Source organism: Drosophila willistoni, unplaced genomic scaffold (assembly GCF_018902025.1).
Source record: "Drosophila willistoni isolate 14030-0811.24 unplaced genomic scaffold, UCI_dwil_1.1 Seg531, whole genome shotgun sequence".
Lineage (NCBI taxonomy): Eukaryota > Metazoa > Arthropoda > Insecta > Diptera > Drosophilidae > Drosophila > Drosophila willistoni.
Genome location: NW_025814459.1, coordinates 4,201,171 through 4,273,259, shown reverse-complemented (window position 1 = coordinate 4,273,259; position 72,089 = coordinate 4,201,171).

Below are 72,089 nucleotides of genomic sequence, written 5' to 3'. Positions count from 1 at the left end.
GGTGACTGCCCTGTGGGACTGCCGATTCAACACAAATGATCTTAGAAAGAGAGGACCTAAAAAGAACCCTCTGCCTCCTATTGCTTAGATATTGTGAAGTCCAAGCAAGCAGAGCATCCGGAAAGCCAACTAAATTCAGCTTATGTAATAGTAAGGCCGAATCGGAAGCGTTACTGAAATCCGTATATATAACATCAGTTTGCTTTTGTTTCTTAAAACCTTGGATTACAAAAGATGTAAACTGTAAAAGGTTAGTTGTGGTAGACCTATTCTTTACGAACCCATGCTGGTATGGAAAAAAAAACTTTCACTCGTTGCAGAGGACGGACGTGTTTTTTTTGCGCTTATCAACTTTTATTTTTTCTCGCGATTAAATACTTTTACATAACTCTTAAATTATCGGTTTAATTAATAATAATTACAACATCCGAATTTTATTTTCATTTCGCGAATTCTTCTCTGTCGTTTTTGTTTAAATTTAAATAAAATCAAAACTTACAACAATACTTGCATTAGCGGTGCTGTTGTTTTGTTTATCTCTTTTGCTTTTGTGTCTTTACCGTTTTAACTAACTCTCGAGCTCTTGCGTACAAATTGTTGTTGCATGTGTTCAATTTGACGCGCTCTCCCGCTCTTTCCTATTCTTGATTGATTTGCGCTCTCGTCTTTTGCCTACCCGCGACTCTGTGATACGTGTTTTTGTTTTTGTGTTTTCATTTCTTTTTATTCTTTAGTTGTGAAGGCCTACTCTGCACATTAACCCTTGTGTCAGAACTGGTCAGTATATTCTTATACACAGATTTTTTACCTTTAGAATTTTTATTTTTTATTTTTTTGTATTTCCTTTTGTAATTAAATTAAACTTTTGATAAAATGGTTGTCTGCTCAAAAATAATTGCATAGTTGCCACTAATGCGGTTGACTCCCATGATTATATTCTTTGTTGGTTGTGTGACAATGCGGTTCACGTTAAGTGTGCAGGTTACACAGGCAGAATCAAGGAGTCTATTGCTAAAGGTGGTGGCTTAAAATATGGATGTGATGCTTGCCGGGAGGTCGAGAATGAGATGCGCTCTTTCATGAGGCGGACTAGAGATAGTTTTGACACTTTAAGGGCAGGTTTTAATAAACTCCAAGCGGAATTTACTGCGGTGGAGACTCAGTTCAGAAGTTTATCGCTTATGAATGAGTCTCCGAAACGTAAAAGGACCAGTCCTTGGGGTGTTTCTGTATCTGTAGATCCGCCAGCGTCTCTTATCGTCCCCGACCGGTCCCATGCACCGTCCACTCCTAATGTACAGCAATTGATATCGTTTAAAAGCCCGGTTGTGAATGCTATTAGTAATAAATTACCGGTATCACCTGGGAATGATCTCTTAAAAACGATTCCTATTGTAGTGTCCGATGTGTCTGGGCAATTACCCATTCCAATGGAAATTGCCGATAGTTCTAAAAGTATCAAGGGCCCCGTAAACAAGTTGACTGCTGCAGTGGGTGACTTGTCCAACGTTACTGCTGCGGCTGACGCTTCGGGACCGCGGCTTCTCGTTGGCATACCACCAAAGAAACATATATTTGTTTCTAGGCTAGACCCTGTTGTCACATCTGATGATGTAATAGCCTATATTCGGAAGAAAGTTAACGTCTCGAATATTGCGGTGGAGAAGTTTAAATTTTCTTATTCTCGGGACATTTCGTCCTTTAAAATTAGTGTTTCTGCCAATATCTTCGACACTATATGTCATATAAACTATAAACATATAATAGTTAAGGAATATACTGTAAAAGAGAAAAATCGGCAACCGATTCGCTTGCCTACAACAACAACTAATACTATTCCTGCCACATCAGCATCTGCTGGTGTGTCAAAAAACTAGCTTCGTCCCTTAACCTGGGTTACCAGAACGTTAGAGGACTGAAATCTAAACTTCCTAATCTCTATGTAGATAGTCTTTCTTTTGAGCATAACATTCTAGCTTTCACAGAGACGTGGCTAAAACCTGATATTGCTGATGCATCGGTTTTTTCCACAAACTTTTCTATTTTCAGACGTGACCGGATTTCTCGCATAGGTGGTGGCTTTCTGATAGCTGTTGATGCTGCTTTATCATCTGAAACGATTCAATTTTCTAGTGCCCAGGAGATTGAGTTTGTCGGTGTTAAAGTAAATTTTAAATCTTTTAATGCTTTCATTACTTGTTCCTATATTCCACCATTGTCAGACATGGTGGTATATTTAAATCATTTAGAGGCAATTCAGTTTGTCTCCTCTTTAGTTTCGAGTCAAGACATGCTCATAGTTGTAGGTGATTTTAATTTACCCGCTTTAGCATGGTCACTAACAGATGAATCTACCACGTTGTTGCCCTCTTTGTCACATGACTTTATTGATGGGCTTCTAGGCGTATCTTTATCCCAAGTCAATCCTGTCTTAAATTCTAATGGAAAATCGTTAGATCTTATTTTTGTATTGGATTCTTCTTATTGTGAGGTTTCTAGGATCGAACCATTTGTTATTCCAGAAGACAAATTTCATACTACATTAAATTTAAAAATTGATTTGCCCTTGCTTTCACCATTACTTGGTTCAAATGAGTTACCACTAACTAGGTGCTTTCGTAAGACTGACTTTGCCAGCCTTAATGAAAACATTGCTACTACCGATTGGTCTTATCTGTACAATTGTAGTGATATGAACTCGGCTGTTCGTTTTTTCTATGATACTCTGAATTCACTCTTTGACATTTGTGTGCCTCTTGGTAGGCTGGAGCGGCTTAACAAACCTCCCTGGTTCTCTCGCGAGCTATCCAATTTGAAAAATGTGAAGACACGATATTATAAGAAGTTTCAAAAAACACGTCTTTCATCAGATTATGCTCTGTATACAGTCGCTCGTTCAAAATTCATGATGCTTAATACACAATGCTATAAGAATTATCTTCAGCGGTGTAAGCTTCAGTTTTCTTCTGACCCTAAACAATTTTATAATTTTGTTAATTCTAAACGTAAGACCTCTGTGCACCCATCTTTTTTGTCTTTTCAAAATAAAAAAGCGAGCACTGATCAGGCAATTGCCGATATGTTTGCGAGTTTTTTCAAAACAACTTATTCCTCAACGGAATATCGAGCAAGTCCGTATCCTTATCATTTAAAAAAGGCTAATTGCATTTTCAATCCAGTGATTGATGAAAGTTCTATTCTTAGCGAACTTAAATTAATTAAACCTGTTTATTCTCCGGGGCCAGACGGTATTCCTGGATGTGTACTCAGGTTCTGTGCAAACGCATTATGTAAACCCATTTTAAAATTGTTTCTATTGTCTGTAGAATCTTCCTCTTTTCCATCTATTTGGAAGGAGTCGTATATTATTCCTCTGCATAAAAATGGCAAAAAGTCGGAAGCCTCTAACTATAGGGGTATCTCAAAATTGTCCGCTATTCCGAAAGCTTTTGAGAAAATTATAACTTCTCAATTGCAACATTTTTGCAGCTCTATTATTTCGCCATCCCAACATGGGTTTGTGAAACGTAGATCTACAACCACTAACCTTTTAGAATTTACATCAATAATTATCAAGGGGTTCAAAAATGGTAAACAAACTGATGTCATATACACTGACTTCAGCAAAGCCTTTGATTCCGTTAATCATATCCTATTACTTTCTAAGCTAAGCGACATTGGGTTTCCACCCCTTTTCCTTTCTTGGGTTCGAGAATATTTAACAAATAGAAAACAGAAGGTACTTTTTAAGTCTTCTTTTTCCATTTCCATTTCTGTGACTTCTGGTGTACCTCAAGGTAGTCATCTTGGCCCTCTGCTCTTCACACTATTTATTAACGATCTTCCATCAGTCATTGTTCATTCGCGTGTGCTTATGTATGCTGACGATGTCAAGCTTTGTCTTACTTATAAAGATACAGATTCATTTAGTCGGCTACAAGCTGATCTTAAAAACTTTCAATCCTGGTGCCAGTTTAATCTACTAAATCTTAACACTACCAAATGTAAGGTAATGACTTTTTTTCGTAACTCTCCTCAACTGGTCACTTATTTTCTAAACAACAGCCCTTTAGAACGTCTAAATAATATGAATGATTTGGGCGTACTTATGGACCATAAGTTAAATTTTAACACCCATATTTACACCACGGTCGCAAAGGCCATGAGTGTCCTGGGTTTCATTAAAAGATGGTCAAAAGAATTTGATGACCCCTATACAACTAAAGTTCTTTTTACTTCGCTTGTCCGTCCTATTTTAGAGTATGGATCTTGCATTTGGTCACCTCAATATGAGTCACACCAGATTAGACTAGAATCCGTTCAAAAGCAGTTCTTGCTATTTGCTCTTCGTGGCTTAAGCTGGGATCGCAATGTCAATTTGCCTTCGTATTCTAGTAGACTTCTCTTGATTAACCTTCCGTCCCTAACTAACCTTAGAATTAGGCTTGGTGTCATTTTTATGCACAAGCTCCTAATTGGTGATATCGACTCGCCTGAGTTATTAGCTCAGGTGAATCTGTCGGTACCATGTAGACGGAGTAGACATCCTTTGATACCTTTATCCCTTAGTCGTTGTTCTTCTAACTATGCCATGCATGAACCTTTTAGGGTCCTCTGCTCTGATTACAATCTTCTATCCCCTGTAATCGGCTCAGAGTTTTCTATTAATATGCTTAAAACATCTATCCTATCCCATTTAGTTAATAGATAGCTATAGTATTATGTGTTTGTCTGTCTTTTCTATTGTGTATTTTGTCCACGCGATTCGTGCCGTGCGTTATACGGCTGCACCCCTCGGTCAGTTATCTGCTTGGGCTCGCGCGTAACAGGCTTTGTCCTGGTGTCGTAGGGGCCACTTGAACGTACTGCGCATAGTATCGTCAACGTCCGCTATATGGCGAAAAAATAGATTTACATAAATGCTGTATTTGAGACGTCATAATTTTCTCAAACAGTTTAGGTATCGCTGACAATTTAGAAATTCCTCTGTAATTAGTGACGTTGGATTTATTGCCACATAAATATATTCACATAAATACACAACTAAGTATGTTCATATATATATGCACATATGTACATATATTCACATAAGTAACAATGCACAGGCGTACCATGAGCTGAGCCAGGCCAGCGCGTGAAGGCTGACCAAGCACTTTGATGCATGAGCTCCAAAAAATATGTATGTATGTACTGACACTCTACCTCCCTTTTGTAGCTGTCGCACTAAGTCGCAGCATAAGAATATACAAGGTGGCGCAAAAGAAGTCATCCGGGCCAAAAGAAGGCATTCGGTCATCGGCTCTCATTTTTTTCTAACTAAAAAAAACTTATGTTTAGTTGGCCAATAAATTTCTCAATGTTTAAATAAACACATTTTAAAAATAGAATCAAAGTTTTTTTAAAAAAAAAAATTAGAGCCAAACAACATCAGGTGTTTTCTTTTGGCCCGGATGACATCTTTTGCGCCACCTTGTATATGTCAACATAGGTTAAGCCAAAAAATATTTTTGAATAAAAATCAATTGAAATCATACCACAGAACAATACATACCGGGGCTTATGCTCCGCTCTTAGTTAAGTTAGTTTTTAGTGCAATTAGTAACTTTACTAGTAACTTTAGAACTAAGAGCGGAGCATAAGCCCCTCTTGGAGAGAAATGTGGGGAGTTCTTTGGTAGGGAGAGCGGTGTGCATGTTCGGGAGAGCGGTGCGAGGTTAAAACTCGCATCCCTCACCCTTAATACTTCACTTAAATAAAACAAAAAGTGAAACAGCGATTTTTGTGTGCCTACATTTTTGTGAGGAAAATACCAAAGGATAAAATTCATTTTCTCCAAAGAAAAGAAATATGCTTTACCTTTTGAACCGAAACGGGATTGGAGCGGAATCTCTTATGATCGGATATGGAATAAAAAGATATGGAACACAAATTTTCAATAATTAAATATTTTCCGACCTTTCCCTCAACGTGACTAACGTGACAACGTGACGTCAAACACGCATACGATAAAAAAGCATGCACGGTGTCGCAGAAAATATCATTTTATTTGTATATAAGCTAGTTACCGAAAAATACCATTTCTGTTCTTGAATCTAGTATGTAAGTCAATTTATCTTTTTGGTCAAAGAAAGAGATTGTCACACTCTTAATAAAAACATTGAAGAAAAACGTGCCTAAAATAATAAAGCTCTCTAAAACTAAAAATTAATTATAAAACCACGGCCAATTCCACAACATAAAGTTGGTCCCTCGAGCCGGATCATTAACGTACATACAGTCCATAATAGTTAACAAAAATGTAGAGTTGGCCAAAAGTGGTAGAAAAGAAATTGGAGAAATTTGTTAGAGAATTTGTTCGCGTGAAGCACTACGAAAATTCAAGGGTTTACCTTACGACTCCAAAAAAAAGCTGGACGGTTCCTCTCATTTGGCTTCGCGACGACACAGTTCATAAAATCAGAAAGCGAGTGTCAGTTTTCTGGAGAAGAGGATGTATATCGTCTGGACAAGTCACTGAAAGGGGCAGCGCGAAAGACGGTTGACATTTTGTTGATGTCGGCCTAGGAGCATTGAAAATTCTAGCCATTTTTGACAAATGAGCGACTAGATAAAAGTTTTCTCCGAGAATGGGGATCATATTAAACCGCTCGAAAATTAAAAGCTGCAGAATATAATTTTGAAATATTTCTTAAATGGACGCAGGAGCAGTCGAGATTGTATCATGATATATGTTTCTACAAGAAGATGATTACAATTAATAACGTAGATAATGAAGCACAAAAGAAATTAGGATTACAAATTCAATCACAAAAGGTGACACAAACTCGCTCAACCACTAAGTGTTTTATTTGTGATGAAGACAAGAATTCCCTAGATTAATGTAGTAAATTCAGAAAAGCAGAAGTGAATAAACGATGGGATTACACAAGCACAAGTAACGCCTGCTTCACATGTCTAAAATTTCATAAGGGACAATGCAATAATCGTGAGCAATGCAAGATCGACAACTGTGAACGAAATCATCATCGCTTATTACATAAGGCAAGGATATCGATTATGGCCTTCTATTGGTCATCTTGTGCTTGGACATTTTTAATTTACTGTGTATGTAATCTTCTGATATAATCATAACGTTGTGACGACTAAGCGCGTCTGCATGACGTATACGATTTCTTCAACATCAAAATCAAATTCTTGGATCTCAAGAATCCATCGTGCGACTCTAGTGCGCACATTTTTTATTCATTGTCTTCGCAAACGCATTACAATCGCTTATGACTTTAAAATGCATATCTAGAATGTAAACTCGGAACTTACGAAGTGCTTCAACTACCGCCAAAATCTCTAATTCGTAGCTAGTGAATTTTCTTTCCGCTTCAGTCGTCTTTTTGCTCGTGTAGCTTTTGTAATAATATTGCTCCGAAGCCATCAATCGATGCGTCTGTATGTAATTCTGTTTCAAACTTGGGGTTAAATATTTGCAAAATGGGTTTCTGCGTTATTAATTCTTTTAGCAAATTAAAAGATTTTATCTGACTCTCGTTGAATATATCCGTCTATCGCGGATGAATATCGAAACTAGAGTCTCAATTCGACTACTAACAACCTTAATTTGCTCTAAGTTGGTAAAAATGTTCTATCGCGAAGTGGATAGCAAAACAAAAAGACTAGTAACAAACAGTACTTTCGTGATAAAATTCGGTTCTTGCTTTGCAAGCCCCGTTAGTGTGCTGTGATTGGCCAGCCAATCCAAGAATCTGCAAAAATCTTTGCATACTTTTAGGCATCGATTAAAAACTTTCCGTTGAGCCCACTGGAATTTCTCGTGTACCTTCAGGCGGAAGCAACTTATTTATTGTACTCCTCCGGGAGTTAAAAAGTAATTTCAGCGTGTCTGACCTAGTGAAGTAGGCGAAGGCAAGGTTTGACTTGAAGTGATTTATTGGGGCCGCAAGCCCGGTATTTATAGGGGAACATTTACATTGGTCTTATGGCTAGTGTCCTTAACGGTACTTAAAGCTAGACATTATGCTTAAGTTCTAATTACTTATAATCTATCCCTAAAAGTATGTGGCCTAATGCTATCCCTAAAAGTATACTACACCTCCTTTTTTTCAAAAAGAAAAATTTATATTTTTCTCATATCCTTTTTATATTATTTTTATTCTATCTAAATGTACTGTTTATAATTTATGTCCGGTATCATTTTTTAAAAGTATTTCTTGTCCTTCAGTTAGCGATACTTTTTTTGTGTTCTTATCATATTGTAACGTGTTTTGCCTTTGTGTAACAAAATAACGCCACCCGTGGCCGAGCGGTTGGTTTACGGTTGGGCGTTCGATCTTCAGGCCTAAGATAATTCGGCAGAATCGCAAAGGAAACAGAGAGGATTAGTTTCTTTCGTTTATTCAATCTCTTTATTATTCTTGTCTTGGTGGCAGCGAAAACTTTCCAAGCCCTTCCTTTTTTTCTCTCTATCTTCTTCTCGTTAAGTTGGCCGCGCTAGCTCAAAAAAAAAACTAGCCCTCCCTGTGGCGCCGTTATTAGTGTGCCCAGCCGTAGAAAATGGGACCGCTTCTTAAGGGGGACAGTTTGCGTTTTCCTACTACCCGAGTTGCCACCCAGGCCGTCTACGTTACAATATGTTTCTTTTTGTAATGCTTTAAATTTTTCGATAACCAGTTTCGCTCTATTTTGTGTTATTTGTAGTTTAAATTTTATTTCTTTATTGAAGTCATCAATGTTGTAAATGGGTTCTACAGTTTCAGATGAGAATGGGACAGTTTTAAGATGTTTTGCAAAGACTAGTTCAAAAGGTGCATAACCAAGTACGGTGGATGGAGTGGTGTTAAAGCAATATGTGAAGTATGCTAGATATTCATCCCAATCGTCTTTTTTAATGGATATATATGACCTGATGTACTCATTGAGAGTTCTATGGCTTCTTTCTACTGTTCCAAGAGTTTGATGATGGTGCGCCGTGGAGGTTATTTGAGTTATGTTAAAATTTTTGCAAAGTTCTATTAGTATTGAATTCATATATTCTGTTCCCAAGTCTGTTAGAATTGTTTTCACTGAGCCGTAAATTAAAATGAATTTTTCAAATATTGCCTTTGCAACTGCCTTTGCACTTTTGTTTGGTATTGGTATTGATATGAGATATTTGGACAGATCGCAGATAATAGTATCTGCGTATTCATTACCATTCATTGTTTTTGGTAATGGTCCAATTGTATCTATTATTATTGTGTCAAAAGTGGTTGCAGGGGTTGGTGTTATGATCAATGGGGAGTGGTTGTGTCTGGTTACTTTGTCTAGTTTGCACTTTTCGCAATTTTTTATGTATGTTGCAACATTCTGAGACATATTTTTCCAAAAGAAATCTCTTTTTATTTTTCCTAGTGTTCTGTTTACCCCGCAGTGACCTCCCTCTATTGGGTCATTATGATATATATGTAATGTATTTCTTATTTCTTCTTTATTTGTTATTACTTTTGCTTGAGGTAGAACTGCTATTTCTAAATGTTTTAATGTGTCTTTTCCTTTTTAATTTAGTTCATTAAGTGTAAGTTTTTTTTTTTTTAACGTTTAATGTATATTTGTTGAATCTACTCTTAAATTAGAGCCTAACAACAAGTTTGATTTCCACGGCTTTTGCAACTGGTACGTTGTTTAGCATTAGAACTGGACAGTTTCTTATGTTAAGCGTAATGTAACATGTTTGCATTTCTGCTCGTTGATCCGGATACGCCAGGTTGCTAGCCATTCCTCTACCACCTTGAGGTGTTCCTCTAATTTTGCAGAGGCTTGTATTGGGCATTTGGATCTGCTGAGGATTGCCGTGTCATCGGCAAAAGTGGCCGTTGTAAGTCCTAAACTCGTTGGTAAGTCTGCAGTGTATAGCAGGTAGAGCAATGGGCCGAGTACACTGCCTTGCGGTACACCAGCTTTGATTTCAAAATCAGCGGAGACGGAGCCATTACATCTTACAACGAATTTCCTATTGTAAAGATTTTATGAGTTTGTGGGTGTACTGTGGCAGTTTTTGCCGGATTTTGAACATCAGACGCTCCAGCCAAACTCTATCGAAAGCCTAGGCAACGTCGAGAAAGACAGCCGCATAGTATTCTTTTAGTTCGAATGCTGTTCGTATTTCGGATGTTATGCGATTGACTTGTTCAATTGTACCATATTTTCACGGAAGCCGAACTGGTGTGAAGGGATTGTGTTCTCCGATGCCAGAAATGAGTTTAGGCGGATCTGCAGGACCGTTTCAAAAAGCTTCGAAAGACATGGCAGCAAACTAATTGGCCTATAGGATGATGGCTGGGTTTTGTCCTTTCCCACTTTAGGAATCATGATGATAGTGGACTTTTTCCATGTTCTTGGGAAGTAGCCAATTTTTATTATAGCGTTGAACAGTTTGCAGATATATAGTATTACAAAGATAGGGAGTTCTAGGATCATTTTCGGTGTGATTAGGTCATGGCCAGGGGCTTTTTTCGGCTTTATGTGGTTTTTAATAACTGCAGTGATCGCGTCCGATTGGAGTTCCGAGTACTCACTATCCGTTAATGTGCTCGAAGGGGGAAGTACGGATAGGATACCTGATTAGGATACCTGTCCCAAATACCTTTGGAGCCTAAAGAAAAAAGACGCTCGTCTGCTGCTGGTCCAGCACCTTCCACCACTGCCAATAGCAGCAGATTTGCCCTGCTTGCTTCAAACGACAACCCAGTAAGTGACCTGAGTTCCGATGGTCTGACGAGATCAACAATGCCTTGCGGGAGAAAAGACGTTTGGGACGTGTGTGGAAAATAAGCCGTAAGCCTCTAGACAAAAGGGCCCTCAACCGTGCCATAAAACGCTTTGTTTTCAAGTCCTCAATGAAGCCACTGCCGCATACCTCCCAACCATCAGCCCAACCAACCTGACCACAATCTTTGGAAAGCCATAAAAATATCTAAAAAGGCCCACCGTCAGGAAAGTCCCCATCCGAGGACCAAATGGTCTATGGTGCAGATCTAGTGAGGAGAAAGCTGAGGAGTTTGCGACCCATTTGGCCAACTCGTTCAAACCCCTCAGCTCCTGCAGCGCAGAAGATGCCAATGCTACTCTGTCCTTCTTGAGGCCCCTCTTCAGATGGCTCTTCCCATCAATCGAGTCACTCCTGAGGAAATTAAATTGGAAATTAACTGTCTTAAGACAACCAAAAGCCCTGGCTACGATGGAATTGATGCAGTCACCATCAAATGCTTACCGCCGAGAGTGATCCAGCTACTAGCCAATATTTTCAACAGGATCTTTGTTCTCTGCCACTTCCCCACCCAATGGAAGTTCTCAGAGATTATAATGATTCCTAACCAATCAGTTTGCTGGCAATACACTTCAAGATATTCGAAAGAATATTTTTGGCCAGAGTGTTGCCGTTACTGGACGAAGGAAACACGATCCCAGAACACCATTTTGGATTCCGGCAACACCATGGCACTTCTGAGCAATGCCATCGCATCGTGCAGAAGGTACTTTGTTTTTTCGAAGACAAGCAGTATTCCTCCGCTGTCTTTCTGGACGTGAAGCAGGCCTTCGATCGAGTCTGGCATGATGGGCTCCTGCACAAAATAAAGCTGCTCCTCCCCGCCCCGTATGAGAGGTGTGAGAGCTCTTTATCAAGAATAGAGCGCATAAAAGCAGGCGTCTCTCAGGGCAGTGTACTGGGCCCTATACTATACACCTTATTCTCTGCTGACCTGCCAGTGTTGCAACACGCGCAACTCCTGAATGCCTCATATGCAGACAACACTGCATTCATTGCCAACTGCTCATACTTGAGCCCTGGCTAAGCAGGTGGAACATCACGGTAAATACAGACAAGTCGCTTCACATGACTTTCGCCACTTGCAGACTCGACTGCCCCCCGGTCAGTCTTCACGGGACGCTTCTCCCGACCGTGGACTCGGTCAGGTATCTGGGCCTCACTATGCACCTAAAAGCCAAGCGTACTCAACTCTTTTCTTTAAGTTGATGACTAAACCATAATCTTCACATCGCACAGTGGGGCCTTTTGGAATTTTACATTGCAAAAATCAATCATGTTTTTCCTTTAAAAATGGACTGAAACGCGGTTCAATTACAAACGGAATTTATCATTAATTTAAACGACTATGTAACATTTTTCAATGTTTTATTTTGATTTTCTAACATAATTACAAAAAGGAAAAAATAAAAAAATTTTAAATTTTTTAGTTTAATTTCGAAAATTTGCTATTGATGGCTGATTTTTTGAAAATAATTTCATCACACGTGACTCAGTGATGCAATAAGTGTGTCCAAAGAGGCTGTCAGCATGTTGAAAAGGTCTTAATTTTGTCTAACACGAGAAGTTTTTAATGTATTAGTGTATCTGAACCTGTTGTAGTCCTGGTTTTTACATTGATGTGCTTCTTCGGATAGCTATCCAATTGGTAATCACTGAAATTCAATTAAATCCTTTACGTGAGCCAAAATCCTATGTACCGTTAAAGTAAGTTTTTTTTGTGGATACAATTTAGTCAAAAGTTGAGCATTTTTTTAAGTATATTCGATAAGTTTTTCACCATTGACCATTTCTTTGCAATTTATAACATTGAACATAACAGCCAACCTCTTAATGATCTCTTGACTAATCCCTGTTATTAAAGATGTCATTTTATTATTTTCAAAAAAACTCCTTGAAGTATTTCCGTATCCGTGCTTTGGGCAGTCAAATTTCATTCCTAGTAGAGCTTGTATAATCTCATTCCTACTCTGAATATCCACTAATGCACCAGTAAATAAAATTGTCTTGAATTATATTGACAAATACTATTCATTTAAGAATTTATAAGTATTTAAGGTGATTACACTTATGAAGTTAAAAATAAACTGTTGCAAACGAGAGGAATAATTAGCACTTTATATTATATTTTTTGAATTAACTAGGTAGAACGCAAAATCGGTATAACATTTTTTGTATTAATTAGGTAAACACCTTAATACTTACATCCAAATTGGTAAACAGAAATAAAAAGCACCAACCTACAACTAGGACCAATTTTTCATCAACTTAATTAACATTTACCTGCCTTGTCAGTTTTTCCAAAGCAGGTAATTAGCAAACTAACATTGTAGAAAGGCATATATATGAACACGTAGTATTTACAAAACAGCATTACGCAATGTTATCATTTAAATACAAAGAAGCTACAGGCAAATACGCATGCGCTCTTTTTCTTCCTTATACGTTACGTTAGTTTAATGGCTTCTGCATCGGTGTCGCAGGGCTCCGAATATTGGGACCATATACATCTGATAGATAAATATTTCACCTACCTAGCGTATGTAGTCTGGTTGTGATACTAGTTGATCCTTATTAGTTGTATTCCCCAAAGTTTAAAAACGCCAATATTTAGTTTTTTTTTAACGCTTCTTGTTCAATAACGATTTAAATAATTGATAAAATTTATGAAACATGCTATTAATAAAGAACATACTTTTCAGATAAAACCAAAAAATCCAAGATCGATTGTTGAAATCGCCCAATATTCAGTTTTAAAGTTGCGTTTTTTTGTAAAAATTATAATTTATTTCCATTAACTAAAAATGTCTCAACTTTGGGCGCCTCTAGCACCCATTAATCTTAACCGATTTCAAAAATTTGGTTTTTTTTTTTGCCAAACGCGATCATGAAAAAACTGATTTTTGCAACGCTATCCGAGCAGAGGCACAACTGTGCATCGCTTCAAAACATTTCTCAGATTGAAGACGGCTTCCTCTTCAGTTTTACCAGGGATTATAATGTCGTCGACATATGGGATAGCCGTACCAGTACGGGTTCAATCGCGAAAAATGTCATTAACGTGTCTCTGAAATACCCCAGGGGAGTTCGTCAATCCAAAAGGAACTTTCAAAAATTGGTACTGTCCGCTGTGTGTAACGAACGAGGTTAATTTTTTGACTCTCTTTTTCAACATCTACATGGAAAAATCCATTCTTTAAATCGATTGTACTGAAAACTGTTGCTTCTTGTTGCCGATCGAATTGATCTTCAATCAGACGTAATGGAAAATGGTCTTTTACTATTACCTTGTTTATTCTTTTGTAGTCAATGCACAGCCGGAGAGTGCCGTCGCGTTTTTTACTAATACGACCGGACTGCTGAATTCGGACTCGGATTGTTCTATTATTTTATCTTTTAGCCACTGATCGACTTGGTCATCGATTATGCACCGTTCAGCAAGAGCGAATCTGCGTGGTCTCGAATAAATTGGAGTATCCTCTTTTAAAACAATACGCATTTCAACATTTGTCGACTTTAACTTTTCCGGCTTATAGTTTTTGATAAGTTCGTTGACTTTGACGATGCATTTGAGTCAATGTCAATTTCGCCGCTTTCGAACTTTATTCTCATGACCGAACTTAATTCCGTTTCATCATTATATTTCCCGATTTGCACGCCATCACGATTGATTTTTATTTCAGCTTGCTTACATAAGTCTATAACGAACATCTGTGTTATTTTCAGGCTTTTTGTTTGGACAGTCTTTTGCTAAACACTTTCTTTCCTTACTCTTATTGTCAGATTTTTCAGATATATGTCCTTTTTGCCCACAGTTATAGCATTTTATATCACTTTCTTTATTTTCGTATTTCATTACACTTTCTTTTTTGATTTGAACGTTCTTAGACTCACTTTTTTGATTACTCGACTTTTCCCGCATTTTTTCATAACATTTTATTTTCTCTTTAAACTCTTTTAGGTTATTAGCATTGTACAATATTGCTTTGTTCATACTCAAGTCATTAATTCCGTCAATCACATACTGCATAAGAGCACTGTTCTCTATATTACCCCGTGATGCCATCTCTTTCATTTTCAACAAATATTCTTGAACACTTTCACCTTTATTTATTTTCCGTTCTGACAATTGCCTTTGTAACTCAGCGCTATTTATAACTGTTTTAAACTCATTTAAAAGTAATTCTTGCAATGTAGACCAATTTTTAATTCCGCGTTCACTCACAATAAACATTTTAGTCCTTTAATAGCTCTTTTAGCAAAAATAAATTTTTGTAAACTATCCCATTGCATCAAGTCAGCCATGTCTTCGAAATCCTCAATCCATACTTCAACTGATAATGTTTCATCGCCATAAAAAGTAGTAAAGAGTCTTCAACGTCCTGAAAATTTAAATTCGTTTCGTCGCTCACTACAACATTTCGTCTTCGTCTTGCATATTGCCTACATCGCCATCGCTTTCGCACTCATCGTCGTCATGTTCGTTTTGATCATTCTCTGTGTCAAGGTCAGCTAGCAAATTTCCAGCTTGCAAATTGCGTAATAAATGGAAAGTAAGATTCGATTTATCATGTGATAAACCCAAAACGTTGCAAATAATCACTAAATCGTTATTTGTTAAATTCTTTTCCACATAAGACACTTTACTTTTATATAAATCGCTGTTGCAACCAAAATCAAACCCTTCAAACTTTCTTAGTATTTAGCGATTTGCACGATCGCCTTCTTCTTCGTATATAAACTTGTGAAACAATGTAATATTAGATTTCTTTTCAGTTTTCAGCGCCTCTTGCACATTCCCAAAGTCTTCAAGTTTGCTCATAGTTATTTCGTTTGATTTCACTGTTGCGTAATTTTGTGTATGTTTGTCTCTTTCTCACTCACTGATATTACTTTTTTACTTCTTTATAAGTTGAGCCATGCCTTCTTTGTAGGCTGAGTCATGCCTATTTTGTAGGTTGAGCCCCTAGGAATTTGTTTTATTTAATATATTTATTTGTAGTATTTTGGTTTATTTTAATGTAAAACTTTTTATTTGATTATTTTAATTAGGTTTAGTTAGAAATTAGTTGTCTTTATTGCTTTGCGTCATTTCGTCTTTAGTCTTTTTTGCAACCGCTCTTGCTCGTCTCTTCGGTTCGACTGCCTCGTCTTTAGATCAGTTCCCCTCCGTTCAACGATGGGAGCACAACCACAATGTTGGATATGAATGTAGCACGTGAGGTCGGTCCGATAAAAGCAAAAGTAGGAACAACAGATTTCGTATGCTGCGTATGATGAACATCTTGGCGATATGCTTTAAACTAAATTAGCAACTGACAAAACTAAATCGACTGAAGAAAAATTAGTTATTAGCAAGATATCCTCATCTATTATAAGAGTAAATGGACAATATCAGGTAAACTTACCCTGAAAAAGCGACATGGTTAAACTCGCCAATAATCGTAAATGGCAGAACAAAGACTAAAATGTTTAAAAAGAAAGTTGAACAGAAACCGTGAACTTGCGCGAGCATACCAAAAGGAAGTGGAGAAACTACTGAAGAATGGTTATGTCAAAATAGTCACTAATGTCAACTTGGTTAAGTCCCCAAAAATGTGGTTCCTGCCACATTTTGCAGTAATTAATCTCAAGAAACCGCGAAAAGTTCGAGTAGTGTTCGACGCAGCAGCAATTTGTAATGGCACTTCCTTAGCCTTCCTTCCTTCCAATAGCCTTTGCTGCAGATATTAAAGAAATATTCAACCAAGTAAAAATTGCCGAAGAAGATGCAGTCTCACAATGCTTTTTATGGAGAAATAGGAATACTCAATTACCACCAACAGTCTACCAGATGACGTCAATGATATTTGGAGCAACCTTCTCAGCATTTATAGCACAATTTTGTAAAAAACCACAATGCAGCGATACACAAAAGTGAGGCACCAGAAGCAGCTCAAGCCATCATTGAAAACCATTACGTCGACGACTATCTGGATTCAAAAGCAAAGTTTTGCGATGCTGTTGAGATAATTCATGCAGTAATTCAAATACCCACAGCGGGACATTTTCAAATCCGAAATTTTATTTATAATAACCATGATGTCTTACAGGAAATACCCGAAGATCTACGTGGTCCGTTATCACGGTTTCGATTAGGCGATAACAATGACATATCTCAAAAAGTTCTCGGCATGATTTGGGACGCACAAAGAGATATATTTATATTTTCAATAACTAAATGGGAACAAGGTCAAGACTTTCTTGGATTGGATAAAAAGATGTGGCCACAGCCAAAATTAAAGACACCAACCACGCATTCAAAATACTGGAAAATAAGTGTACTGGAATTTCGAAGTTCACAAAACTGGTAAGAGCCCTAGAAGGGGCAAAAGATGGAACTCGTCGAAGTAAAATGCATGACACCAAGAGGTAAATGGACAATTGGAATAGTACTCAAATCACACCCAGAAAAAGATGGAATAGTGAGACTAGCAGACATAAAAACAACAAAAAACACATCGTCGGCCAGTAAGAAACGTATGCAGACTAGGACTGGAGTCCCGCGCCATAAAGGATTGTGCTGAAGACTTGGTTCAACACTAGGGGGCGAAATTATGTCGCAGAAAATATCATTTATTTGTATTTAAGCTAGTTATCGAAACATACCATTTCTGTTCTTGAATCTAGTATATAAGTCAATTTGTCTTTTTGTTCAAAGAAACATTCTCTTGGTTCACAAGAAAATGTGTGTACCTGAATTTTTGACAAAACCAGTAGTTCGCCTCTTACGGCAACACTCTCAATTTTACAATTTTCCTTATTGTAATTGCTAATACTGACAACAAATACCGGACATCGAATTCCAAATCATCCATAGCATTTTTAAATACTGCATCTTTTGTCAATACCTTTTTACGCCTGTACAAACCTTGACTTTTCTTAATATTTCTATTCTCGTGAAGTTTAATATTGGTAAGTTTATAACACATATAAACGACTATGCCAAATTTAATCAAGAGCAAGTGTTTTTTCGCACTTTAAGGAGCACAATCTTCATGTTATATAAACTGATTTTATTTACCAAAGTTGTTGAGTATATATACGAATCTTAGAATCTAGGAGGTGACTATTTTTTATACCATACACCCATAGGGTGAAATGGTATATTAAAGTCTCCAAAATGTATGTAACAGGCAGAAGGAAGCATCTCCGACCCCACAAAGTATATATATTCTTGATCAGGATCAAAAACCGAGTCGATCTAGCCATGTCCGTCTGTCCGTCCGTCCGTCCGTCCGTCCGTCCGTCCGTCCGTCCGTCCGTCCGTCCGTCCGTCCGTCCGTATGAACACCTAGATCTCGGAGACTATAAGAGCTAGAGCCACCAAATTTGGTATGCAGTCTCGTGTAGTATGTACGCTTATCGAGTTTGTTTCAAATTTTTGCCACGCCCCCTTCCGCCCCCAGAATTTACATAAAACTGTTTTTCTTAAAAAGTATAGCAGATAGAAACATCAAATTTGGTTTATATACTCGTTTAGTTAGCGCGCAGAAAATAATTGTTCCAACTTTTTGCCACGCCCCCTTCCGCCACCGGAATTTACATAACTCTGATTTTCTTAAAAACTATGAAAGCTACCGACATTAAATTTGGTATGTAAGCTAGCTTAATAGACGCGCAGATATTGACTATTTAAAAATTTTGCCACGCCCATTTCCGCCCCCGAAAATTAAACAAAACAGATTTTCTCGAAAACTAACAAAGCTAAAGTCACCAAATTTAGTATGTATATTGGCTTAGTATGCGCCCAGAATACATATAGTTTAATATGTTGCCACGCCCACTTCCGCCTCCATAATTTAGAAAAAACCGATTGGCTCTTGCAATTTTTTGACCATCGCAATCAAATTTGGCGGACTAATTAATCTTATCTATTTCTACCAAACTACCAAATTTGATTGAAATCGGACTAGAAACATGCAAAATATGCGTATGAACGTATTTTGCTACGCGATCCATAAGGGCAGAATTGGCCGTTGGCTAGTGGCGGCGCTAGAGTGCTTGTGTGTTTGTAAAGTGAGCGAGATAGCATATGGTATGAGGGCATGTTAAAGCAATTTAATAGACATACATTTGGTTTTCGAAATTTTAAATATTTGTTTCACCTGGTGTATGGTATACCCAAGTCGGCGAGACGACTTACTTACTTCATTTTTTTTAAATACCTATTCTAATGACCAACGTTTTTGGGGGTTGAAGCTTGTTTATAATTCCTGCTTAGTGCTGGCCACTGGTCAGTTCGGTGTGCTATGCTTAAATGTTTTTCACAGCGTGTGGAAACATGTTTCGTTGGTCTTACGCAATACTTGACATATGATTCTTTATCACATATTTATACCATACACCCATAGGGTGAAGTGGTATATTAAAGTCGCCAAAATGTATGTAACAGGCAGAAGGAAGCATCTCCGACCCCACAAAGTATATATATTCTTGATCAGGATCAACAACCGAGTCGATCTAGCCATGTCCGTCTGTCCGTCCGTCCGTCCGTCCGTCCGTCCGTCCGTCCGTCCGTCTGTCCGTCTGTCCGTATGAACACCTAGATCTCGGAGACTGTAAAAGCTAGAGCCACCAAATTTGGTATGTAGACTTGTGTAGTATGTAGAGTGATCAAGTTTATTTCAAATTTTTGCCACGCCCCTTTCCGCCTCCGCAATTTAAAAAAAAGCGTTTATCTCAAAAACTATTCCAGCTAGAGACACCATATTTGGTATGTATATTCGCTTAGTAAATGCACACATTTTGTATGTATAAAAATTTTGCCACGCCCTTTTCCACCCCCGTAATTTGAAAAACTTGATTATCTCCCGTATTTTTTTACCTTATGCAATCAAATTTGGCACACTTAAATTTAATACTAATATCTAGCAAAATATCAAATTTGATCAAAATCGGACAAAAAACAGTCGAGTTATGCATATAAACGTTTTTCCATAAGGCCGGAGTTGGCCGTTGGCTGGTGGGGGCGCTAGGGAGCTCGTATGATTGAGTGAGCGAGATACTAAGATATGCTTGTAAGAAGCATGTGAAACAGCATTTGTTTAATAAAGTTGAAATATTTGCTTTACTGGTGTATGGTATACCTAAGTCGGCGAGACGACTTACTTACTTCATTTTGTTTTGTTTTTTTTTATAAGTGTATCTAAATTGTGAAGCCTTTTCATATGAACACGATGTTTAATCTTAAGCATTGAATCGCTAAAAAGTTATCCAACTTAAGAAAGGCAAAGAGTCGTAGTTAAAGAATGCGACGACGGAGTGAAGGCGCTCACCGAATGCGTTACAAACAATCACGTAACATTTTGCGAACTGGCTAAGCATGACACATGCGATCGCGGATTACATTCAGGACAATCAGCTATGTGCCGTACGCAGCCCAGTCACCTGGAATAACAAACAATCCAACGAATAACCCCCGCACTAAGCCTTAGAGCAATCTGTGCAGCTGCAACGTCGATGTGACGAATTCCATATAAACATAAATATGCTGACACAGCGTTTTACCAAAAGCCACATCATGACCATACGCCTTGCATAATTACTTCTTATTTAGATTCATATTCCCATTTATTTATTTAGGATTAGTTCTCTTTTCTTTCCTTCAATATATTTAGTGTTGTACAATCGCTTAAACAATAAATACACATTACTTCGGCACTTGGCCTCAATTACATTTTATAATCTTTAATATATTGGTAAGCCACAACGACAGTGATCCAGATAGTTAATCGTATCTCAGCCTAATCTACCTAAATCATCTCCTGAGTTGGATCCTATCAACGGCTATCCCCAACAGGAAACAGTGGACGGACCTTACATCGAAGTTTACATAGGCTGCAAGGGATAGCGGGATTTTTTCGCGGTTATGAAAAAAAATAATAACATATATAGATTTGTGTGCGAATATGAAAAATTTTATTAAATATGAATATATGTATATGAATATGAAAAATTTGGAATATATGTACTTATATATGTGAATTTATAGTTTAATCAAAAAAGCTTCTGCTCTCTGACGTGACGGTCGTGTTTTTGCATAGCTCCTGAGTTTTTATTAATATTTATTGTTTTCTCTCAGTTTTTAATTGTGCTTAGTTTTTTTACGCTTTCACTGGTGTTGTTCGCTTGACACCCTTATGTTTTATTTCCATAATTCGCCAAATTAAATAGTTTAAACAGTTTTTCTGTTTCGTGATTAGTGTTTGGTGCATTTAATTTTTTTCTTTTTATTTTTTTTTTCTCTATCGTCATTGCTTCTGGAGTTGCTCCCCTCATCGCCCCCATCATACCATCAGTGCTAGTGGCTTTGTTGTTCTATCTGCTTTGTGCTTGTGCTCAGCTTCTCTCCCGCGTAATCACTTTTGTAAGGCCGCCTCTCAAAGCTCGGCTTATAACTGTTCTTGCACTCTCTCTTGTGCTGTGCACTCTAGCTGTTCTCTTTGTTTTATTTGTAATTATTGATTTCTTATCGATAATTATCTTTGTGCTGTGTATTTAAATTTTTCTATTTATTCTTATATATATAAATTTATTTATTTTTTTTTGCCTTGTGTTTCTTTTGGCTTTATAATGGCTTGTTGTCTACCTACTTGCAAGCATTCTGATCGTTTTGATGATCAGTATAGAGCAATATCTTGTTGGCTTTGCGATAATCTTATTCACTTAAAATGTGCTGGCCTCAATGACCGACAATGACTACGACAAATTTTCTGGTTTGTCTGTGTCTAAGCCCTAGCTTGGCTTAATGCGCTGGACTTGCCCATCTTGTGCCAGCCAGCAGCTTGATTTTAGCCGTACGTATAGGGATATTCGTTTAAAGTTTCTTTGTTTAAACAAACTGGCCAAACAGCTGTCTAACGAGTGTGATTCTAGCGTACATTTATTGTCGCAATTCAAGTTTGTTCCACCTTCTGAGAAGTCGCCCAAGAAATGTACCCTTGAGTTGCCTCGCAAGCAGTCGCCAGCACTCTCTATTACATCGTCTCCCATTTTACTTTCGCCTACACCATCTTCTTGTCCCTCTTTATGCTCTTCTTTTCAGATTGAAGTATTCATTACAAGCCCTGGTGTACCTCATTCTATCCCTCACGGGAACTCTGATCAATCACAGGATCATGCTAGCTCTCAATCACTTGCGGATCCCAATGCTCCTCCGCCTCCACTAACTGTAGTGCCTCATCGTAAACAATTATTTATCTCTAGGCTTGCTCCTGATACTTCTGAGTCGTCTGTGGCAGCTTACATTAGTAATATATGCCGTGCTAAAGTTTTAATTCAAAAGTTTAAGTTTTCTAGGCCTCGCGAAATCTCCTCTTTTAAAATTACAGTACCTAATGAGTATTTCTCAGATATGGTTGACACTAATTTCTGGCCAGAGGGCCTAGTTGTACACGAGTTTGCGCCCAATAAGCGCTCCCGTCCATTGCCTGTCCACCTTCCTAATTTATCTTCTGCTTCAAAAAACTAATAACGTCTAGTCTTTGCATTCATTATCAAAATGTAAGAGGACTTCTTACCAAGCTCTCAAACCTGTTCTGTGATAGCCAAACCTTTTCGGCTGACATATTAGCTTTCTCTGAAACTTGGCTTAACTCCTCTGTTTTGGATAATGAAATTCTTTCTAATAACTTTATTTCTTATAGGCTTGATCGTGTTGGTCGTCGTGGTGGTGGAGTACTTATTGCTGTCAACTCGAATCTGTGTTCAAGTGTTGTGCCGATTGATCTGCCCTTAGGTGTTGAGTTTATTTGCGTCGAAATTACATGTTCCAACTTTAGCTTATATACTTCTTGTTCATATATTCCTCCAGCTTCTGATATAACGACCTATATGCATCATGCTGATGCTTTGCAAACTATTTTTAATCGTCTTAAAGATCGCGATTTCCTTATAGTTTTAGGTGATTTCAACTTGCCTAATATTTCTTGGCTTGTTGATGATAATCTATCTTTCTTAATTCCTTCATCTCAACATGTTTTTCTTGATAGCCTACTTGAATGTCCGCTATATCAGTTGAATTCTTTCCTTAACTCTTCTTAAAGAATCCTTGATCTTGTTTTTGTCTCTGATCCCACTGTTAGTGCTGTATCCCGAACACAGCCCCTAGTGAAACCTGAAGATCCCTATCACCCTACCATTGAACTTTCTTATAGTTTTAGGTGATTTCAACTTGCCTAATATTTCTTGGCTTGTTGATGATATTGATGATTGTTGATGATTGTCTTCATCTCAACATGTTTTTCTTGATAGCCTACTTGAATGTCCGCTATACCATACCATTGAACTTACTATTTCTTACAATTCCGTTAGTAATTCATTTAATAACATCGCAAATTCTCGTCGTAGATGTTTTCGTAAAACAAATTTCAATTTTCTTAATAGCCTTATTTTCTCTTTTGATTGGTCATTTCTATTTGAGTGCTGCGATATAGATCGTACAGTAAAGTTTATAGATCGTGCAGTGAAGTTTTTCTACTCTGCTCTTAATTCTCTAATTGATAAATGCGTTCCTTATGTGAATGTCTCTACCGTCTCCAGCGCGCCAGTCTGGTTCACACGTAGGCTCTCTAATCTCCGTAACATTAAATCGAGATATTTTAAAAGATTTAAAAAAACTGGTTCGCGTCTTGACTATGCAAATTACTGTATAGCCAAATCTCAATATTGTCTTTTAAACACTCAATGCTACAATAATTATATCGTTCGCTGTAAGGTTGAATTTTATAAGAACCCCAAAAGATTTTACAACTTTGTTAATTCCAAAAGACGCTCTAATGCACTACCCTCCAACTTCAGACTTAATGACCAGATATTGCAGATCATTGCCAAACTTTCGGCAATACCAAAGCTGTTTGAGAAAATTATTACGTCTTCCCTTCAACACCTATCCAGATCCACTATTTCTCCTTGTCAGCATGGATTCATGAAGAGTCGTTCGTCGCTTACTAACCTTTTAGAATTGACTACCCTTGTACACCATGGCTTCCGTAAAAAGTGTCAAACTGATGTTATTTATACTGACTTTAGTAAGGCTTTCGATACGGTTGATCATTCTATGCTTCTCGCGAAACTTAACATAATGGGTTTTTCCCCAAAACTGTTGGCTTGGTTAAAGTCGTATCTTATTGGCAGAACCCAAAAGGTGTCTTTTCGTTCCTCGATATCTAAAACTGTTCGAGTTACGTCAGGTGTACCCAAAGGCAGTCATCTGGGCCCCCTGTTATTTACACAGTTTATAAATGATTTGCCTTTGGCCTTGGCTCATTCACGCGTGCTCATGTGTGCGGATGACGTCAAGATTTGTTATTCCTATAATGATCCTTTTTTCCAACAGTAATTGCAATCAGATCTCGATGCGTTCTGTGATTGGTGCCACGTTAATAAATTACACCTTAATGCCTGTAAGTGTTCTTTTATGACTTCCAGTCGTTTGTCTCCGTTCCTAGCTCATTACTCTGTTAAGTCTGTTCTGTTAGATTGTGTACCATCGTTCAAAGACTTTATAAGAACCCCATAAGATTTTAAACTTTGTTAATTCCAAAAGACGCTCTAATGTACTACCCTCCACCTTCAGAAGTAATGACCAGACTGCTAATAATGATTCAGATATTGCAGATCTGTTTGCTAAATTCTTTCAGTCGACTTATTCTACTACTGTTTCGGAACCCACACCCTATCCCTTTTCAATCCCACATTTAAATTGTATGTTGTTTCCTAGTATTATTGAAGACTGTATTATCTCTAGCTTGTCATCTATGACGTCTGATAATATACCTAGTTGCATCCTTAAAATGTGTTCGCATTCCCTATCTAAGCCTTTATCTCGGTTATTTTTTATATCGAGTGAGTCTTGTACCTTTCCCGATATTTGGAAAGAATTGTCAGCATGGATTCATGAAAGGTCCTTCGTCGCTTACTAACCTTTTAGAATTGACTACCCTTGTACACCATGGCTTCCGTAAAAAGTGTCAAACTGATGTTATTTATACTGACTTTAGTAAGGCTTTCGATACGGTTGATCATTCTATGCTTCTCGCGAAACTTAACATAATGGGTTTTTACCCAAAACTGTTGGCTTGGTTAAAGTCCTATATTATTGGCAGAACCCAAAAGGTGTCTTTTCGTTCCTCGAAATTTAAAACTGTTCAAGTTACGTCAGGTGTACCCCAAGGCAGTCATCTGGGCCCCCTGTTATTTACACTGTTTATAAATGATTTGCCTTTGGCCTTGGCTCATTCACACGTGCTCATGTTTGCGGATGACGTCAAGATTTGTTATTCCTATAATGATTCTTCTTTCCAACAGTACTTGCAATCAGATCTCGATGCGTTCTGTGATTGGTGCCACGTTAATAAATTACACCTTAATGCCTCTAAGTGTTCTTTTATGACTTTCAGTCGTTTGTCTCCGTTCCTAGCTCATTACTTTGTTAAGTCTGTTCTGTTAGATTGTGTACCATCGTTCAAAGACTTAGGCGTGATGTTTGACCCAAAACTTTCATTTAATGTTCATATTTCTTCTATTGTCAATAGAGCATGCAGCCTTCTTGGCTTCATTAAACGTTGGGCCAAAGAATTTGATGATCCCTATGTAACAAAGGTTTTATACACTTCGTTAGTTCGCCCTACTCTAGACTATTGCTCGCCAGTGTGGAATCCGCAATATGATGTTCACCAGCGTAGTATTGAATCGGTACAGAAGCAATTCCTTAAGTTCGCACTACGCGGTCTTGATTGGGACCCGATTCTTCGCCTACCTTCTTATTCCGACAGACTTCTTCTTTTTAATTTTCCTTCACTTTACAACGGTGAAGTAATTTCATATACTGGATACGCTATATTTTTTTGTTCCCTCACGTCGGACCAGAAACTTTTTTCCTATTCACCTTAGTAGATGTCTGACTAACTACTCTCTTCATGAACCTTTTCGAGTTCTTTGCCAATCTTTTAACAACCTTTCTCACCTATTTTCTCCTCATCTTTCTGTCACTTCTCTTCGCGCTATACTTTTTAATCATCTACAGCGAAACCAATAATAATATTCTGGACTTGGATTGGTTGCAACTCATCCCTGACCACATTGGCTGTGAATCGGGCATAGCTGGCACCTTATGCAAATAAAACACCTCCACCGGGTCGGGGATGTTTAGTTGTGTATATAGCTAAGCTATCTTTTTCAATTAATTACTATCTGTCTTTAGCTTTAGCTTTTTCGTCGACTGCTGTGTTAGTTGACGTAAATAAATAAATAAAAAAAAAAAAAAAAAAAATAGTTATTATGTGTCTCCGCTTATTCGGAAACTAAGAATGTTTAAACCTGTATATGTTTTCAACGTTCTTGTGGAAATATGCAGAGGTGTTAATGGATTAGTTGAATACAATTTTTTATAAAAGTTAATATATATTTTCTTATTTTATTTTTTTTTTGCGATGTGCCTGCTGGATATGCCTTAACTTTATAGGGTGTCGCGTGACAAACAAAAATATCTATGTATGGCCTTCATATATGAAAGTGTGGTTCACGGGTTTTTTTTTTTAAATCTCCACTATTTTGGATTGCAAACTTTTCTTCTTGTTTGAACCACATGAATTTTCTCTCTTTTGAAGAGAAAAAAACGAATTAAATGCAGGAATTGTGCGCGAAAGTAATTTCTCGATTGGGAAAATCAAGGGATGCCAATTATTTGTACGAATGCTGAAGGCATGTACATGTATTCACATACCTATAATTTTAGTAAAAATTACTTAGCTTGAAAATTAAACCGATGCTAATGGTTCGAGAGGATCTTGGTATCTGGCTCGAAGGACCAAATGTTTCGTAGTGGTGCAGAAAACTTCCTTCTTGTTTTATGGGGCAGCTAAATGATTTTTCCTTCCATCTTATGTTCCAAAGACAAAAGATGGGCACGCACAATATAATTTGTTTGGTTGTTGATTTATTCACACCAACTGTGTAACTGAAAAAAAATTGCTTAACTAGGAGCGAAGACTAAGCCCCGCTTGAACAGAAGTGTGGGTAGTTATTTTTTTGTGGGGAGAGCGGTAGGCATATTCGGGAGAACGGTGCGAGGTGAAAGCTAGCACCCCTCAGCCCTTAACCCTTGTGTTGCCCGTCGGCCATAAACATTCTTTCTTACATTTTTGTTTACATATTCAATGAATTGCCTCACAGTTTCTGGTAGCTGGTTTTGTAACACAAACTCAATACTTTCAACAACCTAATTTCCATTTTTAATTGGTAATTTTATTTTATTGATTGCGCAGTGGAATTTTTACTCTGCTTTTAATTCTTTAATTGATTCATACGTTACTTATATATATTTTTCCACTAGTACGCTTAGATTCTATTCAAACCTCAAAAGTTTTTACAATTTTGTGTAGTCTAAGCTTTTGCCTTTTATCTTTAGACTTAAAGACCTGACATCTAATAATGATACTGAAATTGCAGACCTGTTTGCTTACCGCCCATACCCTATATTTTCTCTCTCCCACATATAAATTGTGTTTTTACTCTTTTTGTATAACTGGAGGCGTAATAATTTGAAGAACTCATAGGAATTCTTCCTCTGGCCTGATAACATTTCGATTTTCCTATCTGAGCCTTTATGTCGGTTATTCTTTATATCAAGGGATACTTATTCTTTATGCCTAACGGGCAACACAAGGGATACCAAGATACCAAGGATACCAAGATCCGCTCGAACCTCAGCATCGGTGGAGTTAAAAAAATTTCAAGCTAAGTAATTTTTTCTAAATTATGTGTATATGAGTACATGTACATGCCTCAAGAATTCGTGCCCATGCTCACGTACATATAATTGGCTTCCTTTGATTTTTCTAATCGAAAAATTACATTTGCGCATAATTCCTGCATTTAATTCGTTTTTTCCCCTTCAAAAAGAGAAAATTTGGTCCCAAATGTATATACATATATATGTGTCCAGTATATAAGGCGCCATATTTATTCGCCTACTTCAAGTATTTTCTCGCTCTTTCCAAAAGTTTACACATACATATATATGTATTTAAATAAATCAACAAAATTTAAAGTGATTTCTTATATGTGACAATAATATAAATTACAAAAAACCAGAGGGCCGTGGCTAACTTCGACCGCGTCAATGTTTGAATACCCTTGCGACTGTTTCGTTACCTCTTTCCTTACCTATAGCCATCAAAGTGGAAAAACGTTTGTAACGATCCTTTTTCGTCCTTCGGGATGTTTTCAATCTTTTAGGGCGAGGTTCGGCACAACAAATTTTATTTTGTGCCCCAGTGAAATTATAACTCAAAGATTTATAGGTATAAACGTGTGTTGATATTTATTTCGTATACTTTTGGGTTTGGTGGAATATATATGTATTTCTCCACTGGTTTGGTTGTTGATTAGACTGGATACGTAATTATTTGTTTTTCGTTTCAGATTTGTTGCTGCTCGTGGAGTTCATAAGGTTACTTGTAAGGCCTTATAACTCGATAACTTGCTTGTGACTTGTACTATTAACTTGCTTGGCCTCAAATATTCTTAAGGTTACTCGTAAGGCCAAAAAAATTTTTTGCTTTGCTTGTTGTTCATCAGGACTCGATGACTTGTTAGCTTGATCTTGACTCGGCGACTTGATGATTTCCTGATCTGCTGCGAGCCTTATATAGGCATCCTGGGGCCTCTAGAATCACTTTCTACGATACCGCTATACAGCCGGTAACTTTCCGTCGGCCCATCGCTTTCATCCACGCTGTTGCCATGTGTGGTGAAAGACCCGTAAAAGTTCTTGGCGCAGCCGTATTCACTTTCTGGACTGCTGTGCGCCCATTGACTTCTTGTACTTGTTTCTCTGCTCTGCCCACATAGCGCCTATGTTGCTATGCGGGCTTCCATCCTTCTCTCTCCAGTTCTTGATTTCTCCCTGTTGGTCGCATGTCCTCCCTGCTTGCTAGGCGACGCTGCTTTTTTTCATGTCCATCTTCATTTTGCTCGTTCTACCAATTTCTGGGCAATTGTTGCTCTTCTCTTTAAGCATTGATATTTAGTTTCATCTGTATAACATATTGATTTTCTAATTCAAGTCCAAATCAGTTACGGAGGATGGGATGCCAATTATCATCCGAAATAAAACTTGGAATTATTGACGCAAAACATCAAAAAATTGTCACGCACAAAAGCATACATATACGTTTACATATACATGCTGTGAAAAAATTTTGCAAACGTTTACACACACACTTGCATGGCAGAGTCGCTTGCTGGTGAATTTGGAGAGATTGCATTGGCCGGAGTTTTTGAGGAAAAGAAGGAAGTAATTGATTCTACGACTGCTAAATATACTCAACGGAACCCAATTATGACGACGGTTGGAAGTTTGGAACCGTTTGACTTGGGACAGCGAAATAAATGGGGCTCATATTTGGAGCGATTTAAATTGTTCCTGCTTGCCAATGATGTCGCAAGAAACATCTTTCCTCACATTGGTCAGAGCACCAGTCTACGATCTTTTGACATCATTGGCGTTTCCAAACCAGGTCAGTACATTACCGTTAGACCAAATTGAGAAGATTCTAACTGATCATCTTTGTCCACGTCCATCGGAAATCGCTGCATTTTATCATTTTCACAAACGTGATCAACATCCGGATGAGACCGTCGAAAACTATCGCTGCGGGCATTGGCAGTGGGTTGCAATTTTGGAGCAGCATTGGACAGAATGCTGGGTGATCGTTTTGTATGCGGCATGAGGGATGAAAGCTTACAGAGAAGTTTTCTTGCAGACACTGAATTGACAGTGCAGAATGTTTTGGAGAGAGCAAATACTAGTGAAGCTGCAGCAGCGAGTGCAAAGGCTATCAGACAGCCTAATAAGGCTATCCACAGCATCAAATCACAGCGCCCTCAATAACCACATAAAGGAAAAGGACAACAATGTACGGGTTGTGCTGGTCCACACGGCCGGCAGCAATGCCCTTATCGTGATGCAATATGTCACGGTTGTGGCCGGAAGGGCCATCTTAAGCGTGTCTGCCGGAATAATGAATCGTTGAACGATGTTCATCCAGTAAAGGGCAAAAATTCACGCGGTAAATCGGTAACCCTCATATCTATTTTGGTGAGCCTGAAGAAACGTATCACGGTACAGATTAATGGTAAATCGTGTACTTTTGAAGTGGTTCGACCCACTAAGCATCAGTATCAAGGGCATACATTCAGTGGGCAGTGACGTACAGATCGCAAGCATTCTGGATAAGTTCGAACACTTATTCTCAACAGAACTTGGATGTTTCACTGGTCCGCCAGTCACATTAAACATTGATGCAACAGTGCCATCAGTGCGACTACCGCCGAATTCCATATGCTCTGAAGGGACTAGTCGAGGAGGGATAAGGGATTCTTAAACCTGTGGAGTATTCAGATTGGGCGACTTCTATTGTACCAGTTATCAAGAAGGACGGTTCGATTCGTATTTGTGGCGACTATAAATCAACTTTAAACAAAGCGGTTAAGCCGCACTGCCATCAAATACCGGCGATCAACACGTTGCTGGCATCTATGGAAGGTGGATCGATTTTCGCCAAAATTGATCTGGCTCAAGCTTATCAGCAGTTATTAGTCGACGAAAACTCGTCTTTGTTGCAAACAATCAGTACACATAAGGGTGCATTCAAAGTTACTCGATTGCAATTCGGCATTTCATGTGCACCAGGCATTTTTCAAAGCTTTATTGAGAATGTGGTACAGAATATTTCCGGAGTCTTACCATATTTTGATGACATTGTAATAATGGGAAAAACGGAAACTGAATTGGCAACTAGATTACAGGAACTGTTTATACGTTTTGATAAAGCCGGACTGCGACTACGCAAGGACAAATGCCAATTCGGAGTACCATTCGTTGAGTTTTTAGAGTTCAAAATTGACTCAACGACCATGTGCCGATAAAGTCTCGGCAATCAAAGACGCACCAGCACCTAAGGATAACAAGCAGTTGCAGGCTTTCTTGGGACTACTAAATTTTTATCACTCATTTTTGCCACATAAAGCAACAGTGGCAGAACCCTTACATCGTCTTTTGGATAAAAATGCAACTTGGAGGTGGGACAAACAGTGTGAGAAGTCTTTTTCTATACTTAAGGAACTCATTGAGTCAGATGACGTACTAGTGCATTACGATGGTTCATTGCCACTAGTTCTAGCTTGTGATGCGTCACCATATGGACTCGGTGTAGTCTTAAGTCACAAAATGCCAAATGGGGCGGAGAAACCCATCGCTTTTTACTCCCGTACCTTATCCAAAGCTGAGCGAAATTATGCTCAGATTGATCGAGAAGCTATTGCCTTGGTAGCAGGAGTAAAGAAGTTTCACAACTATGTCTACCTTCACACTAATCACCGATCATCGACCTCTGTTGGGTATTTTTACCACATTAAAAGCAATTCCAAACATTATTTCAAATCAGATGCTACGTCGGTCTTTGTTCCTGTCAGCATATACCTTCGAGCTAGTACACCGCTCCGAATTGAAAATGGCTAATGCGGATTTTCTAACTCGTTGTCCACTGTCCCTTATTGGCGAAAGTATCAAACTGGGTGTTAAGGGGATGGCCTGTCATGAAATGCGAGCAATCAGATAATGCATATCCATACTATTGCCGTCGGGAACAGCTCTCTACAAATAAAGGAGTTTTGATTTGGGGAAATCGCGGCGTAGTTTCACCAAAATCCAGAGCAACAATTTTAGCTGCTCTACATGCCGCTCATCCAGGCATTGTAAAAATGAAGGCGTTAGCTCGTAGCTATGTTTGGTGGCCAAACATTGACGCAGAGATTGAGCTCATTGTTAAGAAATGTATTCAATGCCAGCAGAATCGTAATGATCATTCAGAGGCACCGGTGCATCATTGGCAGTCGGCCAAGCGGCCGTGGTCCCGTCTACACATCGACTTTGCAGGACCTTTTCAAGGATTCGTGCATTCTTACTGAAAATAGCTAGAGGTTGCAGTTGTTAGCTCCTCTTCTACAGCGACTACAATCAAAGTTCTCAGGCAACTGTTCGTTACGCATGGGTTACCAGATCAGTTAGTGTCAGACAATGGCACAGCATTTACCTCAGAGGAGTTCAAGGCATTCCTCCACAATAATCTAATTCGACATATTAGACCAGCACCGTTTCACCCAGCAACAAACGGCCAAGCAGAGCGAATGGTGCAGACCACCAAAAACTACCTTAAAAAACTATCTCCGAACAATAATATGGATCTAAGCCTTGCTCGATTTTTGTTTAATCAACACATAACTCCACATGCAATAACAAATTGCTCGCCATCTCAGCTGTTGTTTAATCGGGAGTTAAAGTCCTACTTTGAAATTTCTAATGGAGCAGAGCCATTTATTAATCAATCGAAATGTTTTGATACAGGCAAATCCGTTTGGGTACGAAACTATGCACCGGGTCTAAAATGGATAGAAGCCTACATATCCGAGCAAACAGGACCAGTGTCTTACAAAGTTTGTTTGACAGACAATCGCATCATGAAGCGTCATTATAACCAAACTCGAAGCCGAGTTGAACAAATAGATGTAAACATATCACATCAGGCACCATCAGCAACTGATGACAATACGGAAGATCCTGTTTCCACTCTAGACAAGAGAGTCCTACTCGAGATGATCCACAGTCATTGCATGCCTCACCGATGCTACGACGTTCTGCTCGCATGAGACGTGCCACTCAATTCTATGAGTCATCTGGGTGTTAAGGGGTGTTGTGTATGCAGCCCTATATGCGGCCATCATCTGGCAACGCTATCTTGGCGCTAACTTGCGACATTCATTTTGAACTTTGTATCATTAAATCAATAAACATTCCAAGTAGAAATTTCAAAAGCAACATGTTGCCAAAGATCACTCTTCGCAACATGTTGCCGGGCAGCATGAATCCTTGTCTTTGCATATGTGAGTTGCTTCTTTTTAATTACTTGTTTGTTGTGTGGGACATTATTGTCACAATTATGTTCCTTACACTTCCCCCCTTCTTTTGGACGGATTTCTATCTTTCTATCCATATCTTTTCCATGGTTATTGGCGGACTAGGCATCTTTTCTTTCTTAACTTATATGCATGGCCCGTTCCGCGTCTTATTTTTTTTTCGTTTAATTTACCCGTTTCTTTTTTTTAATTTTGGTCCCGCCGAATCTGGTCCCACCGCAACACATGTTGCTTGCTGTTCTGTGTCTATATCCTCTGTTTGTTGTTTGAGCTGGCTAATGTGTGCTTGTCTGCTCTTTCCTGTGACTTCATGTCGTAGTTTGCATAGGACTGGGCATGTGAATCCTAGCACAGTGTAAGGCCCTCCAAATTTGGGTGCTAGTTTTGCAGCAAACCTTCTGCTACCGTCTCAAGTTATAATGACGTGCCAGGCTCCTTCTGAACAGCTCGAATAGTTCTTTCATCTGGTTCGTTTTTTTCTCCGGTATTACTTGTTCTTTTCCTTTTGTGATGCTGTCATACATGGCTCCCAAAATTCATGGTTCATGTCCTTGCACCACATATGCTGGCGTGAATCCAGTCGCTTACGATAGGCTTGTGTTTATTGCCAATGTAATTTCTGGCCAGCACTCGGCCCAATTCCGCTGGGCATATTGGGCAAACGTTGTCTTGACAGTTGTATTCATTCGTTCAGTCGGATTTTCCTGAGGCGTATATGGCGCTGTTAATTGGTGGCTGCTTCCCCATCCTTCTAGCATCTTCTTGAAGATCCTGCTCGTGAACTGGACTCCATTTTTCGTTATGACTACTTTTGGTGTCCCGAATCTTTACAAAATCCTTTCTCTAAAGGCCTTTACAAAGTTCTCTGCAGTTGCCTTGCGCATGGGTTGCCCGTATGCCCGGCCGTCGCTGATGTGTGGTTTTCCTCCATTATTTGGCACACACATTTTCCATGCCACCACTTCCTCTTGTCCTGCTCTGTGCGGTATGTTTCTATATAATTGGCCATTCTCCACCACATAGTCTGGATATTTCTGTGGCTGTTGCTTGGTTTTCTCCATCATATCCTGAGTCCATCCACACTCCTTATTGGCTTGTCGTAGCCTAGCACCGCTGTCTGTTATGCGATTGCATATTTCCATTGGTTACCTCGACAGGGCGTCCGCTACTATGTTCAGCTTGCCTTTCCGATACGATATTTCAAAGTCGTACTGTTGTAGTTCTAATGCCCATCTTGCCATTCGACCTGTGGGACTGTCTATACTGTTTGACCATTTTAGTGCCATGTGATCGGTCACTACTTTAAAATGGTATCCTTCTAGGTATGGCCTCAGTTTTCGTACAGCCCAGACACTCTTTTTCAGTTGCAGAATAAATTTTCTCCGACGAATTTAGTTTTCTAGATAGATATGATAGGACCCTCTCGCCTTCTTCTGTGTTCTGTATGAGGATTGCTCCTAGTCCCATGTTGCTTGCGTCTGTCTGTAGAACAAACAGTTTCGTGAAGTCCGGGCATTCTAGCACTGGTTCATTCGTTAGTTTTTCTTTCACTGCGTCGAATACTTCCTGTTGCTCTTCATTCCAGTGCCACCTTGTTTTTTTCTTAAGTAGCGTGTTTAGTGGATGCGTTAGAGTTGTAAATCCTTTTATGGTCTGCCATTCTTTGTTCCAAACTGCTTATGAACCTTGGCGCCCGCAGTTGATTCAATATGTAGTATGTAGATACGCGGCATCGGATGCGCATCCTTTATTGACCTCGCATTGATTTGTCTGAAGTCCACGCATAGTCTCCATTTGCCCGTTTGTTTTTTCTTCACCATTACTACGGGTGAACTGTATGGGCTTTTCCATCCTAAGATTAGTGAATCTATTCCGTCCGGCATGATGAAAAATGTTATGTTCATTTCCTTGTTTCCGAATCTCACGTATCCTGTCCACTACTTTTTTATATCTCTGACCTTCCTGTCCGCCATGTATACCTGCTTGTGAGTGTCCTCTCGTTCTCCTTTGTTTTTTAGAGTTTCTACCATCCGCCTGATTATAAAGCTGCTCGTGGCTCCAGAGTCTATTGTCGCCTTTGTTTTTATTCCTGCTACTTCTATTACTGCTGACAATTGATCCTCCTCCTCTATTAATTGTCCTAGCAATTGTGAGGCGCTTGCTGACTTGGCTCCTGCTCTGTCCTCGTAGGCTGGAACCGTCGCCCGTTTCCCGACCTTCAACAACATTCTTTTGTCTTTGTTCCGACTTTTCCGCATTACCAACAGAAAACTAGCTGGTGATTATTACATTCGCCGGCTTAGTGTCCTGCTTCACCGCACCTTCGGCAGGCCTGGTTCGGATTCATGACTCTCCCTTTTCGTATGTTGTTATGTCCTTGATTCTGCTTTTGCGTACTAGTACTACCTGGAACCTTTTGCGCTGCGTGGCTTGGGCCCGAAATTGCTTATTCCCTTGTGGCTTACTTGGCTGTTGTAATCTCTTCCTGATTTCTCCCTGTTGGTCGCATGTCCTCTCTAATTGCTAGGCGACGCTGCTTTTTCCCATGTCCATCTTCATTTTGCTCGTTCTATCAATTTCTGGGCAATTGTTGCTCTTCTCTTTAAGCATGGATATTTAGTTTCATCTGTATTTTGATTTTCGTTTTAACTGCTTTTTCCCATGTCCATCTTCATTTTTCTTACTGAAAATAGCTAGAGGTTGCAGTTGTTAGCTCCTCTTCTACAGCGACTACAATCAAAGTTCTCAGGCAACTGTTCGTTACGCATGGGTTACCAGATCAGTTAGTGTCAGACAATGGCACAGCACTTACCTCAGAGGAGTTCAAGGCATTCCTCCACAATAATCTAATTCGACATATTAGACCAGCACCGTTTCACCCAGCAACAAACGGCCAAGCAGAGCGAATGGTGCAGACCACCAAAAACTACCTTAAAAAACTATCTCCGAACAATAATATGGATCTAAGCCTTGCTCGATTTTTGTTTAATCAACACATAACTCCACATGCAATAACAAATTGCTCGCCATCTCAGCTGTTGTTTAATCGGGAGTTAAAGTCCTACTTTGAAATTTCTAATGGAGCAGAGCCATTTATTAATCAATCGAAATGTTTTGATACAGACAAATCCGTTTGGGTACGAAACTATGCACCGGGTCTAAAATGGATAGAAGCCTACATATCCGAGCAAAAAGGACCAGTGTCTTACAAAGTTTGTTTGACAGACAATCGCATCATGAAGCGTCATTATAACCAAACTCGAAGCCGAGTTGAACAAATAGATGTAAACATATCACATCAGGCACCATCAGCAACTGATGACAATACGGAAGATCCTGTTTCCACTCTAGACAAGAGAGTCCTACTCGAGATGATCCACAGTCATTGCATGCCTCACCGATGCTACGACGTTCTGCTCGAATGAGACGTGCCACTCAATTCTATGAGTCATCTGGGTGTTAAGGGGTGTTGTGTATGCAGCCCTATATGCGGCCATCATCTGGCAACGCTATCTTGGCGCTAACTTGCGACATTCATTTTGAACTTTGTATCATTAAATCAATAAACATTCCAAGTAGAAATTTCAAAAGCAACATGTTGCCAAAGATCACTCTTCGCAATATGTTGCCGGGCAGCATGAATCCTTGTCTTTGCATATGTGAGTTGCTTCTTTTTAATTACTTGTTTGTTGTGTGGGACATTATTGTCACAATTATGTTCCTTACACTTCCCCCCTTCTTTTGGACGGATTTCTATCTTTCTATCCATATCTTTTCCATGGTTATTGGCGGACTAGGCATCTTTTCTTTCTTAACTTATATGCATGGCCCGTTCCGCGTCTTATTTTTTTTCGTTTAATTTACCCGTTTCTTTTTTTTAATTTTGGTCCCGCCGAATCTGGTCCCACCGCAACACATGTTGCTTGCTGTTCTGTGTCTATATCCTCTGTTTGTTGTTTGAGCTGGCTAATGTGTGCTTGTCTGCTCTTTCCTGTGACTTCATGTCGTAGTTTGCATAGGACTGGGCATGTGAATCCTAGCACAGTGTAAGGCCCTCCAAATTTGGGTGCTAGTTTTGCAGCAAACCTTCTGCTACCGTCTCAAGTTATAATGACGTGCCAGGCTCCTTCTGAACAGCTCGAATAGTTCTTTCATCTGGTTCGTTTTTTTCTCCGGTATTACTTGTTCTTTTCCTTTTGTGATGCTGTCATATATGGCTCCCAAAATTCATGGTTCATGTCCTTGCACCACATATGCTGGCGTGAATCCAGTCGCTTACGATAGGCTTGTGTTTATTGCCAATGTAATTTCTGGCCAGCACTCGGCCCAATTCCGCTGGGCATATTGGGCAAACGTTGTCTTGACAGTTGTATTCATTCGTTCAGTCGGATTTTCCTGAGGCGTATATGGCGCTGTTAATTGGTGGCTGCTTCCCCATCCTTCTAGCATCTTCTTGAAGATCCTGCTCGTGAACTGGACTCCATTTTTCGTTATGACTACTTTTGGTGTCCCGAATCTTTACAAAATCCTTTCTCTAAAGGCCTTTACAAAGTTCTCTGCAGTTGCCTTGCGCATGGGTTGCCCGTATGCCCGGCCGTCGCTGATGTGTGGTTTTCCTCCATTATTTGGCACACACATTTTCCATGCCACCACTTCCTCTTGTCCTGCTCTGTGCGGTATGTTTCTATATAATTGGCCATTCTCCACCACATAGTCTGGATATTTCTGTGGCTGTTGCTTGGTTTTCTCCATCATATCCTGAGTCCATCCACACTCCTTATTGGCTTGTCGTAGCCTAGCACCGCTGTCTGTTATGCGATTGCATATTTCCATTGGTTACCTCGACAGGGCGTCCGCTACTATGTTCAGCTTGCCTTTCCGATACGATATTTCAAAGTCGTACTGTTGTAGTTCTAATGCCCATCTTGCCATTCGACCTGTGGGACTGTCTATACTGTTTGACCATTTTAGTGCCATGTGATCGGTCACTACTTTAAAATGGTATCCTTCTAGGTATGGCCTCAGTTTTCGTACAGCCCAGACACTCTTTTTCAGTTGCAGAATAAATTTTCTCCGACGAATTTAGTTTTCTAGATAGATATGATAGGACCCTCTCGCCTTCTTCTGTGTTCTGTATGAGGATTGCTCCTAGTCCCATGTTGCTTGCGTCTGTCTGTAGAACAAACAGTTTCGTGAAGTCCGGGCATTCTAGCACTGGTTCATTCGTTAGTTTTTCTTTCACTGCGTCGAATACTTCCTGTTGCTCTTCATTCCAGTGCCACCTTGTTTTTTTCTTAAGTAGCGTGTTTAGTGGATGCGTTAGAGTTGTAAATCCTGGTACGAATCTTCTGTACCATGAAGCTACCCCTAGATATTGGCGGAATTCCTTCACACAAGTTTGCGGTTTCAGCTGGGCTATTGCCGCTACTTTGTCCGGGTCCGTGGCAATACCATTTTCTGTTACTACGTGTCCTAGAAATTTTAATTACTTTTTGAAGAACTGGCATTTCTCTGAGTTAATCCTTAGATTTGCCTCTTCTAGTGTTCTGAACACTTCTTGCAGGTGATTTTTATGGTCTGCCATTCTTTGTTCCAAACTGCTTATGAACCTTGGCGCCCGCAGTTGATTCAATATGTAGTATGTAGATACGCGGCATCGGATGCGCATCCTTTATTGACCTCGCATTGATTTGTCTGAAGTCCACGCATAGTCTCCATTTGCCCGTTTGTTTTTTCTTCACCATTACTACGGGTGAACTGTATGGGCTTTTCCATCCTAAGATTAGTGAATCTATTCCGTCCGGCATGATGAAAAATGTTATGTTCATTTCCTTGTTTCCGAATCTCACGTATCCTGTCCACTACTTTTTTATATCTCTGACCTTCCTGTCCGCCATGTATACCTGCTTGTGAGTGTCCTCTCGTTCTCCTTTGTTTTTTAGAGTTTCTACCATCCGCCTGATTATAAAGCTGCTCGTGGCTCCAGAGTCTATTGTCGCCTTTGTTTTTATTCCTGCTACTTCTATTACTGCTGACAATTGATCCTCCTCCTCTATTAATTGTCCTAGCAATTGTGAGGCGCTTGCTGACTTGGCTCCTGCTCTGTCCTCGTAGGCTGGAACCGTCGCCCGTTTCCCGACCTTCAACAACATTCTTTTGTCTTTGTTCCGACTTTTCCGCATTACCAACAGAAAACTAGCTGGTGATTATTACATTCGCCGGCTTAGTGTCCTGCTTCACCGCACCTTCGGCAGGCCTGGTTCGGATTCATGACTCTCCCTTTTCGTATGTTGTTATGTCCTTGATTCTGCTTTTGCGTACTAGTACTACCTGGAACCTTTTGCGCTGCGTGGCTTGGGCCCGAAATTGCTTATTCCCTTGTGGCTTACTTGGCTGTTGTAATCTCTTCCTGATTTCTCCCTGTTGGTCGCATGTCCTCTCTAATTGCTAGGCGACGCTGCTTTTTCCCATGTCCATCTTCATTTTGCTCGTTCTATCAATTTCTGGGCAATTGTTGCTCTTCTCTTTAAGCATGGATATTTAGTTTCATCTGTATTTTGATTTTCGTTTTAACTGCTTTTTCCCATGTCCATCTTCATTTTGCTCGCTCTATCAATTTCTGGGCAATTGTTGCTCTTCTCTTTAAGCATGGATATTTAGTTTCATCTGTATTTTGATTTTCGTTTTAACTAATTCAAGTCCAAATCAAGTAATTTCGTTCTTCTACGTCATCAATATATATTCGTCTCATATACAGGGCTTCTCCAAGACTCAATTCCTTGCACATACCGCCCTTTACCCATCGAATTCGATCGACGATATTTGTATGATTTGGTATGCACACAGCCCCCACTACCCCCCGTTCGGCAAGCATAGCCCTCACTTTGGCCTTTTCGTTTCTCTGCTTGTTGTCGGCCTCTCCCGAGATACGCTCCACCGTCCAGCATCATAGTGCTGGATCATCCGCCGGTACCCGCGTTCAATCCGCACACGCATAGTATAGGTGTGATGTGCCTGTATTGCTGGATTCCATATACTCATGCATAATTTACTCTTAGTTCCTCCATGACTCGCTCTTCTGTTCCGCGTATGGGACCATGCCCTACTCTGATTGGAGCATAGCAGCCCTCTCCCTTGCTTGTACACTCTCCAGCCGTTTGGTTCTTTCGCTCTCTGCCTCCCGCGCATCTTCCCGCTGTGACGAAATTCGCTGTTGGTCGTATGTGGTTCGATCAAACATGTTGTGTCGTATCGTAATGTTGCGTGTTTTAATTGTAGCAACATGTTGCTAAAGATCACTCATCGCAACTTCTTGTTAATTACTTGTTTGTTTTGTGGGACATTATTGTCACAATTATGTTTCTCACACGTTTTATCAAAAAAGGCGAATGTTTGCGAAAGAACGACCTACAATCTTACTATAGAAAATAACGAAGATATTGATCAAAGTCACTGTTTGTGACCACCGATTGTTCCTATGGGAGCTGTATGATATAGTCACTTGATTTTGATCAAATTTGGCATAGTCGTGTATATGTATAATAAGCTCACCAATATTAAATTTTACGACAATAGCGCAAAAAAAAAAAACGAAGGTATTGAGAAAAGTCACTGTTCGTGACTGATCAAGAATATATATACTTTATATGGTCGGAGATGCTTCCTTCTTTGCGTCGCACACTTCTGACCAAAATTATTATACTCTTTTTGCAAGGGTATAAATATGTCCAGTACTAAATCCATAAAATGAAAAATTGCAAATGCAGTCCATTCCTGTGAAAAGTGTGTGCGCTAAGTGAAAATTGGCATGATCAATTCTTGTCCAAATCGTTTCGCTTTCCAGACCAGAAAACTTCTTGAAAACATCGTTCTAGTTCCACTGTTCCAAAAACAATCTGACACAAACTGCTTACTGTTGTTTCTTTCAAAGCATGCCAACCGGTCCAAGTCATATCTCTGGATTTTATTCCAAATCCAAAGTTTTTCAACCGTTCCATGTCGTATCTTTGGATCTTTATTCGATTACCAAGTTCGATCACAAGTCGTATGTTTGGATTTTTATTACAATTCTAAAGCGTTCCAACCGTTCCGAGTCATTCCTTTGGATTCCAAGTCGTTCCAAGTCGTGTTTGTGGGTTTCATTCGAATTCCAAAGAATTCCAAGGAAAGGCATTTATTCCTTTCGTGCTTCTAAGCCAGTCACCACGTGGGGTGGCATGTTTGTTTTCTTCTGCTCAATTACATTGCCGAGAATCACCCTTTCACTTTGGAAACAACCTCTTGGAGATACAAATGCCATTCCAGAGTGGCAAACAATAGACGATTTCCTTACTGAGCGGTTTCGTACGCTCGAAGCGGTAGAAAATACAACTGCAATGGCTATTTGAATTGCCACATCTAAACCTCCGTAAAACCCCTTCCAGTCACCCTAAAGGCAAATATATTTGAAGCCAAGGTGATCGCCAAACCCAAGTCCTTCGATCTCTGTTTGAAGGAGAATCACGCGGTGCGTCAATGTTCCCGTCTTCTTCAGATGACGGTGCCAGATAACCTAGGCATATAGAAAGAAAAAGTCCCTGTGTCTGAACTTGTTCGATATTAGCGCCATCTTTTTATATCAAAGTGGCAATCTGGCATCCCTAGATTACACTGTGATAGTTTTTTTCAAAAAAAAAAAAAGACATGGCAAAATTCGATAGTTTCACCCTATTTTGGGTCCTGCGAATCGAACTGCATCATTAGTTTTTTAAGTTATCACGATGGTTTCATACAAAATTTTTTCGTGAAGTTTTTCATCAAAGTTACCATTTTTTCGAAAAGGATGTTTTTTTCATTTGCTTCTAACTTCTAAAATATTAATTTTTTTTACAAACTTTCTTCAGTAACGTTTCTTAGAATTAAAAGAGCTACAAATGTTGGGAAGACATCTAGCCTCCGTTCCCGAGCTTTGGGACAAAATGTAAAAAAAATCGCATCTTGACCCAATTTTTTTTATGTTTTCTTTCTCGCATTTTGCTAATATTGAAAATTTTCCATTCGAATCTGGATCCTAATGTGAGAATTTACTATGCTCAATGGCAGCAGAAGAAACACCAGACCTATCTAATTTACGGTTTATAATATAACCATTTAATCAAATTGAATTTTTATACCCTTGCAAAAATGGTATATTTATTTTGGTCAGAAGTGTACAACGCATAGAAGGAAGCATTTCCGACCATATAAAGTATATATATTCTTGATCAGCATGACGAGACGCGATCATAAAGCCGGGTCCGTCCGTCCGTCTGGATCAACGCAAACTCCTCCTAGACTGTTAGAGCTACAGAGTTGCATGTAGGCTTGTATATACTGCATGGATTGTATATTTCGGATTCAGCCGAAGTCGCCAAAGTCACGAACAGTGACTTTTCTCAATAACTTCATTATTTTCTGAGCTATTGTCATAACTTAATATTGGTGAGTTTATTACACCCATAAACAAATCTGCCAAATTTGATCAAGATCTTTCGAAAACAGTGACTTTTGTCAATAACAATAATCAAATTGAATTTTTCTTAGATATGTTAACAAAATTAACATAAATTCGCCAAAATGTATGTAACAGGCAGAAGGAAGCATCTCCGACCCCACAAAGTATATATATTCTTGATCAGGATCAACAACCGAGTCGATCTAGCCATGTCCGTCTGTCCGTCCGTCCGTCCGTCCGTCCGTCCGTCTGTCCGTCTGTCCGTATGAACACATAGATCTCGGAGACTGTAAAAGCTAGAGCCACCAAATTTGGTATGTAGACTCGTGTAGTATGTAGAGTGATCAAGTTTATTTCAAATTTTAGCCACGCCCCTTTCCGCCCCCGCAATTTAAAAAAAGCGTTTATCTCAAAAACTATTCCAGCTAGAGACACCATATTTGGTATGTATATTCGCTTAATAAATGCACATATTTTGTATGTATAAAAATTTTGCCACGCCCATCTCCGCCCCCATAATTTGAAAAACTTGATTATCTCCCGTATTTTTTTACCTTATGCAATCAAATTTGACACACTTAAATTTAATACTAATAACTAGCAAAATACCAAATTTGACAAAATCGGACAAAAAACAGTCGAGGTATGCATATAAACGTTTTTCCATAAGGCCGGAGTTGGCCGTTGGCTGGTGGGGGCGCTTGGGTGCTCGTATGATTGAGTGAGCGAGATACTAAGATATGCTTGTAAAAAGCATGTAAAAATGCATTTGTTTAATAAAGTTGAAATGTTTGCTTTACTGGTGTATGATATACCTAAGTCGGCGAGACGACTTACTTACTTATATAATTAATTAAACAAATTTTTTTTTCACACATACACATACATACACATTTTTTGAGGTCCTTACTTGGTATCCTAGGTCTCAGTTCGACCTATTGTCACGGTCGCCATGTAATGACTGGGTTCCACTTGGTTTGGAGTTTTGGAAACAAACACGTCAGTTCCGTTTGGTGGTAATATTCCGATCGATTTTTATTCCAAAAATATTCTTTTGATTAACCTATTGTTACATATTCTTATGCTGCGACTTATGCGACAGCTACAAAAGAGAGGGAGAGTGTCGGTACATACAAATATATTATTTGGAGCGCTTGCATCAAAGTGCTTGGTCAGCGTTCACACGCTGGCCTGGCTCTAGCTCATGTTATGCCTGTGCATTATTGCTTATGTGAATATAAATATATATGTGTATATAGTATATAAATGTACATACATATTTGAACATGTTTAGCTGTATATTTATGTGAGTATGTTTATGTGCATACATCAATGTATACATATAAACATATAAACATGCACACTTATATTTTACTGCGTACATAATAATATGTTAACTGCCGCCGTGTACAGACGTGTTTTTTAATGCACTCCGCAAAAATTGAGTGTAAAAAAAAAGACCGCGCTTGCAAAAATTTGTGTAGGGCTCTTAGTCGCCTCAGAGACGCCTATTTACAATCATATTGCTTAATAGCATTTTTTGAGATTATTCTAAATACTAAGTTGCAACAACAAAGTGCGTAATTTTTACAAAAGCCATGTCCACCAATTCGGGCCAAAGCTCTCTCGATCCCCACCAGCAACAGCTACAAGAACTAATTGTACAACAACAACGTGAGCGTCGACTCTCGGTCCAACGCAACAACGCGTACTTTTCGGTGGTGTCGCCGACCCCACTGAATGCTAACGTAAGCAATAACATCGAAAGTGCCAGCCACTCAGCAATCAACAGCAACTTACCGTGGAGAGAGCAGTGTGCTTCTCCATCAATATCGATAACTGGGTCACCGATTGCACCGACCAGCACCGTCAGCTCGTTGACAGCAACTACTGCAACGTCTGCCGAAGTATTGACCTGCCTCAAGCCGTCAAGGACAAGTCGCCCAGAGTCAGCCACAATAATAAGCCCAACGACTTCTGTCCAAACTGGAATGGATAGATATATTAAAATAACTAAGCGGAAGCTTAGCCCGCAAAAGAAAAAACGTGGCAATACGCCGAAAATAACCAAACCAAATGAACGAGTAGCACCCCTTAGCGGGAATCGTTTTAAAATTCTTGCCGATCAGCAAGACGATCAAGCCGGCGCTGTAGATAAAGTTAAATCGGCTAGACCACCCCCTTTATACATCCGTGGAGCCAACTGCAGCGCCCTGATTTCGAAGCTAGTAGAAACAGTAGGGCCAAATAACTTTGTTGTAACCCCACTTAATAGGGGTAACATTAAAGAAATAAAATGTCAAACCCAAACTGAGGAAAATTTCCGCATCATCGAAAAGTACCTCCGTAATGCTAACATCAACTTCTATACCTACCAACTAAAAAGCAGTAAAGGGCTCCAGGTTGTGTTAAAGGGGATTGAGCCATCGGTCCCTACTCAAGAAATAGCAGACGCGTTGGTCGAAAAAGGGTTTGCGGTCAAGTCCGTTGTCAACATTATCAACAGGAACAAAGTCGCACAGCCGCTCTTTAAAATCGAGCTCCAACCAGATGCAAAGCGGTCGAAGCCAAATGAAGTGCACCCGATCTACAACCTACAGCTTCTATTGCACAGAAAAATCACCGTAGAGGAGCCCCATAAGAGATACCAACCACCGCAGTGTAAAAACTGCCAGGAATACAACAAACCTCAAACAATTGTAATCTTAGGTCAGTGTGTGTTGGCTGCGGCGAATGTACATTCATATTAATTGGAGCGCTTGCATCAAAGTGCTTGGTCAGCACTCACACGCTGGCCTGGCTTTAGCTTTTGTAACGCCTGTGCATTGTTGCTTGTGTGAATATATGTATGCGCATATATAAATGTACATACATATATGAACATGCTTAGCTGTATATTTATGTGAATATGTTAATGTGTGTTTATGTAGGGGGGTTGAATCTCCTTGGTAGAGGGGGCAGCTAAGTGAATTCTCCTTAATATTTTCCTTCGCAAGTAAAAATGAGGTAACGAAGCAATTCCCCTTCTGTGGTATGTTTTATTCACTGATTTCAATTTCAACTAAACCTAGCTTAACTAAGAGCGGGGAACCAAGCCCTGCTTGGAGCGAAGTGTGGGGAGTTCTTTTCGTGGGGAAAGCGATGGGCATCATCGCAAAAGCGACGCGAGGTGAAAGTTTCCGTTTCCCTTAACTCTTGTGTTGCCCGTTAGGCATAAACAATGTGCATACATCAATTTATACATACAAACATATTCATAATCTAAACTTAACTTCTTTAGCATAATCATCTATATTAAATAAAGGTTATATTGTATATAAATTTAAATGAATTGGTAAATTGTTTTGTTTACCAAATACAAGTTCGTAGGGGCAGTATTTATGTGTTACTAATGGAGTTATGTAAAAACGGTACACAAAATATTGTAACCATATATCCCAATTAGTCTTTCAACGGTTCCTAAGGTCTGGTGGTGGTGTGCAGTAGACGTAATGTCATTAATGAACGTCCGTAATGAACGTCTGTATTGGACCGTACTTCAGAATATACAATTCAAACATAGCCTTTGCAATTGTTGATGCGCTTTTGTTTGGATTTGGAATTGCTACTAAGTATTTCGTCAAGTTACATATCGATAGTACATCGATGTTTCGCACAGCTCTAGTGTTCACTATTACCCTATCAAAAGCATGTATGGGCGTTTCTGTAATAACTAAGGGTGTTTTTATGTGCTTTGTCGTTTTTGACTTTAGGCATTTTTCACATTTATTAATGTAGTCTTTTACATGACGTGTCATGTTTTTCCAATAATAATGTCTTTTTACTTTGGCCAAGATTTTTTGTAATGCCTGTATGGCCACCCTGTGTTAGATCATCATGGTATGTAGACAATATTGCTTCTTTATCTTGATCTCTTTCTATAATGATCACCGGTCGGAGCAGCGCTACTCTTAATGATTTCAATATTTTATTGCCCAGTTCTTTAATAGATTCTCTTGAAAAGGTTTCAAAGATCTTTTCACTCGGTGCCAATTTGAGTTGTTTGATGTCGAGTATACCGGCTTTGTTTTCAAGCCTTTGAAAAAACTGACCTAAGTCTAGATTTCCATTGGTGTACAGATCTCCAATCTCAATTCTTGCTATAACTTATTTCCCAAGTTTGAGGAAACATAAATTATGTGTTATATGCAAGGTCACTACTTTTCGTACTTCATCATTGCAGAGTACTTCATGTATTTTGGGCTTCAAAGCATCATTAAGTACATGTCTAATAGTATTTTCATTTTTATTCTCTGGCCATAGATTATTTTGTCTACTTTTGCTGTAGTGACTTTCAGGACATTTGCTTTTGCATTTTTTAGATCCTGTATTGTAATGCGGGATAATGCATCCGCAACAAAATTATCTTTTCCCTTCAGATATTCTACTGTAAACTCATATTCTTCTATATCAAGTCTCATTCTTGTTAATTTTGAGCTCGGATTTATCATAGAGAATAAATACGTTAGTGGTCTATGGTCTGTTTTGACTCTGAAGTGCCATATATACATATATGGTCGAAAGCGTGTAATAGCCCAGTGTATCGCAGCTAGTTATTGCAGTATTACTTTTATTACTTTCATCTTTAGTGAATGAAAGGGATGCGTATGCTACTGGCAACTGCTTATTGCCATAAGTTTGAGTTAACGCTGCTTCACGTGCATATTTCCTAGCATCTGTTATTATACAAAATTCTTTACTGAAATCTGTTAACTGCAGCAGTGTGGGTTTCATTAAAGGTTTTTTCAGATACTCAAATCCTTTTGAGTACCTTCAGACCAAACAAAATCTACTTTTTCCTTACATAGTCGTGTTATCGGACCTCAATGTTCTGCGAAGTTTTTAATAAAACGTCTGTAATAGTTGCAAAAGGCTACGAATCTTCTAGCACTATCAGCATCTGTTGGTACTGTGTATTTTTCAATGACGTCATATTTGGTGTCATCTGGCAATATTCCTTTGTCGGTACACTTGTGACCCAGGAATGTCACTTCGTGCATGAAGAATGAACATTTCTCTGGATGCAGTTTTAGGTTGTGTTTTCTGCATATGTCAAAAATATTCCTTAGGTTTTTGAGCATGTGTTTCTCAGAACAACCGATGACTATTAAGTCATCCATGTAAAGGAATGCTTGTCACGGACTTAATCCAGAGAAGGCAATTGTCATCATTCTTTGGAAGGAATTTGGTGTTCTTTTCAGACCATATGGTAGTCTAGTAAACTGATAAGATCCATTGCTAGTGGAAAATGACGTAATGCTTCGCGATTTTTCTTCTAATTCTATCTGGTGAAAACCGTTGGTTCATGTCACGGAATATGCCTCCTTTTAGTTCGGGCCTCTGTAGCGATTAAAAGAGTATACTTCTTGGCTACTTCGACGTATGGTACCATCGTGTATAAAGGCTCCTTCCAGAGATTCAGTAAGCTTTTCGACCTCTTGGGCGTACTGGCTTGCTGTTTTGTTTCTCTGGGGTAGGTTTTTAAGTTTTGCGGCTATTGACGCTACTGATTCTGTTTTTACATTAGTGGCAATGCGGTTAATTATTGCTTCTATTGTCTATTCAGAGGTTATGAAATTTCTAGTGTAGCTTTTATTAAGCACATTGCTGTTTCTTCATGGCTGCCTTTTAGTGAATTTAGCAAACTCAGTGCATCCATGAACCTCTGGAGATTTTCTGTTCTGCCATCAAACTCTGGAATAAGATTTCAGGCCATCTTCAAAAAATCAGTGACTGTTTGAGTTTTTTTTGTATTTACTTTCTTGGCTGGTTTATTAACGGTTATTTTGGTTTGATCTGAACTCACTGATGGATCTTCTTGATCCGTTTCTTTTTCAGCCCGTAACTGGGTTTCGTCTTCCATTAATATTGAAATTTCCAAATCAGTTGTTTGTTTATATTGAATATTATGTCTTTTTAGCACAGTTATTGCCTTTTGTTTGCAGTCACTGTGGAATGCATTTGCCGCTGTTTTATGCCACGTATTTAGCTTACTATAGAGTTCGGACAGTAATGCTTTAATTTGAGACCCTTAAACATTATTTTCGAGTGATTGGCTACTGTATCTTGGGATGTTTCTCTATTTTGCGAGAGGCACTTACAAGACTTTTTTAATTCTTGTGCATATATTCTAGCTTGTGTTAATATTTCATTCCAAGTAACCATAGTATGTTAAAAAATTCGTTTTTTTTTCAAAGAGAGAGAGAGAGATCAATTGTGTCTATGGGTTGGTCAAATAGGTTGTGTACCCAGGCGGGTAGAATTCCGTTTTTCCGCTTTAGGCGGTTATAAGCTTCTACTATTGACCTTTTTATCAAATTGGCTATCTTTGAGATAAATTTCCTATTATGCACAGTCCACTATTTGATTTCTTTATACTTTGGATTGGTTTCACCTCTGATAACGAGGAAGTTTAGAAATGGAATGAATTTGTTCAAATATTTTAGTTCTACTCGACCCATTGTTAAGCTATGTTTAGGCCATCTGCTCTACTCTGATATCTTTTCTTTTCTGATATTGCATATAACTTTAAAGCTAGATTTATGGCTACCAAAATTGAAATAGCTAACAATAGTATCCCTATACTATACCTATACTTTAAACTTTTAATATGATCTAATTTTTTTACGCTGTTGATCTATTTTGGATTCTTGAGAACCTATCTTACTGAAAAATTTGCTTTTTGGTCGTTAGGCCTATTTTCGATTATTAAGAAAATGTTTGAAAAATCTTTATGGATTCATTTTTTACTTTTTATTTTTATGTAACTCAAAATTTTTTTTTTTTAAAGAACTGTGTCTTCCGTAGTGAGCCAGATACGTGGAAAGAAAGGAGAGTAGACATGCGTAGGCTTACAGCTTGAAGAATGTTTAATTAAATCTAATCCTACGCATGTTTTAATGTATAACCCTGACAAATTTTTGTTAGTTGGTGTACTGTGCAACAAGTGCAAACTCGTACGTATTTATGTTATCTTAATATTGAATTAAACTTTAGTTATAAATAAAGGCAAGAGAATTATTTACTCAACGTGTCTTCGCTCTTTGGCGAAGTTGGATCGTATTCTGCATGAGGCACTCTGTGTAGTGCTGTCGGTCCTTGTCCTCCAGTCCTGTGTAGAGGAGGTCCTGGGGGCTTCCTTTCACGCCTTAGCCTGGCGTATCTTCCTCCTCTGGATTTCTTTTTGGGGTCTTCCTTCTGTTTTTCTTGGCGAGGTCGGTACTCAGCTATCATAAGTGGGCGTGGTCCCTCGTTTAGACACACCTTTAATACCTCTTCTAGATGTACGGTGGGTACAGCCGTCAGGAAATCCAAGTTCACCTGATGAGACGGATCGGTGCTTCTCATCAGGGTTTTATTTGTTTTGATATATTTATGTATTTCGCTTCTTTTGATATTTTTTCTTTTGTGTGTGTGTTTTTTATATATTCTATTTCATTTTTTTTTAATCCATTAAATAAAAATAAAATGTACCTGCCGCGTTTGCATAGCAGCATATATTTTGTACAGTTACTAAGAAGCACATTTGCACTCTTGTGCTGCCTCTTAATGGGGATTCATCACCAGATAAATTAAGGTAGACAGTTCTTATGTGCACTAAGTCTAACGAGCTTTGAGGGGAGTTTCTTTGTTCAATTCGGAGCACCTCAATTATGTTATTTATATTTATTTGGAAATAACTATTAATTGTTGCCATTTGGCATTTTTGTGCTTTGCCTTTTTTATACCATACACCCATAAGGTGAAGTGGTATATTAAAGTCGCCAAAATGTATGTAACAGGCAGAAGGAAGCATCTCCGACCCCACAAAGTATATATATTCTTGATCAGGATCAACAACCGAGTCGATCTAGCCATGTCCGTCTGTCCGTCCGTCCGTCCGTCCGTCCGTCTGTCCGTCTGTCCGTATGAACACCTAGATCTCGGAGACTGTAAAAGCTAGAGCCACCAAATTTGGTATGTAGACTCGTGTAGTATGTAGAGTGATCAAGTTTATTTCAAATTTTTGCCACGCCCCTTTCCGCCCCCGCAATTTAAAAAAAGCGTTTATCTCAAAAACTATTCCAGCTAGAGACACCATATTTGGTATGTATATTCGCTTAATAAATGCACATATTTTGTATGTATACAAATTTTGCCACGCCCATCTCCGCCCCCGTAATTTGAAAAACTTGATTATCTCCCGTATTTTTTTACCTTATGCAATCAAATTTGACACACTTAAATTTAATACTAATAACTAGCAAAATACCAAATTTGACAAAATCGGACAAAAAACAGTCGAGTTATGCATATAAACGTTTTTCCATAAGGCCGGAGTTGGCCGTTGGCTGGTGGGGGCGCTTGGGTTCTCGTATGATTGAGTGAGCGAGATACTAAGATATGCTTGTAAAAAGCATGTAAAAATGCATTTGTTTAATAAAGTTGAAATGTTTGCTTTACTGGTGTATGATATACCTAAGTCGGCGAGACGACTTACTTACTTATATAATTAATTAAACAATTTTTTTTTTTTTGAGGTCCTTACTTGGTATCCTAGGTCTCAGTTCGACCTATTGTCACGGTCGCCATGTAATGACTGGGTTCCACTTGGTTTGGAGTTTTGGAAACAAACACGTCAGTTCCGTTTGGTGGTAATATTCCGATCGATTTTTATTCCAAAAATATTCTTTTGATTAACCTATTGTTACATATTCTTATGCTGCGACTTATGCGACAGCTACAAAAGAGAGGGAGAGTGTCGGTACATACAAATATATTATTTGGAGCGCTTGCATCAAAGTGCTTGGTCAGCGTTCACACGCTGGCCTGGCTCTAGCTCATGTTATGCCTGTGCATTATTGCTTATGTGAATATAAATATATATGTGTATATAGTATATAAATGTACATACATATTTGAACATGTTTAGCTGTATATTTATGTGAGTATGTTTATGTGAATACATCAATGTATACATATAAACATATAAACATGCACACTTATATTTTACTGCGTACATAATAATATTTTAACTGCCGCCGTGTACAGACGTGTTTTTTAATGCACTCCGCAAAAATTGAGTGTAAAAAAAAAAAGACCGCGCTTGCAAAAATTTGTGTAGGGCTCTTAGTCGCCTCAGAGACGCCTATTTACAATCATATTGCTTAATAGCATTTTTTGAGATTATTCTAAATACTAAGTTGCAACAACAAAGTGCGTAATTTTTACAAAAGCCATGTCCACCAATTCGGGCCAAAGCTCTCTCGATCCCCACCAGCAACAGCTACAAGAACTAATTGTACAACAACAACGTGAGCGTCGACTCTCGGTCCAAAGCAACAACGCGTACTTTTCGGTGGTGTCGCCGACCCCACTGAATGCTAACGTAAGCAATAACACCGAAAGTACCAGCCACTCAGCAATCAACAGCAACTTACCGTGGAGAGAGCAGTGTGCTTCTCCATCAATATCGATAACTGGGTCACCGATTGCACCGACCAGCACCGTCAGCTCGTTGACAGCAACTACTGCAACGTCTGCCGAAGTATTGACCTGCCTCAAGCCGTCAAGGACAAGTCGCCCAGAGTCAGCCACAATAATAAGCCCAACGACTTCTGTCCAAACTGGAATGGATAGATATATTAAAATAACTAAGCGGAAGCTTAGCCCGCAAAAGAAAAAATGTGGCAATACGCCGAAAATAACCAAACCAAATGAACGAGTAGCACCCCTTAGCGGGAATCGTTTTAAAATTCTTGCCGATCAGCAAGACGATCAAGCCGGCGCTGTAGATAAAGTTAAATCGGCTAGACCACCCCCTTTATACATCCGTGGAGCCAACTGCAGCGCCCTGATTTCGAAACTAGTAGAAACAGTAGGGCCAAATAACTTTGTTGTAATCCCACTTAATAGGGGTAACATTAAAGAAATAAAATGTCAAACCCAAACTGAGGAAAATTTCCGCATCATCGAAAAGTACCTCCGTAATGCTAACATCAACTTCTATACCTACCAACTAAAAAGCAGTAAAGGGCTCCAGGTTGTGTTAAAGGGGATTGAGCCATCGGTCCCTACTCAAGAAATAGCAGACGCGTTGGTCGAAAAAGGGTTTGCGGTCAAGTCCGTTGTCAACATTATCAACAGGAACAAAGTCGCACAGCCGCTCTTTAAAATCGAGCTCCAACCAGATGCAAAGCGGTCGAAGCCAAATGAAGTGCACCCGATCTACAACCTACAGCTTCTATTGCACAGAAAAATCACCGTAGAGGAGCCCCATAAGAGATACCAACCACCGCAGTGTAAAAACTGCCAGGAATACAACCACACCTCAAACAATTGTAATCTTAGGTCAGTGTGTGTTGGCTGCGGCGAACGTCATGAAGATGGAATTGGCACCAAGGACAGAAACAACGTCGCACTAAGACTATGCAGCAACTGTGGAGGGAACCACACCGCCAACTACAGAGGATGTCCTGTCTTCAAGGATATTAAATCACACCTAAACGGGCGCAAACCCCCAGCTGGACCAAAAATCAGCTTTATAGCCTCCAAAACTACACCGGAGGTATTCTTCGCCAAAGATGTTAGATCATGTAACATGCCTGCTTCAACCAGTCCTAGTGTATTCTTCGCTAGCGTGCTTCGAACTGGATAGACGGAGCCCCCGAAAGATACCCCGTCACTCCACCATCTACAGAATGGCCAGCAAACTCCAAGTGATTTGGAGGGCCTATTGATCTCACTTAATCAAAACATATGCACACTCATGACGTTCATGCAAAACTGTATGCAGGAACAGATACGGAATCAAAAGCTGCTTATCCAGAAGCTTATCGATAATAAATAATGCCTTCCCTACGTCTATATCTTTGGAATAAATATACCTTCTACGCAACAAACCATCCAGACGTAAAACCTCATGGCGGGACTGGTATCCTAATCAAAAAAGGGATAAAACACTCAATCCTCAATAGATTTGAGGAACTGTCCAAACCAGCTGCGGCAACACTACATTGGTTGCCCTGTACTGCCCACCACGCTTCTCAATCTCGGAAAAGGAATTTACCGATTTCTTTAACAGACTCGGACTGTTCTCAGACTCAGACTGCTTCGTTGCAGCAGGGGACTATAACGCCAAACATACGCACTGGGGATCTCGCCTGGTAAATCCTAAAGGCAAGCAGTTGTACAACACAATAGTCAACCCTCTCAATAAGATGGATTGCGTCTCACCGGGTAGGCCTACTTATTGGCCCACAGATCCACAGAAAGTGCCTGACTTGATTGATTTCGCAGTAACCAAGAGGATTTCACGTAATCGGATCACTGCGGATACACTGCTAGATTTAACTTCCGATCACTCTCCAGTGCTATTCACACTATTAACAAGACCTCAAGTACTTGGTCGCCCATATAGGCTTATAAAAAACAAAACAAATTGGCTTAAATTTAAGCCCACTCATGTACATGAGTGCCCACATTGACTGTTCGCCGAAACTGGAAGCTGCAGAGGATATTGACATGTGCGTCTCTGCACTTGAGTCAATGCTGGGAGCTACAGCAAGAGTAACTAATCCACCTGCCTCTACTAACAATAAACCTGTTGACAGGCTTACAAACCGGCGGATAGAAGAACTAGTAACGGAAAAACGACGTCTAAGAAGAGAATGGCAGATTACTCGATCACCAGCAGCAAAACTTCGCCTAAGGCAAGCTAATCGCAACCTCTCCAAGGCATTAAGACAAGAGGAAAGCTGGGCTCAAAGGAAATACATAGAAAAGCTCAGTCCAACCAGCACTAAACATCCTCTGTGGAAAGCCCACCCAACTTTAAGCGCTCCTACAGACACAGTTTCACCGAAAAGGAGACCAACGGGTGTATGGACCCGCAGTGACGAAGAGAGGGCATCCGTATTGGCCACATATCTTAAAATGGTTTTCCAACTAAATCCAACATCAATCTAATTTGTACTTCCCCCTTAGAGCACATTAACGGATAGTTAGTACTCGGAACTCCAATTGGATGAGATCACTGCAGTTATTAAAAACCACTCAATGCCGAAAAATGCCCCTGGCCATGACCTAATCACACCGAAAATGATCCTAGAACTCCCTATCATTGCAATACAATATATCTGCAAACTGTTCAACGCTATAATAAAAATTGGCTACTTCCCAAGAACATGGAAAAAGTCCACTATCATCATGATTCCTAAAGTGGGAAAGGACAAAACCCAGCCATCATCCTATAGGCCAATTAGTTTGCTGCCATGTCTTTCGAAGCTTTTTGAAAAGGTCCTGCAGATCCGCCTAAACTCATTTCTGGCATCGGAGAACACAATCCCTTCACACCAGTTCGGCTTCCGTGAAAATATGGTACAATTGAACAAGTCAATCGCATAACATCCGAAATACGAACAGCATTCGAACTAAAAGAATACTATGCGGCTGTCTTTCTCGACGTTGCCTAGGCTTTCGATAGAGTTTGGCTGGAGCGTCTGATGTTCAAAATCCGGCAAAAACTGCCACAGTACACCCACAAACTCATAAAATCTTTACAATAGGAAATTAGTTGTAAGATGTAATGGCTCCGTCTCCGCTGATTTTGAAATCAAAGCTGGTGTACCGCAAGGCAGTGTACTCGACCCATTGCTCTACCTGCTGTACACTGCAGACTTACCAACGAGTTTAGGACTTACAACGTCCACTTTTGCCGATGACACGGCAATCCTCAGCAGATCCAAATGCCCAATACAAGCCTCTGCAAAATTAGAGGAACACCTCAAGGTGGTAGAGGAATGGCTAGCAACCTGGCGTATCCGGGTCAACGAGCAGAAATGCAAACATGTTACATTTACGCTTAACAGACGAAACTGTCCAGCTCTCATGCCAAACAACGTACCAGTTCCTCAAGCCGTGGATGTCACTTACCTTGGCATCCACCTAGACAGAAGACTAACTTGGCGCAAGCACATCGAAGCAAAAAAGTCACAGCTTAAACTGAAAGCGAGTAGCTTACATTGGATCTTCAATGCTCGCTCCCTCTACTCAGTACTGAAACCCATCTAAATACCCATAAATATACCTAGCGTAAAATCTAAAATAGGTAGTCAACAACTAAAGTACTCTGCAAATGCACATCAAAATGTTCTTGCCAATTCCCTTACGCGAACAAATAATAGAACTTGTCTTAAAAGAAATGACAGACCATCCCAATAGCAACTGATTAGGGCTTCCTGCAGTATCCCCAGGATTTATCTTAAGTACTAGACTAAGAAAAATATCTCAAACTTGTTGTTAGGCTCTAATTTAAGAGTAGATTCAACAAACATATTTAACGTTAAAAAAAAAAAAAACACACAAGCTGGCGTTTTTGTTCCACAATTGGAGTTTATGGTTGTAACACATAGTTGATGATATTTTCGCGCACAGTTGGCGTAAATACTTTTCACTGTTGTAGGCTTTTAAGCACTCTCCATAAGTTCTTGATGTCGGATCGCAGTTTTAAAGTGATTATTCACTAATTCTATGTAACACACGGATAATAATTCTATGTGTCACACGGATAGAATAGCAAGTTCACTTTTATCGATTCTACTGACTGCGCCAATTAAATATCTGGTCTTTCCAAAGGGAAAAAAATATAGTGTTTGTTTGAGTTTAAAGCGGGGACTTTATTCGTTGAATGAATACTTAAAACTGAAGTACAAAAATGTCTTATAGTAATATTTACAGGCTAAATTTGTGAGCCCTTCAGTGGCGTGATCGGTATTAATGCGATTTGATTAGTCGAATTGTAATGTTCAATAAGCGTTCTCAAGCTTTTGATTTGTAGGGGGACAATTATTATTGCAAGTGTTCAATTGTTTGTGAATAAAACGGATAATTATGAGTTATCTTTTACACGCTTTGAAGGGGACAATTATTATTGTAAGTGTCTAAGTGTTTTCAAAAAACGGATTTTTATTTTAAAGGTTTAAATTTTAGGCGCGAAAAATTTATAAGTTATTGGGTATTGACGTTGGATAAGTATATGACTATATATGTTCGTGGAGGGGCGTAAGTATCCAAATAAAAATACAAATGATTGGCAGGTGCCAATTTCTTCTGCTCGGTGAGCTGGTAAATAATTAAAAACGCACGGGAACTTCGTTTAAATTTATTTTATTTACAGTACAGTACTCACACACGAAAAGGTTCGGTTGAAGTTAAACTCGATGTTAATAGAAAGTGGAAAAAAGTGCGGGTATTCGGGGGACTCGTACTGGATTGAATATGGCAATTTACAGGAGAACCCTTCGTCAGTCTCCTCAGTATGATCGAATTCGATTTTGGAAAAAAGCCATGGGATTTTTCTCTGCTGTTCACCCGGTGGCGTGAACATACCGCCCCCCTTGCAACAAGTTGCAATTGCCTCGTATCCGTTGCTCAAGACTACCCGTAGACTGTCGTCAGCTCGTAGTCCTATGGATTTTCCAGAAACGGATCCACAGAGAACCCATCCGAACATCGTCTCGATCCCCACGAAAGAATCACCAACATCCTTGATGATTCGTTCCCCAAGGATAGTGGGAAGGAGCTCGGCTCCAAGCACCAAATCCACAGGAGCCCTTTGGTGAAATTGCGGATCAGCGAGTGGAAGGTCAAGCGAATCTCGCTTAACCTTATTCGGGACGGCGCGGGACGGAAGTGCTTCAGCTACACTAGGCAGCACCACGGCGACTGCTTGGAACTGTCGCAGCGATTCGTCAGGAGGAGAAATCTGTAAGCGGCACACTTTGTCGCCGCTACCAGCATCGCATTGCCCAATGCCGCGAATGTTGATACTTTGCAGCTTGGAGGATTAATTAATTCAAATATTCTTTGGGAAATAAAGGACGCTTCGGATCCCATATCAATCAAAGCGCGGATTTGAAACTGCTTGCCACGCAGAACCTCGCAGAACCCAGAAGGCCAGTGTTGCGAGTGGAGGCGAAATAACCTCCCACGTTTACATGAGGGCTGCTGGAAGAATCGGAGGACGCAGGATTCGGAATTATACAAGCATCAGGCGCTGAGCTCTCTTGCACTTGAGCGGGAAAAACCTGAGCTCGTGCCGTAGGTTTTCGGCTTACGGATGGAAAAGTCTGACCGCTAGTGCTTGGTTGAAGGACATCTGTGGCCTCTAGTACACGGTGGCGATCAGTTAGGAATCGATTAAGGTCGTCCCAGGATGAGACGGCGGTCTCATTTGGAACGGACTGTTTCCACAACAGAAGGGTGGATTTGAGCATTTTGCTCGTACAGATTGCTATGAGAAGTATATCCCAATTGTCTGTACGATACCCGGAACGCTCAAAACCGGCTAAGCAACCTTGAATTGCCGTCTGCAGCTCTCTCAAAGCTTGGTCAAACTCTTGGGATACCGTTGGGATCTGTAGAAGCTGCTTGGATCGGCTCATAATCAATTATCGATTATTTTCGTATCGCGCAGTGAGGTAATCCCACGCGGACTGGAAACCTTCATTGGTCAAGGGTGACCTAGAAACAATGGCTCTGGCTTCACCGCGAGTTTTGCAACTTAAGTGGTAAAGTTTCTCCACTGTGTTAGGCTTGGACTATGGATAAAAATCGCGGTAAACAAATCACGGAATGTAGGCCAAGCCAGGCTGTCTCCGTTGAAGATTTCGACTTCGCACGGGGGAACTGTGTGGCTTTGATGGGTGGAATCGACGGAGAGCCTTACTGGTGGGGGAGCCATTTTCGCGGACAACTGCTCGATTCGCTCTCCAAACAAAGTCCCGCCTCGCACATATACCATATAACAATATTCATATTTAGCTTTAATTGTAGCTATGTGCTTCGGACTATCTTCGTTCTTTTGAGCCGTCAAGGCCTTATGGCATCGTGAACACTGCCTCGACTTTTGCCCAAAGTGACTTAAGCTGTTTAAGTGTATTGTAAAGCATGGGCCTCGCCAGCCTCGAACGCCGTTAATGCCTCGCACACTGCAACAAAGTTGTAAAAAGACATCGTAGAGTGTTCTCTGAGCTATTACGAATCGAATGGAAACAAATAACATCGTGGAATTAGAGCTCTCAAGCGAGAAGATCGAAACGAAGCTGTAAGTGGACTGTATAATTTAATGTAGAGGAGTGAGAAGGAAAAATGTCTCCTCTTTTTAATGAACACAATGAATAAGCATAGATAGCATAAATGAAATTAGAAGGATTTATAATTTTCCTCGCAATTGTGTGAATAATTATAAGGATATATAATCACTTGGATATTAAAATTTATACAGTGTGGAAATATGTTGAAATTTATAAGAGTATTTAAAAAATATGGAAAAATTGACATCAGTAGGATTGGGAGTGCCGATAACTTTTCAATGAAGAAAAAAAAAAACTCGGAATTAATTTTCATTAAACGGACTGTGAGGAAAAAATCAAAATGCACCAAGACAAGACAAAATATTAATTCCATATAAATAAAAATGTACTTATTTTTCTTTAGAAAATATTTTGCGAATTAAATTCAATCAGTCGATTGAAATAATTTTTTTTTTGCACAATACGAAAATCACGATGAAAAAAATGGATGTCGTGACCGAGTCACGGCTTGGCTCAAGTGTCAGCACTGATCGGGAATCAGCTGTTCTGCCGTTGTTTATATTTTGTGAATTTAATTAATTTTAAAATGTTTAGCAAATATCACGATTTTCTGCTTTAATTATGTAGGTTTCAAATTATTATATAGCAGAAAGCCAATCGGAGTGGCTGCAATTAATTTTGTGTGGGTGAATTCAATTTGTATGTGGACATATGTACATATGTATGTATGTACGTATGAGTGTGCTTACCGCGGCAAAAATTATTACATATGTACATATGTATGTATGTGTGGATGTACAAATTATTTGTCATTAATAATTTATGACGATGGACTAATGATCAGCCCGTGGAGTGTGCTTTACACTTTAAGTAAAGGTAAGTGGTACTTTATAAATTCTCGATTATTAAACACTTTTACTTGCAGGTTAGAAAACAGCTGTTTTTACATGTATGTATGTATGTATATACATATGTGTATATACATGCATATGTATTGCTATGCAGTTGGACTTTTGGACAATCAGAAATTCGAAGAATGAAAAAAAATGCAAAATGGAACAGGTCAGGTATGTACATATAAGTATACAAAAGTATATGTCGCAGGGTCATTTGGTTCTATCTGCTGGTCTGCCATATTGTTTCAGAAACTTTAAGAGTGAAGTGAATTCCAACCGACGCATAAAATTATCCGAACGCAACTGACTCGCATTCTTCGATCACGCATCGATCTACTTCTTTTTAGACGCCAAGCTGGACTACACTCGGCAACAGCGCGACAACGCTGTCGCCTCACTCGTACGGCACCTAGGCGCCAGTCATATTCTTCGCTATAGTCAAATTCTAAGAAGCATTCCCAATATCCCAAACTCATTGCACAGCTTGCTCTGGCAAGCACAGTGGTCAAACTATATTCATAATGTGACAGACACGTACAGTGTCCAAAGTACGTCCATTATGCGACACGGCCTTCCTGACAATATACACGTCCTCGTGTGTTGTCTTAACTCAACCACATAAGTGACAACGCTTCAGAATTCAAAGGGTATTTCAATACATTTTTATTCGATATTCTTATTCATTATGTAACACAATTCAAATCAGTTTAAAATTCATTCTTGTCATAGCATAATTACATTTTCGTAACATAATTTTAATCTAATAAATCATAACATTCGTGTAATTCCTTTAACATATTGTTTTTTTTTTTTTTTTTTTTTTTTTTTTTAACCAAAGAAATTTGTGTAGTTCCTTTTACACATAACTAACTTATCTTTTGTGTAATTCCTTCTACACATATAAACTTATCATTTGTGTAATTCCTTCTACACATATAAAATAATCATTTGTGTAATTCCTTCTACACATATAAACTAATCATTTGTGTAATTCCTTCTACACATACATACGACCCCCACCATAACATGTCTCTTCTGCTATGGTGCAGTCTTCATTTATCATATTGGACAACAGATGCAACTTCCATTGTGCTGTCTCTATCTTCACATAACTCATCGAGTATCTGATTATTTGGAATTGCTTTTAAACATTCATGAGAATACTTATACTTTCGATTACATGTTAAAGATTTCAGTAAATATCTGTCTCCATCCAATGTTTCAATTATCTCAAATGGCCCTTTAAATTTTGGATCAAGTTTGGTTTGATGACGTTCTTCGTTTTTGAGCAAAACGTGATCACCCACTTTGAAATTTACTATTTTAGCTTTATTTTTATCAAACCTATTTTTGTCATATTTTGCTTGAGTTTCCATATTCTTTTTAGCCTCCTTTCTCAAATTTTCTTTGTCTACTTCATCATTGTTATCTTCGTTTATCGGCAACAAGCCAAAAGGTCGAGCTTCCTTTCCAATCAATAGTTCTAAAGGGCTAAACTTAGTCACACGATTAATCGTGCAATTCATTGCTAGCTGCACTTCAGCCAAAGCATCCTGCCATGATCTCTGACTGGTTTCGACAGCAGTCAGCATACCTTTCAGGGTACTCATGACCCGTTCACCCTGACCGTTTGCTCTACTGGCACCCGTAGCAATTAAATGTAGATTAATTTTTTGAGATGAGCAAAATTCGCGGAAAGTTTTACTTGCGAAACTGCGTCCTTGATCTGCTATAATTCGAGTAGGTAAACCAAATAAAGATACGGCTGATTTTACAGCCTTAATGCAGCTTTCAGAATCTATATTTAGTGTGTGATGAAAATAAACAAACTTAGTGAAAGCATCTATAAGAACGATGACGTATTCCTTCAAATCATTTTTACCACTCATTTTGCCTGTAATGTCAATATGTATCGTATGCCATGGTATTTCTATTTTAGGAATAGGATGCAGCTCGACTTGCACTTTTCCCACAAGTGGCTTAGAGACTTTACATGTGATGCAGTTTTCAACAAACCTACGCACATATTTGGACATATTTTCGAACCAATAATAACCATAGACCTTGTCGAGCGTTTTTTCCCAACCCAGATGCATTATAGCTTCATGGACGTGATTTATGACGGCCCATCGAAAAGCTCTTGGTATTACCGGCAAACATTTGGTCTTACTATTTCGCTGTATTTTCCTATGTAGTATTACTTTTCGCAATTCATAGGTCTTGTCCATATTTCCTGGTAACTCATTACTTTTTAACTTTAAAATTATTTCTTGTATCTCGGAATCTCGCTGTTGTTCCGAGACCAACCAGTTGTCAGATACCTCCGTCAAATTGATTCGTAATTCAGGGATTTTATTCGGTCTTTTATGTTGTTCAAGCACTGGATTCCGAGAGAGAAAGTCAACATGCGCCATTCGCTCGCCTTTTCTATATTCTATTTCGAAATCAAATGCCTGTAAAAACGCCCACCATCTATGCACCCTCGGTGTTAAATCTAATTTTGTGCGACTGGCCTTTAAAGAATTACAGTCAGTATAAACTATAAATTTACGTCCCTGCAAATAATGTCGGAAGTGTTTAATAGCATTTACTACTGCTAACGTCTCCAGTTCGTATGAATGGTATTTAGATTCGGCGGGAGACGTACACTTACTGTAATACTCTACCACATGAGGTTTATTGTCAATTTTGTGTAACAGGATCGCTCCATACCCAATACAACTTGCGTCTGTATGTAGCTCTATTGGGTATTGCGGATCGAATATGATTAAAACTGGCGTCTGTGTCAATATAGTTATTATTTTTGTTCGTATCTGTTCATGCACTGGTAACCAAACAAAGTCAGTGTTTTTCTTAGAGGTGAGAAGATACAGGGGTTTAAGTGTTTGGGAGAAATTTAACACAAATTGCCGAAAATAAGAAGCTAAACCTATAAATTGTCTTAGCTGTGAAACATTTTGAGGTGGTGGTAATCCATTTAAAGCTTGAATTTTTCGTGAATTTGGCCTGATTTCTCCATTGCTTAATTCAAATCCAAGATACTCTATTCTAGTTGTGAGAAAGGAACACTTAGTGACATTAAATGAAAATCCAGCCTTACTTAATGTCTCCAATACTGTCCGTAATCTAACTAGCGCATCTTCTTTACTTTCTGCTATTATGAGAACATCATCAATATACACGATTGCATAAGTGTAAGCTAGAGCTCCTAAGGCCTTCATTATAGCCCTCTGGAACACAGATGGTGCGTTCTTCAAGCCGAACGGCATTGACAAGAACTCGTATTGACCTTCTGGCGTCACAAATGCAGTTCGTTCGATTGAGTCCTCGTGAACTGGAATTTGATAGAAGCCACTTGCCATATCAATGCACGAAAAATATTTAGCACCACGAAGTCTGGCAATTTGGTCTGAGATGAGGGGCAACGGGTATTTGTCAGCAACTGTATTGTCGTTTAGCATGCGATAGTCTACACACAGTCGATCGGTGCCATTTTTCTTCTTAACTAGCATCATGGGACTAGCGAAAGGTGAACAGCTTGGGCGAATAACTTGAGCCTTTAATAATTCGTCAACTTTACCCCGCACTTTGTTTTTTTCTTCTTCACTAAGCCTATATGGCCGCCGTTGTACTGTCTTTTGCTGATCTATTAGTCTAATTTCCAAATGCCCTGTGGTGACCCTAGTCTTTGGTACTCCATCAATAAACCATTCTGAATAATCTTTTAAAATATTTATCAAGGCTGCCTTATCAAGATCATCAAGTTCACTATTCGATTCTATGACATCTTCATAATTGGAAATTATTAACGCTTCAACTCTTTTGGTCTTGTAAAGTTGAAATTTGTCAGCGTCCATAGTTACGCCAAAGCCCTGACTAAAAATTTCACCACCAATCAGTACATCATGTTTTAAATACTTATCCATAATAACATGTAACAAAATCTCGAAATAACATTGATCAATACTTATATTACATAATAGTTGTTGAGTGCTACATATTGAATCATTACTTATACCGTTTAACTTTACAATGTTATTAATTCTTTTACCACTAAACTTATCGGCGACGCTTTCCTTAACCAAGGAGCATTCAGCTCCGGAGTCGAAACAAAATGGAGTAGACTCACCGGTTGAACTGCATATTGTTCCTGATGGCGGAGCTACAGTACAGATGTCTACACGTTTCTCAATTACTCGGTCGTTTCCTCGTGGTCCTCCTTTTGGGCAAGCGGATGCGAAGTGTCCAAGCTCGTCGCATTTGAAACATTTGACAGTTGACCGGTCTTTTGATCCTTGCGATGAACTTCCGTAGTGGCTTTTTCCTTGAATTGGTGTCCTTTGTCGAGCACGACATTCAGCATATTTATGCCCAGACTTTCCACAATAGTTGCATTTCACTTGAGAGAGATACTTAGGCTTTTTACGCTCCGGGCCTGTTGTAGATGAGTCGTCATCTAGGTTCCGCTTCTTAAAAGTGTGCGCTTGTAGTTGTTGTTGCATTTCATTTCGGGTTTTAATATTGTTTGTAAAAACCAAGCGCGACAATTTGTCATCCATTTGTGCCATGTGGGCCAGAGCTAGGGAAACCGCGATTTCCTCCAGATCATTAGATTTAAATTTTGACATTATTAGGGTGACAATTCGGCTGCCATACTCGGTGTAGCTTTCTCCAGACTTTGGTCGCCCGTTCAAAATTTTCATCAGTATAGCCGCAGACGTTTCTATGCCAACAAAGCGTTGCACAAAGAGTTCTTTGAATTGTGGCCATGTAATGCCAGCAAAGCATATTTGGGACAGCCATTGTGATGCGCTTCCCTCTAGCGCCTTACTTAAAGTTATCATCAGGGTGCTTCCTTCTGGCATTTTATCAGCAAATATGAGATCCACTGTCGTACACCAAGCTGTGGCGTCTGCTCCAGCTCCCTCAGGATTAAATTTTGGCAGAGTTACATGTTTTCCCTTTTCATCAGTTGCCGAAGCTCTTGGTGTCTGCATATTTTTAATGATCTCCAAAAGGTTGTTGTTTTGCAGCTGTAAAGCTGCCAAGTATGCATCGGTGGTATTTGTAGGCAAGGCAGATCCCACTTCTGATGTCGCAGGGTCATTTGGTTCTATCTGCTGGTCTGCCATATTGTTTCAGAAACTTTAAGAGTGAAGTGAATTCCAACCGACGCATACAATTATCCGAACGCAACTGACTCGCATTCTTCGATCACGCATCGATCTACTTCTTTTTAGACGCCAAGCTGGACTACACTCGGCAACAGCGCGACAACGCTGTCGCCTCACTCGTACGGCACCTAGGCGCCAGTCATATTCTTCGCTATAGTCAAATTCTAAGAAGCATTCCCAATATCCCAAACTCATTGCACAGCTTGCTCTGGCAAGCACAGTGGTCAAACTATATTCATAATGTGACAGACACGTACAGTGTCCAAAGTACGTCCATTATGCGACACGGCCTTCCTGACAATATACACGTCCTCGTGTGTTGTCTTAACTCAACCACATAAGTGACAACGCTTCAGAATTCAAAGGGTATTTCAATACATTTTTATTCGATATTCTTATTCATTATGTAACACAATTCAAATCAGTTTAAAATTCATTCTTGTCATAGCATAATTACATTTTCGTAACATAATTTTAATCTAATAAATCATAACATTCGTGTAATTCCTTTAACATATTGTTTTTTTTTTTTTTTTTTTTTTTTTTTTTTAACCAAAGAAATTTGTGTAGTTCCTTTTACACATAACTAACTTATCTTTTGTGTAATTCCTTCTACACATATAAACTTATCATTTGTGTAATTCCTTCTACACATATAAAATAATCATTTGTGTAATTCCTTCTACACATATAAACTAATCATTTGTGTAATTCCTTCTACACATACATACGACCCCCACCATAACATGTCTCTTCTGCTATGGTGCAGTCTTCATTTATCATATTGGACAACAGATGCAACTTCCATTGTGCTGTCTCTATCTTCACATAACTCATCGAGTATCTGATTATTTGGAATTGCTTTTAAACATTCATGAGAATACTTATACTTTCGATTACATGTTAAAGATTTCAGTAAATATCTGTCTCCATCCAATGTTTCAATTATCTCAAATGGCCCTTTAAATTTTGGATCAAGTTTGGTTTGATGACGTTCTTCGTTTTTGAGCAAAACGTGATCACCCACTTTGAAATTTACTATTTTAGCTTTATTTTTATCAAACCTATTTTTGTCATATTTTGCTTGAGTTTCCATATTCTTTTTAGCCTCCTTTCTCAAATTTTCTTTGTCTACTTCATCATTGTTATCTTCGTTTATCGGCAACAAGCCAAAAGGTCGAGCTTCCTTTCCAATCAATAGTTCTAAAGGGCTAAACTTAGTCACACGATTAATCGTGCAATTCATTGCTAGCTGCACTTCAGCCAAAGCATCCTGCCATGATCTCTGACTGGTTTCGACAGCAGTCAGCATACCTTTCAGGGTACTCATGACCCGTTCACCCTGACCGTTTGCTCTACTGGCACCCGTAGCAATTAAATGTAGATTAATTTTTTGAGATGAGCAAAATTCGCGGAAAGTTTTACTTGCGAAACTGCGTCCTTGATCTGCTATAATTCGAGTAGGTAAACCAAATAAAGATACGGCTGATTTTACAGCCTTAATGCAGCTTTCAGAATCTATATTTAGTGTGTGATGAAAATAAACAAACTTAGTGAAAGCATCTATAAGAACGATGACGTATTCCTTCAAATCATTTTTACCACTCATTTTGCCTGTAATGTCAATATGTATCGTATGCCATGGTATTTCTATTTTAGGAATAGGATGCAGCTCGACTTGCACTTTTCCCACAAGTGGCTTAGAGACTTTACATGTGATGCAGTTTTCAACAAACCTACGCACATATTTGGACATATTTTCGAACCAATAATAACCATAGACCTTGTCGAGCGTTTTTTCCCAACCCAGATGCATTATAGCTTCATGGACGTGATTTATGACGGCCCATCGAAAAGCTCTTGGTATTACCGGCAAACATTTGGTCTTACTATTTCGCTGTATTGTCCTATGTAGTATTACTTTTCGCAATTCATAGGTCTTGTCCATATTTCCTGGTAACTCATTACTTTTTAACTTTAAAATTATTTCTTGTATCTCGGAATCTCGCTGTTGTTCCGAGACCAACCAGTTGTCAGATACCTCCGTCAAATTGATTCGTAATTCAGGGATTTTATTCGGTCTTTTATGTTGTTCAAGCACTGGATTCCGAGAGAGAAAGTCAACATGCGCCATTCGCTCGCCTTTTCTATATTCTATTTCGAAATCAAATGCCTGTAAAAACGCCCACCATCTATGCACCCTCGGTGTTAAATCTAATTTTGTGCGACTGGCCTTTAAAGAATTACAGTCAGTATAAACTATAAATTTACGTCCCTGCAAATAATGTCGGAAGTGTTTAATAGCATTTACTACTGCTAACGTCTCCAGTTCGTATGAATGGTATTTAGATTCGGCGGGAGACGTACACTTACTGTAATACTCTACCACATGAGGTTTATTGTCAATTTTGTGTAACAGGATCGCTCCATACCCAATACAACTTGCGTCTGTATGTAGCTCTATTGGGTATTGCGGATCGAATATGATTAAAACTGGCGTCTGTGTCAATATAGTTATTATTTTTGTTCGTATCTGTTCATGCACTGGTAACCAAACAAAGTCAGTGTTTTTCTTAGAGGTGAGAAGATACAGGGGTTTAAGTGTTTGGGAGAAATTTAACACAAATTGCCGAAAATAAGAAGCTAAACCTATAAATTGTCTTAGCTGTGAAACATTTTGAGGTGGTGGTAATCCATTTAAAGCTTGAATTTTTCGTGAATTTGGCCTGATTTCTCCATTGCTTAATTCAAATCCAAGATACTCTATTCTAGTTGTGAGAAAGGAACACTTAGTGACATTAAATGAAAATCCAGCCTTACTTAATGTCTCCAATACTGTCCGTAATCTAACTAGCGCATCTTCTTTACTTTCTGCTATTATGAGAACATCATCAATATACACGATTGCATAAGTGTAAGCTAGAGCTCCTAAGGCCTTCATTATAGCCCTCTGGAACACAGATGGTGCGTTCTTCAAGCCGAACGGCATTGACAAGAACTCGTATTGACCTTCTGGCGTCACAAATGCAGTTCGTTCGATTGAGTCCTCGTGAACTGGAATTTGATAGAAGCCACTTGCCATATCAATGCACGAAAAATATTTAGCACCACGAAGTCTGGCAATTTGGTCTGAGATGAGGGGCAACGGGTATTTGTCAGCAACTGTATTGTCGTTTAGCATGCGATAGTCTACACACAGTCGATCGGTGCCATTTTTCTTCTTAACTAGCATCATGGGACTAGCGAAAGGTGAACAGCTTGGGCGAATAACTTGAGCCTTTAATAATTCGTCAACTTTACCCCGCACTTTGTTTTTTTCTTCTTCACTAAGCCTATATGGCCGCCGTTGTACTGTCTTTTGCTGATCTATTAGTCTAATTTCCAAATGCCCTGTGGTGACCCTAGTCTTTGGTACTCCATCAATAAACCATTCTGAATAATCTTTTAAAATATTTATCAAGGCTGCCTTATCAAGATCATCAAGTTCACTATTCGATTCTATGACATCTTCATAATTGGAAATTATTAACGCTTCAACTCTTTTGGTCTTGTAAAGTTGAAATTTGTCAGCGTCCATAGTTACGCCAAAGCCCTGACTAAAAATTTCACCACCAATCAGTACATCATGTTTTAAATACTTATCCATAATAACATGTAACAAAATCTCGAAATAACATTGATCAATACTTATATTACATAATAGTTGTTGAGTGCTACATATTGAATCATTACTTATACCGTTTAACTTTACAATGTTATTAATTCTTTTACCACTAAACTTATCGGCGACGCTTTCCTTAACCAAGGAGCATTCAGCTCCGGAGTCGAAACAAAATGGAGTAGACTCACCGGTTGAACTGCATATTGTTCCTGATGGCGGAGCTACAGTACAGATGTCTACACGTTTCTCAATTACTCGGTCGTTTCCTCGTGGTCCTCCTTTTGGGCAAGCGGATGCGAAGTGTCCAAGCTCGTCGCATTTGAAACATTTGACAGTTGACCGGTCTTTTGATCCTTGCGATGAACTTCCGTAGTGGCTTTTTCCTTGAATTGGTGTCCTTTGTCGAGCACGACATTCAGCATATTTATGCCCAGACTTTCCACAATAGTTGCATTTCACTTGAGAGAGATACTTAGGCTTTTTACGCTCCGGGCCTGTTGTAGATGAGTCGTCATCTAGGTTCCGCTTCTTAAAAGTGTGCGCTTGTAGTTGTTGTTGCATTTCATTTCGGGTTTTAATATTGTTTGTAAAAACCAAGCGCGACAATTTGTCATCCATTTGTGCCATGTGGGCCAGAGCTAGGGAAACCGCGATTTCCTCCAGATCATTAGATTTAAATTTTGACATTATTAGGGTGACAATTCGGCTGCCATACTCGGTGTAGCTTTCTCCAGACTTTGGTCGCCCGTTCAAAATTTTCATCAGTATAGCCGCAGACGTTTCTATGCCAACAAAGCGTTGCACAAAGAGTTCTTTGAATTGTGGCCATGTAATGCCAGCAAAGCATATTTGGGACAGCCATTGTGATGCGCTTCCCTCTAGCGCCTTACTTAAAGTTATCATCAGGGTGCTTCCTTCTGGCATTTTATCAGCAAATATGAGATCCACTGTCGTACACCAAGCTGTGGCGTCTGCTCCAGCTCCCTCAGGATTAAATTTTGGCAGAGTTACATGTTTTCCCTTTTCATCAGTTGCCGAAGCTCTTGGTGTCTGCATATTTTTAATGATCTCCAAAAGGTTGTTGTTTTGCAGCTGTAAAGCTGCCAAGTATGCATCGGTGGTATTTGTAGGCAAGGCAGATCCCACTTCTGATGTCGCAGGGTCATTTGGTTCTATCTGCTGGTCTGCCATATTGTTTCAGAAACTTTAAGAGTGAAGTGAATTCCAACCGACGCATACAATTATCCGAACGCAACTGACTCGCATTCTTCGATCACGCATCGATCTACTTCTTTTTAGACGCCAAGCTGGACTACACTCGGCAACAGCGCGACAACGCTGTCGCCTCACTCGTACGGCACCTAGGCGCCAGTCATATTCTTCGCTATAGTCAAATTCTAAGAAGCATTCCCAATATCCCAAACTCATTGCACAGCTTGCTCTGGCAAGCACAGTGGTCAAACTATATTCATAATGTGACAGACACGTACAGTGTCCAAAGTACGTCCATTATGCGACACGGCCTTCCTGACAATATACACGTCCTCGTGTGTTGTCTTAACTCAACCACATAAGTGACAACGCTTCAGAATTCAAAGGGTATTTCAATACATTTTTATTCGATATTCTTATTCATTATGTAACACAATTCAAATCAGTTTAAAATTCATTCTTGTCATAGCATAATTACATTTTCGTAACATAATTTTAATCTAATAAATCATAACATTCGTGTAATTCCTTTAACATATTGTTTTTTTTTTTTTTTTTTTTTTTTTTTTAACCAAAGAAATTTGTGTAGTTCCTTTTACACATAACTAACTTATCTTTTGTGTAATTCCTTCTACACATATAAACTTATCATTTGTGTAATTCCTTCTACACATATAAAATAATCATTTGTGTAATTCCTTCTACACATATAAACTAATCATTTGTGTAATTCCTTCTACACATACATACGACCCCCACCATAACATGTCTCTTCTGCTATGGTGCAGTCTTCATTTATCATATTGGACAACAGATGCAACTTCCATTGTGCTGTCTCTATCTTCACATAACTCATCGAGTATCTGATTATTTGGAATTGCTTTTAAACATTCATGAGAATACTTATACTTTCGATTACATGTTAAAGATTTCAGTAAATATCTGTCTCCATCCAATGTTTCAATTATCTCAAATGGCCCTTTAAATTTTGGATCAAGTTTGGTTTGATGACGTTCTTCGTTTTTGAGCAAAACGTGATCACCCACTTTGAAATTTACTATTTTAGCTTTATTTTTATCAAACCTATTTTTGTCATATTTTGCTTGAGTTTCCATATTCTTTTTAGCCTCCTTTCTCAAATTTTCTTTGTCTACTTCATCATTGTTATCTTCGTTTATCGGCAACAAGCCAAAAGGTCGAGCTTCCTTTCCAATCAATAGTTCTAAAGGGCTAAACTTAGTCACACGATTAATCGTGCAATTCATTGCTAGCTGCACTTCAGCCAAAGCATCCTGCCATGATCTCTGACTGGTTTCGACAGCAGTCAGCATACCTTTCAGGGTACTCATGACCCGTTCACCCTGACCGTTTGCTCTACTGGCACCCGTAGCAATTAAATGTAGATTAATTTTTTGAGATGAGCAAAATTCGCGGAAACTTTTACTTGCGAAACTGCGTCCTTGATCTGCTATAATTCGAGTAGGTAAACCAAATAAAGATACGGCTGATTTTACAGCCTTAATGCAGCTTTCAGAATCTATATTTAGTGTGTGATGAAAATAAACAAACTTAGTGAAAGCATCTATAAGAACGATGACGTATTCCTTCAAATCATTTTTACCACTCATTTTGCCTGTAATGTCAATATGTATCGTATGCCATGGTATTTCTATTTTAGGAATAGGATGCAGCTCGACTTGCACTTTTCCCACAAGTGGCTTAGAGACTTTACATGTGATGCAGTTTTCAACAAACCTACGCACATATTTGGACATATTTTCGAACCAATAATAACCATAGACCTTGTCGAGCGTTTTTTCCCAACCCAGATGCATTATAGCTTCATGGACGTGATTTATGACGGCCCATCGAAAAGCTCTTGGTATTACCGGCAAACATTTGGTCTTACTATTTCGCTGTATTTTCCTATGTAGTATTCCTTTTCGCAATTCATAGGTCTTGTCCATATTTCCTGGTAACTCATTACTTTTTAACTTTAAAATTATTTCTTGTATCTCGGAATCTCGCTGTTGTTCCGAGACCAACCAGTTGTCAGATACCTCCGTCAAATTGATTCGTAATTCAGGGATTTTATTCGGTCTTTTATGTTGTTCAAGCACTGGATTCCGAGAGAGAAAGTCAACATGCGCCATTCGCTCGCCTTTTCTATATTCTATTTCGAAATCAAATGCCTGTAAAAACGCCCACCATCTATGCACCCTCGGTGTTAAATCTAATTTTGTGCGACTGGCCTTTAAAGAATTACAGTCAGTATAAACTATAAATTTACGTCCCTGCAAATAATGTCGGAAGTGTTTAATAGCATTTACTACTGCTAACGTCTCCAGTTCGTATGAATGGTATTTAGATTCGGCGGGAGACGTACACTTACTGTAATACTCTACCACATGAGGTTTATTGTCAATTTTGTGTAACAGGATCGCTCCATACCCAATACAACTTGCGTCTGTATGTAGCTCTATTGGGTATTGCGGATCGAATATTATTAAAACTGGCGTCTGTGTCAATATAGTTATTATTTTTGTTCGTATCTGTTCATGCACTGGTAACCAAACAAAGTCAGTGTTTTTCTTAGAGGTGAGAAGATACAGGGGTTTAAGTGTTTGGGAGAAATTTAACACAAATTGCCGAAAATAAGAAGCTAAACCTATAAATTGTCTTAGCTGTGAAACATTTTGAGGTGGTGGTAATCCATTTAAAGCTTG